The sequence below is a fragment of the Sprattus sprattus genome, assembly GCF_963457725.1.
Source record: "Sprattus sprattus genome assembly, chromosome: 13".
NCBI classification, from domain to species: Eukaryota; Metazoa; Chordata; class Actinopteri; order Clupeiformes; family Clupeidae; genus Sprattus; species Sprattus sprattus.
The window spans coordinates 876,371-948,459 of NC_137911.1; the positions used below are offsets into that span (position 1 = coordinate 876,371).

The following is a 72,089-nucleotide window of genomic DNA, read 5'->3' on the forward strand; positions in this document are numbered from 1 at the left end:
TCCACAACCGGGAGCACAGTTGAACTACAACATGCAAGTATACGCATGAGGCCTATTTTGGTGACACAATACCTGTAGCCGCGACGGCTCTTTTAAAGTCCACTCCGCAATCTCCATCCTACATTGTGACTGGAGCGCATACCACCGCTTCTCGCAGTCATCGACAGAGCGACACACGGCAGGGAATGAAGCATTTATGTTAACACATATGTCCTCCCATGCCTCACGCTTCTTTTTTGTGGTCACCCCACAGCCAAATTTAGCTTTTATAACTCCCTTCCTCTCCAGCACACTCTGGGCCAACATGGACAGTTGGTCCTGGGACCAGTTCGACTTTCTCTTACGTCTCGCCCTCGTTTCGTCCATTATGACAGGAGGACTTAAAGAGCCGTATGGACTGATATTTGAAGTGTTTAAGGGCTGGAAATATGCCGATTACCTAATAGTTTGCAGGGAGCTTTAATTTTTATTTCCTTGATTTCATGCAATTTCCGTGTTTTTTTCGGCAATTTCTCTTTCTCTAACGTGCAAAGCGTCATTCTCGTTGGATGCACAAACTTGTCATCATGCGTGTGCATTCTGCTAAGTGCACTATCCATAACTATTTAATATGACTTCATTTGAAGCCTAGGTTATTCTCTTATTTTCTGTTGATTTAGTGGGATCGTTAGGGGGATGTTAGGACTGAGTTTTGAATGAGAGCGCCTGTCAGCAACCAATCACCGTACGCACCGCTTCTAAACTCGTGCATGAGAATGGACGTCATCCATAGCAACGGAGTTTTTATCTTAAGCTTAGGAGTTGGTATTATCCTTAGTATGAGTAGGTCTCAGAGCCGTTGTGAATCACTTTTAAGAAATTACTCCTACGTAAAAGGTTTTAGCGCGAGTTAGGAGCACTCCTAGTGGTAAGATAAAAGGCTTTGTGAATACGGCCCCTGTTCTATAGGAAAGGTATCCTTAAATGACTTCCGTTGTCATCTGGCACTTTATAGAAAATAAAATTGAGCAAAGTTAACTTGACCTTCCAGGGGGGGCGGGGGGTGCCGTTTGGGGGGGCGGGGCGGGGCGGGGCGGGGCGGGGCGCTCTGGCAGTGGCACAGACGCCGTTCTATGTATTATGAGACAGTGCACCAGAATGATTCTGAAGCTATTATTTGAAATTGTTGTGAATGTATTGGGGCAGTGGATGTGTTCACATAGGTCAAAACACATTAAGCTCCAGAAGGAGAATATACTGGCTGTAGCATTGTTGTTGGAGAAGCCAGTATTTCAGCTTAGCATGTCTAATACCCCTTTTCCACCAAAGCTGGCTCTGGGCTGGTTCTGGGCTGGTGCTTATGCGGTTCGGTGCTGGTTCTTATCTTGGAACCGGCTCGCTTTTCCACCGACTGAGAGCCAGAGTAGGGCTAGCTACGTCTTTAAATCACGTCATACGCCTCCTAACTGAACATTTTCGAATGTTTTGACATGTTACTAGTTATTCACGAGTGGTTTTCTTCCAGGGAGAAGGCAAACAAATGTCGATAAAACTTCATTTTTTCAGTGTTTCATTTTTTAATACCATGCAGTACCATACAAGCTTAAGTTAATGTTCTGTTTACTTGGCAATGGGTTGTCTATATTTTCCCACGTAGATCAAACGACTGACAATGAAGTTCATGACGGGAGTTGACTAGCTACAACTGATATATGCTTACTAATTGCCATAACTGTAGCAATACCTCACGGCAGCTAGCTAGCAAGCTGCTACATGAATTTTGTTTATGTTTTCAAGTGGCACGTCTTCTTCAGTACAAACAATACAAAATCAGCACAACATTACGGTGTCAGTTAATGATACAACTACGGGTTTTCTATATTTCCTCACGTAGATCAAACGAAAGGCAATGCAGCTCATGATGGTTGACTAGCATAACAACTGTAGCAGTACCTCAAGGCAGGTAGTGCTAGTTAGCTAACTGCTACACAAACTTGCTAGGTCAACAGCTAATTTTAAGTGTGATAACATACACAAAAAACAAGTCCGATTTAAAGAGTCAATGTATACTAGGCAGACAAACCAAAACATTTTGATGAATGAAAGCTTTCTTTATTATTTTTAATTTGTTATTTGGTCTGTTGTCCTTGGATTTTTCATTTACGTTTTCACTGTTTTCACTCAGTTGACGGTGGGGAAAAAATGGCGGCGGAAATTTCTGTTTCTGGTGGGGTAGCTCCGCCCATAACCCAGGGACGAACCCCGACGTCACTGGTTCTTGTTTTCTGGCCCACCTAAAAGTTGGTGCTGAGTTGGAACCTGTTTTTTGGAACCGGAGCCAGGTTTTTTTCGGTGGAAAACCAAAGAGCCCAGAACCAGCCCAGAACCAGCCCAGAACCAGCCCAGAACCAGCCCAGAACCAGCTTTGGTGGAAAAGGGGTATTAAAGGGAAAGGTAGAGATTTTTTAACCTCTGCCCTTCTTTCGAAATTCGAAATCGGTCCAATATTGAGTTAGAACGCTAAAAACATCAACCGCAAAGTGGCTATACAATGGAGTGCAGGAGGCCCGGACACACCTCTTTTCACACAGTGAGGGGTATAATAATAATAATAATGCATTTTATTTGTATAGCACACTTTCACATATAAATATGTCTCAAGGTGCTTAACAGGGTCACAATAGCAATTTAAAAAACAGTGCATTCAAAACAATACAGAAAAGAAATAAAAGAAAAACAGAAACCAGGACTTTAGGAGAAGGCAGATATAAAAAGATGGGTTTTGAGGTGGGATTTAAAAGTAGTGATGGAGTCCAAAGCCCTAATGTTCTCCGGGAGCTTGTTCCAGAGTCGTGGCCCCAGCGAGGAGAAGGCACGATCTCCCATTCTGGACATATTTGTCCGGGGAACTGCAAGAAGGTTTGCTTGTCCAGACCTAAGAGTCCTTGGTGTGAGATGAGGGGTGAGGAGATCCTGGAGATAGGCCGGACCGGTGGTGTTTATGGCCTTGTGAACTAGAAGTAGGACTTTGAAGTTTATTCTCTGGTTGATTGGAAGCCAGTGGAGGACTGGGGTGATGTGTTCGGATCTCCTTGTCTTGGTGAGAACCCGGGCAGCACTGTTTTGAACATACTGCAGCCTCTGGATGGTTTTTGCTGGAAGACCTGCCAGCAGAGAGTTGCAGTAGTCCAGACGGGAGCTGATGAATGCGTGCACCAGCTTTTCTGCAGCATGTTTTGGGAAGAGAGGGTCTCAGCCTTGAGATGTTTCTTAGGTGGTAGAATGAAGTTTGGCAGATGGATTTGATGTGAGCATCAAAGGACAATGAAGAGTCCAGCTTGACACCAAGGTTTGTGACGAGTGAGGAGAGAGGGGTGGGGTGGCCATTTATGGTGATTTGGGTGATACCGGCCTTTTTAATTTGGTGGGGCGTGCCAATAAGAATGGCTTCAGACTTGCCACCATTTAGCTGTAGTGAGTTGTTGCTCATCCAGTGCTGGATGTCATCCAGGCATTTGGTAGTCTGTGATAGTGCCTGTTGTTTGTCGGGAGAAGTTCGGATGTAGATTTGTGTGTCATCTGCATAGGAGTGAAATGGGATGTTATGACCTCGGAGTATGTTTCCCAGGGGTAGCATGTAAATTAAGAAAAGCAGGGGGCCCAGGACTGACCCCTGGGGGACACCGGAGGTCTTGGTCAGGGACAGACGAAGAGTGTTCTGTTGCATGTTTTTTCTGTTGGGGTTCTTAGTGGAGGAAACCCCTTGTGAACAAGGGGAGAACATGCAAACTCCACACAGAAAGGCCTGGGAGATAGCCCACCTGAGCACTGAAGGTCTGGGGAGGACCTGCCCCCCAGAGCAACAGCGCCCCATGTGGGAATCGAACCCATGACCTTCTTGCTGTGAGGCGGCAGTGCAAGCACAAGTATTCACACGTCAGTCTGCACTTTGCTGTATCAACCAGTCAGAGAACTTGCTGTCAATAATAATTTGGGCAAGCTGTTTCCTGGCAAAATAGATACTTCCCTTTTTATATTGATGTAGTAGGATACGGTTTTACCTGGTGTAAAGTGTTATAGGCATATTTCTTATTGTAAAACAATTGGGTTCTAGTGCGTAATTTAGCTGTTTCTGATTGGACGAGAGACGTTCCATGCTATAGGTTATTCGTCAACATACCTACAGTTACGGGACTTTTCACAGCTAAAAATAAATCACTCCGCGATGAAACATTCGCATTGATGATAACCGTTAATTCAAAATTCTTAAAATTCCAAACCAAGACGTTGACAATGGAACTATTTTTTGTTGCGGAGAAACAATGGTGAAATAAACCATTTTTAATCAATAACTTCGTGTCGAAATGTTAATTTGTTGACAGTAGAATTGTTTTATAAAAGCAATATAGCACTCGTGGGAGTGGGGTAGGTAAGGGATAATCCCACGGGTGTTGTTGCCTACACCACTCGGCCTTCGGCCTCGATGGCTACGGCCGAACACCACCCTTTGGATTATCCCTTACCTACCCCACTCCCACTCGTGCTATATTGCTTAAATAATAAAAAGTGCAATACTTACCTAATTGTGCAGCAATGTACATTTGTGTTATGCTGGTGTACAGTAATATTGCCTTAATGGTTTGTTATATAGATGTAAAAAGCACATGAATGTAGTGAGTATGATATTGGTACAAAAACATTGATCTGGTTACATGCATATATCTCTAGGTTTATTCTGTGGATGAAGATGGTTCCTCTCTGGAGTTTGAGGTGCCTAAAGATCTTGCAGATGGTTTCATCAACAACAAGAGGGAGAAGTACAGATTCAGGTAAGGTGGTAAACATGTCAACAAGAGGGAGAAGTACAGATTCAGGTAAGGTGGTTAACATGTCAACAAGAGAGAGAAGTACAGATTCAGGTAAGGTGGTAGGGTCCGGGCAGAAAGGTTTATTGTGTTAGCTACAGTCAGCTCCCATATACCAGAATGGAAGTTTTCTGGCAAAAAGCAATTTTCTATTAAATGTTGTCTAACTAAACTGTAATTAATATTAATAATCATTTCTACAAAATTTCTACAAAAGGTATGCAAAATACTCAAACAAAATGAATAATAAAGTTCGATTTTTTATTTTTTTTTAATTTCCAGTCTTTATTTGTATAATAATACTGTATTTTCCGGACTACAAGGCGCACTTAAAAGCCTTTAATTTTCTCAAAATACAACAGTGCGCCTTATAATCCGGTGCGACTTATATATGGATAAATTGTGGTTGTGCTTACTGACCGCGAAGCGATTTTATGTGGTACACGGCGCTCTGTCAAAATGTTGCTCTGTCAAAGTATGACTTTGGTAAACTACAAAGCCGCACCGCTTGCAGCATTATTGCTACCATATTTTATTTAAACCCTCAAAAAGTACATTGCTTCCGACCACTGTTTGTCTCTTTGCTGGTGGCTCTGTGTTGGAACTGCCTTCTCCAGCAAGCTTGAAATGACAACTAAAGTAATTTGCTATGGAGTAATGCTGGGAGCGTTGCTCTCTATCCATTAAATAGGGAATAAATTTCACGTATGTGTAGAACCTATTTAATATGGCTTTCCTTACATAAAACGGCAGTGAAAGAGCCAAGAGACTGGAGGCAAACAGTACCTCTGCCTCAATGAGGGGGGCGTGTGTGAGCATATTAGCATGTTAACGTTATTAGCAACGAGGCTAGCTAGCTCCTGTGTGTTTCAATGGATTTTTGGTCTAAGCGTTAGCAGCTTCAGTAAAGACCTACAATACTCTGCAACATTTTGAGAGTTATTGTGAATACGCTAACGTTTGATTTAGCGGTATCAGACTGATGATTGATTGTTTAGCGGTATTAGACAGTTTTTTTTTACGTGTTACAACTGAACAAGTTTGGGAGTTATTGAAAATACGCTCATTAACGTTTGAACAATGTTGAGAGTTATTGTGAACATGTCTAATAACGTGTGCGCATCAGGGCAGAACTCCGCCTTGCACGATACAGAGAGCAGAGGACAATTGTAAACGCGCGATCATCTAGACAAAAATGACATGCCGTCGTGCAAATAAGATAAATAACACAAAGCTATTTATTGTGTTTAATAAAAGAACAAGCTATAGACCTGTTCTATAGGAAAGGTATCCTTAACTCATTGGTGACTGCCCCAAAATTGACAATTTTTAGTGACTTTTTGTAAATCTTGGATATCTCTGCAAATATTGAACATAACACCATATATTATGATTCATTTTAAAGGGTGATGAATGTAGAATCAATGTAGAATAGATTTTGAAAAATAATTCTCTCAATTTAAATTATTAATAAATCATTTATGCTAATTTATGCGGCGATATTTCTGAAATAAAACACAAAATGTAGCTGTAATCTGCTGTGGTTGCCATCATGTTTAAATTACTGCAATTGTGCAAACGCTAAGTTTTAGTATATATTGTAAGGAATCTTCCTGCCAAGTTTGGAGTCAATTTGACAAAATCTTCATCTCCTTTCATACATCTATAGGTCGCTGAAAAAAACGGAAAAACATAATTATTTAGAAAAAAACATAATTTAATAATGAAACGACAATGTATTTGCCTAAATAGATATAAAACATGTCACTATAGAACATTTGAACAACATGAACAACAATTATTTGATCAGGTTACTTCAATAAACAAACATGGCATGGAAGGTCAAGAGTGACCTATTTGTGGTAGCCCTTACTGTGCCAAACTTGAAAACTACAAAGCTATTACGAGAAATAACAACACAAATGCAAGTATAGAAATATATTAGCATTTATTTTGGTTGATCAAGATACAAAACAAAAGAACTATGAGACAGAAGTGATAGCATTGTATAAAATAATTTGTATCGCGATCTAAATGCGGGACATATGACACGAACGAATGCATGAATGACACGTCATTCCACGTGGACCCAAAACACTGGAAACACATCGGTTATTTCAAGAAAACGTCTAATAACTTCCAATAACCCCTTCCAAATAATAATATAATGTTCAAACGTTTAGTGTTACTAAAAATTATGTATATATTGATGGCGCAAAAAAGCGGAAATTGTAATGTAAGGATAAACAGCGTGTCGTTCAGAAGTCAACATAGACGCATCTCACCTCAATTCTTGATCAGATCACAATCATTCATTAACAGATTGTCAAGTTCTTACTCTTCACCACTGCTTATCCTACCAGTTGAACTATCTGCATCGTTATCCTCTTCATTGTCCGTTTGTAAACAAAGCTGAACCGCTTGATCGAGCGTATACACTTTGCTTGAAAACGTTTGAAATGAAGCGCCGTCAATTATTTTTTCCGGTAAAACGTCTCTAAACCAATGGTATTTGAGATTGGGTACTCAAATAAAATACATCCTTGTGATTGGACAACTGTAAACAACATTTTCAGTACCATGGGAACGAAGATTGAGTGAAATAGAACAAGAATGTAACCAGATACGTGACCAGTCATGAGTGACCGAAATTTGAATGGACCGTCACCAAAGAGTTAACCTTTAGGAACGTATTGTCACCCCTGTGTGACAGCCTCTGCCTGTCCTTCAAAGGGTATTGTCACACGAGTGTGACTTGGAATGGAGAGACAGGAGCGTTCCAATTGAAGCGCAACAATGGGTTGAACAATGAGCCTGTGTGGGCCATAATAAACTACTACTTGATCGCTAACGTGAGCCAACATTGTACCCTCTGCCACCTTATCCCATTATGCCTCTCAAAATGGTATTGTCACTATCATCAAGCCAACTAAGTCTAGTTAGTGTTATAATAATTGTGTAATTGTGTGCTCAAACTATACATACCCGTAAATCCTCCAATTGTGGCCGGGGCTTGTATTTACTTAGGCTGCACAGCGCACCGGCCTTTATTTGGGGCAAGCTTGTATTAGGGGCAGGCCTTTATTTCTTACTTATCTTCTGTTATAGAATTGTATTATTTAAATAATGGGCATAATTGCAGTAGGCTAATATAATTAATTGCATATGCGTTCAACACTGCCTGCACATCGCGTAGCGCTTCGGTGTCAACCTACACAGAAACATCGGAGTTAAGGTCTCTACTGTCAGTCACGGAGGAAAAGATTTCCAAAGCCTTGATTTTAATCATTTTTCTAGACACTGTATTATGCTTACCGCGGACTGAAAAGAGCTGGTTTGATATCCAGCCTAACTTTTTGTTTCTACAGCCACCTGCTAGTCGTAGCCTATTGCATTCGTCTCGGGTCAATGTCAAATTTCTTTGCTGCTTTTTCTCCCGAATGGTCTTCAGCAATCAGCATACACCATCTCTTTGAATTTAATATCAAAGTTACGTAAGTCTACTACTGCTTTATGATCCCTTCTGGAAAAAGTAACCTAGCCAACTAAAACGTTACAGATAAACAACAGTAGGCTATACGATACGTGCATTTAGGCTAAACCATAACAAATTGCCAGACGCGCCTTCATGAACAATAACAAATTCGCCTTGTCGTCCTACGTGGGGAAATGTCTTTTTGTATTGCAAACAGCCCATGAAATTAGCCAACAATATTATATAATATAATATTAAACATGAGGAGAACATGTAGGCTATTTGTAAAATGCATTCAATTAAATTGTGATGTCTACTTTGAGCCGACGGACTAATGCTGGTAGGCTACAGTAATATAGGCCACTTTATTTTACCCCCGGCTTGTATTCGGGGCCCGGCCTTTATTTGTCCGTATGGACCACGACCCCGGCTACTATCTGGAGCCCGGCTTCTAATTGAATCCCGGCCTTTATTTGAGGATTTACGGTAACAACGTTGGCAAGTATAGGGAAAACATGAGCTCCGGTACAGCAAAACAAGCTAAGTGATAAAATATTCCCCGCAAGGAATTCATATATTACCCACATAATGGTAAATCTAATTTGTGATACATTTTTCAACGTTTACTTAGTATAATATCATAGCCAACAAGAGCTCGAGATGAAATTCAGCATTACCGCGGGAATACACTGTACAAGAAATGCTTCACGAGCAATAACGTTAGCTAAGAAAAATACCCCTCACGATACGCATAACTTTAGCCTCATCATTGATGCACACAAACTGCGCAGATACCTTTACACATTACAATTACTGGTCAGCCACAAATCATACTTGCACATTGTCAGCGCATCAACAGCTTGCAACAGGTTGAAAAACATAGCGACTGACAGATATCGGCATCTCATTCATTTATTGAAGACACACAAGAGAGAAAAAGAGAGACAAAGACAGACAAAGAGAGAAAGCGACAGCAAACGACAGACAAACATGGCAAACCGTTTTGAAGGGAGGAGGCGACAGCTGACAGACGAAGAAATTCGTCTCATCTTTACTGACGACCGTGAAGATGAGGAGATGGAGGATGTCGAGTCGGACTCTGACAGCTCTTCGGACGAGGAGCTGCCAGTTAATTTGGCAGCCTTGGAGTTGGAGATGGATGAGAGCCTGGACAGTGAGTTTTTGCCAACATGGAAACAGGGAAACATCACCCCAAGACCTATACTTTTTACCGGGGATTCAGGTGTAATGAAGAAGCCTAGTGTAAACACGGAGGCGGGGTGTTTTAAGTTGTTTATTTCATCCTCCACGATGGACTTGATGGTGGCTGAGACAAACAGCTATGCCCAGTCGCTGAGGGCTAAATTCCGAAATGCTGGGAAGTTAGCCAAATGGGTTGACACAACAGTGGCAGAGTTTTTTTGGCTGTTTTTTTTACCATGGGTCTAGTCAGAAAAAGCAACGTAAGGGACTATTGGACTACAAACCCCCTCCTAGCTACGCCGTTCTTTGGAACGATATTTTCTCAGGACCGCTTCTTACTTCTCCTGAGATGCTTTAATTTTTCGAACACCACCTCCACTGACCCTCTTAGAAAAATTTGATCCGTTTTGACCCCTATAGTAAAATCTTTCAACCAAATTTTTCAACCCAGCCAAGATTTATGTTTTGACGAATCCATGATGAAATGGAAGGGGAGGCTGTCATTCAAACAGTTCATCCCGTCAAAGCGCCACCGTTTCGGGGGAAAACTTTTCGTGCTCTGTGATGTCCGTACAGGCTATGTCCAGGATATGATTGTTTATACAGGCAAATCCACAGACCTATCAATTGTCACAGACTTGGGGATGTCGGGGTCAGTGGTCACAACTTTAATGCAGCCTTTTCTAGGCAAGGGACATATACTTTACCTGGACAACTGGTACAGCAGTCCCACACTTTTCCATTACTTATTAAAGCAAAAAACTGGAGCATGTGGTACAGTTAGGGCAAACAGGAGAGGTATGCCTAAATTCACAGCTAAATTGTCCAAGGGTGACCTGGAGCACTATAACAACGGCGACATGTTAGCCACCAAGTGGAGGGACAAGCGAGACGTTGTTGTTCTGTCCACTGTCCACTCTGGGTCCATGGAGCCTACGGGGAAAGTGGACTATGTCACTGGGAGAAATCTCACAAAACCCTCCTGTGTGCTGGCCTACAATAAGAAAAGGGGGTCAGTCGACAACTTGGACCGGAGAAACACATTTGTTGAGTGCCAAAGGAAGACCATCAAATGGTACCGGAAGCTGTTTTTTTATGTCCTCGACGTGGCTGTTTTCAACAGCTATATTGTCCACCGTCAGCTGACAGGGCAGGATCTGACCTACCCCCGTTTCAGGGAGAACCTGGTGCACCAGCTGCTGGAGGAGTTCCACACTGCCAGAAGGCCCTCATGTGGTGGACGGCCAACTCTGGACACTCCACTCAGACTCTCTGCTCGCCACTTTCCAACGCTGGTGACACAGACAGCTCAGCAGGGGGGTCGAACCAGGCACCGTTGCAGGGTCTGCCAGAAGACATCAAGGCGTCCCCAAGTGAGGAAGGCCACAAAGTACATTTGTGGCCCCTGTGATGTCCCACTGTGTGTGTGACTCCTTGTTTCGAGGAATACCACACCCTCAAACATTTTTGACTTCACTGTCTGAAAAAAAAAAAAAAAAAAAGACAAGTTAATGTCCACTGTTCATTTGTTCGCAGTCGTGACCACTTTGATACTTCACCCCAAGGCCTATAATTTTTACTGGGGATTCAGGTGTCATGAAGCAGCCTAGTGTAAACACGGTCGGTGTTTTCATGCTGAAGTGGTAAGGTGAGGAGGAGAGGAATGGGTGTTAGTAAGGTGAGGAGGAGAGGAGGGGGGTAGGAGAGGTGAGGAGATGTGAGGAGGAGAGAGGAGAGGATGGGTGTTAGTAAGGTGAGGAGGAGAGGTGGGGAGGGGTGTAGGAGATGTGAGGAGGAGAGAGGAGAGGAAGGGTGAATAAATAATATAAATACTGGAGGGGTGTAGGTAAGGTGAGGAGGAGAGGAGAGGAGGGGAGGGGTGAATAAATAATATAAATACTGGAGGGGTGTAGGTAAGGTCAGGAGGAGAGAGGAGAGGGGGGGTCAGTCATGACCGCTTTGCTACAGCCTTTTCTGGTCAAGGGACATGTTGTAAACCTGGACCAGTGGTACAGCAGGTGAGGAGGAGAGGATGGGTGTTAGTAAGGTGAGGAGGAGAGGAGGGGTGTAGGAGAGGTGAGGAGATGTGAGGAGGAGAGAGGAGAGGATGGGTGTTAGTAAGGTGAGGAGGAGAGGAGGGGTGTAGGAGATGTGAGGAGGAGAGAGGAGAGGAAGGGTGAATAAATAAAATAAATACTGGACCGCTTCCTACTGCTCCTAAGATGTTCTTATGCTGAAGTGGTGGGGAGGAGAGGAGAAGGGTGAAGGTAAGGTGAGGAGGAGAGGAGGGGTGTAGGTAAGGCGAGGCGATGTGTGGAGGAGAGGGGAGAAAATGTGTCTGGACGATCGTGAAGATGAGGGGGTGTATGCCCAGGTATGACACTCCGTGTCCATGAAGTGCCATTCCTTCCTGTCCAAGACCCTCCAGGCGGTGCAGGGTGAAGGTGGGCTGGGACTATGCCATAGGGAGTGTCTGGAAAAGAATTAAAAAAACGGTCATTGTTCATGTGTTTGTGCATTTGTGTGTCCATGCCCACATGAGCACATAAATGTTATTTGCCTCTTTTTACGAAAAAGGTTAACGGTTTCTTAAATCAAAAAGTTTGCTCTAGAAAATAGTGACCGACTTTACACAGTTGTACACTTTTTGTCAATGACCCTAACTTTCCCTCAAAATTCAGTATTTAGAAATTCAACCTAGAAACATAATCACACATGTTTGACATTAACCATGTTCCCAAAAATCTAAACTAAACTTCCTTCTATTTGAGATTGATTTTAGTAGCTTCACAAAGTCATAGACTGATATGTGATATCTATGAAAAAAAATAATTCACCTTTGACACGGAGGCAGAGTGTTTTAAAATGTTCATTACGAATAGGATGAGCTTGTTTGACATCAATTATATTCACATCTGTATTGTTTTGCATCCAGAAGATTGCATTGCATTCAAACGTGTCATTCCGCTAGCTAATATTCAGGCTAATATTCATTGCATTTCACACGTGTCATACTCAGCTAGCTAATATTCAGGCTAATACTCAGCTAGCTAGCATTGCATTCAAACGTGTCATTCCGCTAGCTAATATTCAGGCTAATATTCATGGCATTGCATTTCACACGTGTCATACTCATCTAGCTAGCATTGCATTCAAACGTGTCATTCCACTAGCTAATATTCAGGCTAATATTCATTGCATTGCATTTCACACATGTCATACTCAGCTAGCTAATATTCAGGCTAATATCCATTGCATTGCACACACTCAGCTAGCTACCATTGCACTCACACTTGTCAGCTAGATAGCTCTATTCATCTACAAACGGTTTGACATCGATTGTTATAGCCTACTTTACAACACTGATGTTTTCTGGATATCATAAAGAAATTAATTATTTGGTCACTTACCCGTTGCTCAATCCAAGTGTTCTGGGCGAGGCAGCGATGTGTGACCGACTGGTAACTGCCATGAGCGAACTCCCTTCAAGCGTGCACCACGCACCAGTAGTCCTACGTTGTTACGATGACGTCCCACAGTTCAGAGCGTACCACTTATTGATTAGTCTAGGGGTTTGTACAATATTTGTAACGAATATACTACTAATAAAAACGTCAAGATAGAAGATCAGATCAGGCAAACTCTGTATAATAATTTCCTTGCAGCCTTTAACAATAACTGTAGAATGTTTCCCGTATAGAACATTCTGTAGAACATTCGTGAGGCACCCAGAAAAAAAACTCACCCACTGCGGTAGGTTTGTAAAAAAAAAACCTACGTTCTGAAAGGTTAAATGACTTCAGTTGTGATCTGGCGCTTTATAGAAAATAAAATTTAGCAAAGTTAACTTGACCTTCCAGGGGGGGACGGGGACGGGGGGGCCCTTATACCATGGTAGGGGAAACACTGGGTCTCTGGACTAGAATAATTGTAGTAACTTTGGCCAAAGGACCACACTTAAGACTGTGGGGTGGTTAAAAAACATAATAACAATAATATAATAGTAAAAGTAATAAATGCTGTGGTTAATCAGTGGTGGGTATTTTGTCATTACAAGGAGAGAAAACGGTTGTAAACACACAGTGTGACTCTATAGTGACAGATTGAAAGATGGTACAGTCAGAGACAGCATGCAGTGTGAGGCTGGGAAGGTGAGAAGAACGTAAAGATAGAGTTAAAGAAATAAAGATGGGTAGTCATTATGATAGTGGCTGGATAGGATGTTGCTTGGGTAACTGTCTGATGTTGTTGCTAGGGTGCTGCTAGGGTAGTAATGGTGGTTGCTGTGGTAATTTAAGTGGTTGCTATGCTGGTTGCTAGGGTACTTGTGGAGGTTAGAAAACTGAAGTGGGGGGGGGGCACTGTGGCTCAAACAGTAGCCCCGACCACATCCGGGCTTGACGCTCAAGGAGGTCACGGGTTTGAATCCGGCCCGATGCCATTTCTCCTGTCCACTCCCCACCTCTTCTCCCTCTCATTTCCTGTCACAATCTTCACTGCTCTGTCAATTAAAGGCATAAAAAGCCCAAAAACAAATCTTAAAAAAAAAAAAAAAAAGAAAACTGAAGTGGTTGCTATGCTGATTGCTAGAGGTGTCATTATGGTCATGGGGCCGTATTCACAAAGCATTTTATCTTACCACTAAGAGTGCTCCGAACTCGCGCTAAAACATTTTACGTAGGAGTAATTTCTTAAAAGTGATTCACAACGCCTCTGAGAGCTACTCATACTAAGGATAATACAAACTCCTAAGCTTAAGATAAAAGCACCGTTGCTATGGATGAAGTCGATTCTCATGCACGAGTTTAGAAGGGATGAGGACGGTGATTGGTTGTTGACAGGCTCTCTCATTAAAAACTCATTCGTGACGTCCCTCTAACAATCCCACTATATCAACTGAAAATAAGAGAATAAGCTAGGCTTCAAATTAAGTCATATTAAATAGTTATGGACAGTGCAGTTAGCAGAATGCACACGCATGATGACAAGTTTGTGCATCCAACGGGAATGACACTTTGCACGTTTAGAGAAAAAGAAAGCGATCAATATAAAATATGGCAATTGCATGTAATCAAGGCAGTAATAATTAAAGCACCCAGCAAACTGTTAGGCTATTATATTTCCAGCCCTTGACCACTTCAAATATCAGCACATACGGCCCTTCAAGCGAAACGAACGTGAAACGTAGCCTAAGCGAAAGCCTACTGGTCCCAGGACCAATAGCCACTGTCACCCCAGCGGCATCCAGCTGGTAAGTTCTCAAAAACCTGCTGCAGACCACTCTCCGTTGAAATGCACGAGTCATCGGTACATCCAGGCCACGGTGGGCGAAAACGTACTCATCTTTTGATGGGGCAATTATTGTTATGTGTGTCCCGTCACTGGACATTCCTGCGATCGCCATGGAATTTACTTTGATCTTGTGTAATTGGCGATTGTCCAAAGGCAACTGGATAAACTGTTGGATGATGTGGGGTCTACAGTGCGTTGATAGTTTGATGAATTAAACGGCTGACTGATGATTCCCAGTGTCGTCATTTGCGTTTTCCGCGAAGCCAAATAGGCTATCTTTATGTTTCCAAACATTTCACTTCGGGACACATCGTTGTTTAAAGGCGTCATTGCATCCTGCGCTAATTCTACGACAATATTAATACCTTCACTGTTTAAGCAATGTCTTTTATCAATTCCTAGTCGGCTGCAGCCATCTTACGATTTTTTTGTGAATAAGTCTTAGTGACTTAGGAGTCCTCATGAGGAGTTTTAAGCTGTCTTAGACTTAGGTGCTACTTTTAGGGATAAAATACTTTGTGAATTGCTCTTTGTAAAAAAAAATAGGAGTCCTAAATTTAAGACTGACACGCGCATTATTTTTAGGAGTTTCTCCTAAATTCGCCACTTATGAGCTACTTTTAGCCTTAAGATTCTTTGTGAATACGGCCCCTGGTTGCTAGGATGTTGCTAAAAAGTATAAAATTATAAATGCTGAGGTGCTTGATGGTGTGTTGTAATAGTAGAGCCATGGTGTTTGCTAGGTTGGCAATTTGGTAATGGTTGCTAGAAAGTTGCTTGTGTGACTGATGTGGTTGCTTAGGTAGGCATGGTTGTTGCCGTAGTAATTGAGGTGGTTGCTAGGCTTGTCAATATGGTTGTGGTTGCTAGGATGTTGCTAGGGTACTGGATTCACATTTCCTGAAGGAAATACCAGTATTAAACCAAATAACTTAGCATTTATTTATACAGTTTTAAAATTGGGTAAGTAATGCTATAAAAAAGCACATATTTAGCACAAGAGTATATCTGTTATAGTCACGCTCACCCTCATATACGCTAGAAAGGTCTAAAAACTGAACTCACAGGTACTACTTTACACCCTATCAGTGTTTACCCACCACATCCACAAACTGTAGTTGCTCACTCATAATAAGATATACAGTGCCCTCCACAAATATTGGCACCCCTAGTGAATATGAGCTAAACAGGCTATAAAAAAAATATGTCTTTGCTGTTTATCCTCTCAGTCTTTCACTCGAAATATACACAAAAATCTTACCTTTTCATTGAAGTAAAATTATTAAAAGAAAAAAAAAACATTGACTTTAAATAAATATTTTTCCCCAAAACATGTGTGCCACAACTATTGGCACCCCTTAATGTAATGTTTTGTGCAGCCTCCATTTGCCAAGATAATAGCTCTGAGTCTTCTCCTATAATGCGTGATGAGGTTAGTGAACACACGGCACAGGATCTGAGACCATTCCTAGCAGTATCTCTTCAGATCCTTCACAATCTGAGGTCAACGTTTGTAGACTTGGCTACAGCTCATCCAACAGATTTTTTTATGTGGATTAGATCAGGGGACTGTGATGGCCATGGCAAAACCTTTATTCTGTGGTCGGTGAACCATTTTTGTGTTGATTTTGAGGTGTGCCTAGGATCATTGTCCTGCTGGAAGGTCCAACCACGGCCCATTTTAAGGCTTACTGGAGGGGGCTGTTAGGTTTTAATTTAATATCTGCTGGTATTTGATGGAGTCCATGATACCATGTATCCTAACAAGACGGCCAGGGCCTTTGGAAGTAAAACAGCCCAGCAACATCAAAGATGCGCCGCCATACTTCACATTGGGTATGGGGTGCTTTTCTATATGGCTATCTTTCTGTCTACGCCAAACCCACCTTTGATGTTTGTTGCCAAACAGCTGTATTTTGGTCTCATCTGAACATATAACTCGGTCCCATTGAAAGTCTGACTTACATTTGGCAAACTGTAGGCGCTTTAGTTTGTTGTTGATTGATAGCAGAGGCTTTTTTTCTGGCAACCCTCCAAAACAACTTGTGGTGATGTAGGTGGCGTCTGATGGTAGTTTTGGAGACTTTCTGACCCCAAGACTCAACTAACCTCTACAATTCTCCAGCTGTGATCCTTGGAGATTATTTTGCCATTAGAACCATCCCCCTCACGGTGCGTGGGGTCAATGTACTGTACAGACACACCCTCTTCCAGGCTGATTCTTAACATCTCCTGTCTCTTTAAACTTCTTAGTTATTTCCATGATAGTGGAATGGGTATTTTCAACAGTTTTGAGATTTTCTTGTGTCCATTTCTTGATTTGTGCAGCTCAACAACTTTTCGTCGCACATCGTCACTGTGTTATTTGGGTCTTTCCCATAGTGATGAATGACTAATGGAATTTGGCCTGTGTCACCTCTAATTTGTATGCCAGTGGAACTGGAAGTCGTGGTTGACCTCATAAGAGTTCCTTATCAAACAGGTGAACTTAAAAATTTAAAATATGACTGGAAATATACTTCAGTTAGATTTTAATTAGTGCTGTCAGTTTAACGCGTTATTAACGGCGTTAACGCGAACCCATTTTAACGCCGTTAATTTTATCGCGCGATTAACGCGTTGTAAAAAAAAAAAAAAACTTTTTTGTAGATTAACTTTCTTTTTGCCCTCCCAAACTGTGTAGTAGGCTAACGTCACGTTTGAGTGAATGATGAGCGCGATACGGCGCAAAAGAAGCGAGCTTGTGGAAAAGAAGCGAGCTTCACTGTTGTCTGAAAATGTCAACAGGCAGCTGGTTAATAGCACAGAAGTAGCTGGCTTACCTTTTATTGGTAACCTAACTGTTATGGTTTATTGTTTTTGAAATAAGAGGCCTGACTTCTATGTTCACAGCAAACTTGAAAAAAACAAATATTAAGCCATGGTTTAACTGCACTATAGGCTGAGTCCTTGTTTATCTTAAATATGCACTTTTGTTCTGAACTTCAGAAGACTTTCAGAATGTGGAATAGCAGTCGTAAATCGTCCAGTCGTCCGTCCTCGTCCAATCGTCGAGTTTTCTCAAATGCAATTCTTCAAAAAACCACAAGATGCCCCACTTGGCTGCTCCGTGTTAGATGTGTTAAGGGCTGAATTTGAGCGAAATCGTTGGTGATTGCGTTCACTTCAACTCTGCAGACATCCTTGGATTAAAATGATTAAAATTATAATAAATACAGGAATATTTGTATCATTAAAGATTACGTTTCACATGTATAGTCATGATTCTACAAGGCACCGTGATGTCATAAAATAAAAAAAGGACTAGGATGCTGCGCTCGTCTAGTGAGCGTTGTTTGGAACTGCCGTGTGTGCAAGTACGGCAATCCAGACTATTTTCATTTGTAGTTCCACGTTGGTGGAACCAACTGCCTAGCACTACCAGAGCAGGGGCGTCCATCTCTACCTTTTAAGAAGCTTTTGAAGACCCAACTCTTCAGAGAGCACCTCCCTTCCTAACTAGAACTTCGACTAGTGCGTAACTTGCACTTACAGCAGTTACACTCCTGCACTTCTTTTTTTTATTTTCTATTTCTAAAGTTGCATTTATTGTTACACTGGGTCTCTATTGCTCGTAGTGTCACGGCCCCAGTGCTGCTGTTCTTTGCGCGCTTGCAGTGTTCCACCTGGGCACTAGGTGTCCCTCATCGTTTTGTGTCCTGAGTTGTAGGTTGCCGCAGACCAGCTGGATAGGCTGTACCTCGGCCGGGTGTGATTTACTCTTTAAAACATCTGAGCAGTTGTTCTCTCGCTCTCCCTCATTCGCGTCTGTAATGGCTGCTGTGTCTGTTGAGGCATCAGTAGTTAAGCCATCTGAGTTTGAAGGTTCCCGTGTGAAGCCAGTTTCTCCCTGTATTTGTCCTTGTACATCTCGCTGTGTCTCTCCATGTGGTTCTTGTCAGCAGGTGGGGACTGATGCCAGTCCAGATTATTCAGCTTTTGTGTCTGATGGCTTTGTGTCACTAGTGGGAGGTGATTCAAGAGTCCCGGTAAAGATCCTTCGGGATACAGGTGCATTCGATTCATTTGTAGTGGGTTCGGTCTTACCATTTTCTCCTTGTTCAGATACTGGAGATAGTATACTGATATGTGGGATGGGATTGAATGTTGTACCTGTGCCTATGCACAAACTAATTCTGGATTGTGGGTTTGTTAAAGGCGAAGTCACTATGGGTGTTCGCCCTGCATTGCCGCATCAGGGGGTTCATGTCTTGTTGGGTAACCAGTTAGCGGGTAGCCGCGTGTTTGCTAACCTACCATCTTTAGTGGTTACGGCTACTCCTGTGTCACGCATGCCTGATAAGGATGCTCAATGTTTTCCGGAAGTGTTCTCAGCGTGTGCGGTTACTCGTGCCATGACTACAGCTCAGTCTAAACCAAAATCTGGAAGTGGTATCGAAAACAGGTTTTTTAGTAAGTAAGTAAGTAAGTAAGACTTTATTTATATAGCACATTTCGTACAGGAGTTGCAATTCAAAGTGCTTTACATAAAATCAATAAGAGCAAGCAGCAGGAGCAATAAAATATTGGTCAACATCGTATCAGAACCTGATGTTCCGATAGGCTTAAAATATTAAAATCATAATAAAAGTAATAAAACCCTTCTGCCTGGTATTTAGCGCAGTCGAAACCATAGTGCTGCTCCATAGATTCCGACCTACCCTGTTAAATATTTTCCCTAGCTTTGTTTCCCCGGCCAAAGGCCACCCTTCCTTCTATACCCTTCCTTCAGAGGCCTCTTCGTCTTCTTCCACCGAACGCACTTCAGGGCTTCGGGAGAGACACTAGCTCTCTTTTACAGGCTTAAGGAAGGTGACTGCACCTAGGGGACTAGAACATTTGTTATGGAAATATCTCTGAGAATAATATGTGATATATTGAGCCACAATATGGTTTCCGACAGTGCCATGGTACTCTCAAAACAGTTTTACAGAGAAATAGTAAAAGTAATAAAAGTCATAAAACCCTTAAAACAGTTTCAAAGAGAACAGAGAAATAAAAAGTGCCAGATAAAATTAATAAAATGCTTTGGTAAAAAGATAGGTTTTAAGCTGCCTTTTGAAGGTGTCTAGCGTGTTTGCTTCCCTAATATTAACGGGTAATGTGTTCCATAATTTTGGGGCGTAGTTGACAAAGGCTGCATCTCCAATCTTCTTATGACTGCTTCTGGTGACCTGTAACAGACATGTATCTGATGATCGCAGTGTTCTAGCTGGTGTGTAGTTAGTAAGAGAGTTAGCAATGTAGCTAGGTCCTTGTCCATTTAGAGCTTTGTATGTGAGGAGGAGGACCTTAAAGTCAATTCTAAAGGTAACAGGAAGCCAGTGTAAAGTAGCTAGGACAGGACTAATGTGTTCTCTCCTTTTAGTTTTGGTTAATAGTCTAGCTGCAGAATTTTGAATGAGCTGGAGTCTTACAGTTGTTTTCTTGGGAAGACCAGTAAAAAGTGAATTACAGTAGTCTAGCCGGCTCGATATGAAAGCATGAATAAGCTTCTCGGCATCATTTTGGTTTAAGAATGATCGTACCTTTGCTATGTTCCTGAGGTGAAAGAAAGCTGTTTTGGTGACTTTGTTAATGTGGGAGTTGAAATTCAAATCTGAGTCCAGGGTGACACCAAGACTAACCACCTCAGGTTTAATCCATCGGGATAAACCTCCTAGATTCTTGGTGAGCATCTCTCTTTTTAATTTAGGGCCGATAAGTAGGACTTCAGTTTTGTCCTCATTGAGTTTTAGAAAGTTATTGTTCATCCATTTGTTTATTGCCAATAAACAGTTGGTAATGGAGTTTATTGCTGTTGCATCATTTGGCTCAGCGGAAATATACAATTGTGTGTCATCCGCATAGCTATGAAAATCTATACTATGTTCTCTGATGATGTCACTGAGTGGTAACATATAAAGAGAAAAGAGCAATGGACCTAAACAGCTCCCTTGTGCAACCCCGTAGCAGCTTTTATGTTTCTCGGACATATGGTCTCCTAGACTGACATAAAACTTCCTTCCTCTAATATATGTTTTGATCCAGTTCAATACACACTCAGAGAACCCAATAAGATTTTCAAGTCTATTGATTAGGATGTCATGATCAATGGTATCAAATGCTGCAGTAAGATCTAACAGGATAAGGATAGAAACTTTATTTGCATCAGAGTTTTGGCTGAGGTCGCTAATTATTTTGGTGAGAGCGGTTTCAGTACTGTGATATTTTCTGAAACCTGACTGAAAGACTTCCAAGATGTTATTTTCTTCCAGATATGAATTTATTTGGACTAATACTATCTTTTCCAGGACTTTACTAATAAATGGAAGATTGGATATGGGTCTATAGCTTGCTAGTGTACTGGTATCCAATTTGGGTTTCTTTAATAGGGGCCTTACAACAGCTGTTTTGAAGGCATCTGGGAAAACGCCAGTTCTAAGGGATGTGTTTATGATGTCAAGGACCGGACCTGAGACACTATCAAACACTCGCTTAAAGAATGCAGTGGGAATGGGATCAATATCTGAGGTTGTAGATTTACATTCGATGATGATTTTAGAGAGTTCACTTAGTGTGATACATGTGAAAGTGCTCATAGTTAAGTTGCAAGATCTACTGATGTCAATTTCACCTCCAGTAGTAGTGATACTAGATCTGATCGATGTTATTTTGTTCTTGAAGAACTGAGCAAACTCTTCGCATTTAGCTGCTGAGGATAGTGGGGGGGCAGGGACAGTGTTTAGCAGCCGGTCAATGGTGGAGAACAGAACTCTTGAATTTCCGGCATTTTCTGTAATAATGTAGGAAAAATAACCTTTCCTTGCTAGACGGATGGTTTTGTTATAGGTAGTTAGTGCATCTTTGTAGATACCGTGGTTAGTGGTCTTTGTTTTTCTCCATTTTCTCTCTGCTATGCGACATTTTCTTTTTATTTCACTAACATTTTTATTTTTTAGCCATGGGGAGGTCCTACTTGTAAACTTCTTTTTAGTTTTAAGTGGGGCTACAGAGTCTAACACAGATGATAATGCATCATTTAGGTTTTCTACCATTTCATTTAGAGAGCAGTCATGACTAGTTGGCTCATATAGAGCAATCTGCTCAGAAAATCTCTCCGTAGCTTCATCGTCTAGATGTCTTTTATGGACTAAGAATTCTTTTGTGGTTTTTGGTAAGATGATTTCCACATCAAAAAGTATACGATGGTCAGAGAGCGGTAGATCAGTTATTGAAATATTATTGATGTTTAATCCAGTTGTTATTACTAGATCTAGTGTGTTTCCGTGCTGGTGTGTTGGATCCGTTATGTGCTGAGTTAGATCGAAACTGGTGAGGAGATTTAAAAGCTCAATAGTTCTTTGGTCTGCTTTTTTATTAATGTGGATGTTAAGGTCTCCATTCAGGACTATTTTGTCATATCTGGTGACACATAGTGATAATAGTTCAGAGAATTCTTGTATGAATATTGGTGAGTGCTTGGGTGGCCGATATATAATAACAAACAGTACTGATTCAGTTTTGAGCTCTATAGCAAGATATTCAATTGATGTAAATTCACCTAGCTCAGTGATTTTGAACAACAGTTTAGATGAGAAAATAGCTGCGACTCCTCCACCTCTTTTTGATTTCCTAAAAACTTGGTGGAAGCTGTAATCAGGCGGACACGCTTCTATCAAAGTTGCTGTTGCCGTGTCATCGTTTAGCCAAGTTTCTGTTAGACAGATCTGTATCTATACAATCTAAGTTGTTTTCTTTAATCAGATCGTTGACCAGAAAGGTTTTGTTATTTAGTGGTAAAACTGGGGGAGATATAGGGAGAACATGGATAGTTTTCAACCTTCTAGGACGAGTTTCGGGTTTATAACCATGCATTTTACCATGCCATTTGCTGTTTATGATGACCGGTATGTTTGATGAAATAGCATGGTGGCTGTCCTATTGTTGTTTTTCGGGCTGACAGTCCATATTACTGAGTTCATGGGCCTTCACAGCTTTCCCCACAAGGTGGTTTATCCCAGGGGAATTCCTTGGGGTGGTGGAGGTCTGTGCAGGGCCCGTGTCCTTGGAGGAGGCTGTTTGAATGTTCTGTTCTGTTCCATGGAAGGAGGTTTGGGGTGTGTCAGTCTTAGGCACAGCTGGAATAGGGAGTGAGGCTTGATTATGGCTGTTTGAGGTCGTCAAGAGCGCATGGCTGATGTTTGCTGTAAGTAATCTAGACCCTCTACGGTTTGGGTGGAGTCCATCGGCTTGAAAACGGTCTGCACAATTCCAAAAAACATTGAAATTGTCAATAAATCTCCGGTTGTGTGCAAGACAGACAGATGCCAGCCATGTGTTGAAAGATAGTAGTCGACTGAAGATTTCATTTCCTCTGCGAAAACATGCAATCGGTCCACTGATAGACACATCTTGATGTTTGTTTAGAGTGTTCAGTAGCTGGGTGAAATGTTCTTGAAGTATCACGTTGCCAGTTTTTTTGTGCAGGATATCAAATGAGCCAGTGTGGATGATAATCTTTGCATTGTTTGGTTTATTCTTGAGGATTGTTTGTATCTCTGACGACAGTTCCTCGACTGATGTGTTGCTAAGGCAAAGATTTTCTGTCCTTGCAAGTTCTGTCATGGCATCTCTAACCAAGATAGTGGCCATCTGTGGCGTTGTGTTTGCATTCCACACACTTGCTTTATCAGTAGTTATGGGGCCAGTTCTTGGGTTGTTTGGGTAAACAGTATTAGCTACAAGGCTAGTGCTAGCAGCGTTAGCTCCTCTGAGTGCTAATGGCCTGTGGGAAGCCTCTGCATTAGTGCTAGTGGTGTTAGCATACCTTAGTCTTCGGCGATCTTGTGGTAGTGGTCGAGTAGCGCCCCGAGTAGTCTGAGAGGGGTTTAGGGTGAAATGGGGGACTCCCGAGTGCAGCAGATGAGGACCATCATGATGTGTAGGGGATCCGGGCCCTTTATGCTTGTTAGCAGCACGGATAGCACTCCTGTGCCTTTTGGCCTTGGGTGTGGAGAATTGCTCCCCTTGGAGAGTTTCCAGTGGTGAAAAACTATTTCTGAGCGCAACAGGAGGAGAAGTGATGCGGGAAGAGTTTCTGCCTCGCTTTTTTCGTTTCTTATCCTGGGTGCTAGTCCATTTTTCGTTGGAGGTAGAAGCGGCGCTTGGGCTCTTTGGATTTGTGCCAAGAGCAGGCCATGGCTCATCAGATAGTGAGAAGTCCAGGTGAGAGCAAGGTTTGTCGGCAAGGTTTGGCTGATCAGCAATCCCGTCCAGAAATCGCTCACCATCATAGATCTGGTACAGGACAGCAAGTGATGTCTCCCCTTTTGATGCGGAGGAAGATACAGGACGGAAATCAAAGTCCAAAATCAAGCATCCGCTGGCGTCTTTCTTCCACCTGTTCTTCCGTGTGAGTGCCATCCTGGTGTACCTGGTCTGTGAGCTGTTCAGCAGCAGCTTTATCGCCCCCATGGTGGCCATCATCCTGCTGCTCTGCTGTGATTTCTGGACCGCCAAGAACATCACTGGTCGTCTGATGGTGGGACTGCGATGGTGGAATCAGGTGGATGATGATGGGAAAGGCCACTGGGTGTTTGAGTCCAGTAAGGGCTCTGGGAAACAGGCCTCTGACTCTGAGTCTCGGATCTTCTGGCTTGGCCTGCTCATATGCTCCATCGTCTGGGTCATCTTTGCCTTGCCGCTCCCTGTTTGGATCGTCCATTTGGACTACAGGTGGATGCGAGTGACCGTGGAGCCGGTGCAGTGTTAGTTCAATCCGATAGTAATGGTGTTCAGCGTCCTGTGAGCTACTTCTCGAGAAAATGTAACACTTATCAGGTAAATTATTCAGTTATTGAGAAGGAGGCACTGGCCCTAGTGTGGGCATTGCAACATTTTGAGGTCTGTTGACTCCGGTGCTCCTCTAGTGGTCTATACAGACCATAACCCTGTAGTTTTTCTACATTCTTTGTCCTGTCCAAATCGCAGACTGATGCGATGGGTGTTGTTTTTGCAGTCCTATTGTTTAGACAGCCGTCATATTAAGGGCAAAGAGAACATTGTGGCTGATGCCTTGTCAAGGGCGACTTGCCCTTGAAGGTTTAGCTACGGCTCTTATTGTACATATTAACACCTGTGGTTGCTCCCCTTGGTCTATGCTGTCTCTCTCTATCCTCCACTCTTAAACTGCTTCTCCAGGTGACAGGGGTTGCTGGGTTGGTTGATGGTGGGAGAGTTGGATCTTGGTGAGTTTTCCTGGTATGTGTGTTTGTATTTGTGTGCATTGACACTTAAGAATAAAAAAAATAAAAAAAAATAAAAAATATATAGATAATGAAATGTGGTATGTTTAGCTTTCTGGTTCCTTGCCATGGGATATGGCTGGGTTTGGACTGTTTCTGGTGGAGGGATGTACTCATGTAATAATGTTGTCCCTACTCTGTCTGGGTGCGCCAGGTTGGAACTCTGCTCTTGTGGGGGAAGGCGTCACGGCCCCAGTGGGCCGTGCTGCTGTTCTTTGCGCGCTTGCAGTGTTCCACCTGGGCACTAGGTGTCCCTCATCGTTTTGTGTCCTGAGTTGTAGGTTGCCGCGGACCAGCTGGATAGGCTGCACCTGGGCCGGGTGTGATCTACTCTTTAAAACATCTGAGCAGTTGTTCTCTCGCTCTCCCTCACTCGCGTCTGCATGCTGGTGTTCTGTTGGACTGCGTGGTTTGCGGACCAGATACCAGCCGAGGCCTTGTTTGATTACTTTAAGCATTTTTTTTACTTTACAGATTCTCTATTTTTGTAATAAATTATTGTCATTTACCACGAACCTCTCGTGTCTGTCCCAGACTTTGTCACGGTTATGAGCCGAACTGTGACAGTAGCTAGACTGTTCTGTCCCTTTGGACAAAAGCGTCTGCTAAATGACTAAATGTAAATGTACACGAACACTGCAAATGTAAGTGAATAAATAAATAAGCACACGTCAATCGCATTTAAATAGCAATAGTGGAATAGAATAGACGCATCTATATCCTGCAACAGTACCTCCACCTCTGCACCGGTTAGATCTGCGTTTACTTGTGCTCGTGTTCCGCTTTGACATGACTCAAGTTGCTTTCGTGTGGATTCGGTAGATTCCGACAGCACACTTCACTACGGGTGCATGCCCTTATAAGGAGCTGGCAGGGCGTGTAAGTATACAAATCCAGGTGCGTGAGAACGCGCTTTCAATTTAAGAAAACTCTTGCGGGGGAGCACAGCTCAGAACACTTCTGCTGTGTAAGAACTAATTTTCAACCGTCCGTGTATTTGGCTGAGGTATTTTTCTTACGTTGTTTTTTCCAAAGCCCGTAAGAAACATTTCAGAACAAACTTCAGAAAATGTTTGGGAATGAGGCCCAATGATCTTAAAATCTTTATATCTTACTTATTTGTAAAATATTTGAAAATTGCCTGGTAATAACCACTTATACCCTATACTATTTTCTTTTCTTGTACTGTACTCCACAATTACTTACCCTGCTATATAACCATGTTGTTACAAGGATGTCTCTTGTAAGTAGATTTAAGTATTTTAAGTAATAGCCACGTACTTCTACTACAATCATCAGAGGTACTTGCCCTTAATTAGCGGGTTGTAATTTAAAGTGTTACCAAAGTGAATAATAAAAAAGTAATAATAAACCTGCAATAAACTTGATTTATTTTCCTCAACTAAAGATACTCATTTTCCTGATAGGTTCCAGAAGATCTTTGATCAAGCATGCAAGCAGGAAGAGCTTTTTGAGATGATTGCCAAGCCGGTAGCTGAAAGGTAAGTTGGAAATTATTCTGGAAAATAATTCAGAGTTGAGTAATATGTTGATATTAGGCCTGTTTTTTTTTTTTTTTAAAGTACTGTAAGCAGCACTTTTTCTTGGTTGTTCTCATTGTGAACCTGCATTTCTGAATGTTTAGGTAGTTTTTAGATTTTTGATGAAAGATGTTGTAAGAGGTGTTTAACCCCTGGCATTACATTGTTTCTGGAGCTTTATTTGGAGGTTTTAGTCGTGCCCCAATATCCTCTGATGGTGTCCTATAAGTGGAATATGGTTGGGGACCACACATGACTAGCTGTATTTTTTGGTGGTTGGGAGCACGATTCAGTCAGATAAGTAAGTTATGAAACAGAGCAGTATGGTTGGTCATATTGTCCAGGTTCAGGCCCTGGGATCTGTAAAGCGCCTTGAAACTCTTTTATTGTTTTAGCGCTATATAAATAAAACTGAATTGGATTGGATTGAATAGCTGATATGCAAGGATTGTAACACGCTCCAAATCCATCAGCCATGTAACACCATTGCTTATGCAACTGCACTGGCTTCCAGTATCCTACCGAATTGACTTTAAAGTCCTGCTCCTGGCCTACAAGTCCCTACACAACAGTACCCCCACCTACCTCTCTGACCTCCTGGAAGCTTACAATCCTGCCCGCTCACTGAGATCCTCCTCAGCAGGCCTACTGCATGTTCCTAAGGCGAACCTCAGCACCCTGGGAGAGAGGGCTTTCAGCTACATCGCCCCCAAGTTGTGGAATTCACTGCCAGACTACATCAGACACTGTGACTCAATTACTGACTTTAAAAGCAGACTTAAAACTCATTTCTTCAAGATAGCTTATGGACTGACTGACTGACTTTTATTTTTCTTATTTTTATTTATTTCTATGAGATGTTTTGTAATTCTCACAACCTGTTTGTGAAGTGACCTTGGGTGTCATGAAAGGCGCTTTAAATAAAATATATTATTATTATTATTATATGCACCCGCAGCCTAACATTGTAAGTTGCTTTGTGCTAAGATAAGGAATGTTACAGGAAGTCAGTGACTGGTAATGTAGTTTGCACAAGATGTAGAGATGGGGAAGGTGATAAACACCTAAAGTTAGAGACAGAGACAGAAATAAAAACATATAGGTGGGTACATGGATTGATAGAGAGAGGATATAATGTTAATACAAATACATTTGGAAAGTGATGAAGAGGATGGTAGATATTAAGATAAATAGAGTGGGAGAGAGTCAGAGAATCAGAGAATGCAACAGTAACATTAAGTGTCCACAGTCAAATGTTAATCATGGGAGAGTTCAAGGATAGAGCAGTCAGGCTGAGAAGATCTATCAAACGAAGTTTAAATTAAGTCTGTACGTTAAGTGGTTTGGAGATGATTACTAACAGTAATCACATGGTAATGAACAGGAAATTGTCCCAGTTAAACAAACTATAACCAACAAGAAGACACATTGATGAATGGACACATCTCTGTTGTCATCATTACTTTACCATAGACACTTAACATCAGTCAGCATCTGCTTTGCATAGACGGGTGCACACGCATTAGATAAATGTGTGCTTACTGTGCCTCAAAACACAGCTGATTTTTGTAAATCAATACATTTTACGTAGGTATGAAAGCAATCTGTATGCCTGTTAATTCTGTTCGGTTTGAAGACAGATGGGTGATGACTGCAGTATTATTACAGGCAGTGACGTGCGGTGAGGTTCCCAGCTGGTGAGGCACAGAAACCGGAAGTGATTGCGTCATTCCGATCTCTAGTTGTTTAAAAAAAATAGAAATGTAGCCTATACATCATACATGCTTATGGTTTAAAAATTGTCGTCTCACCACAACTGAAATGTTTTATTGTCTAATACTATTACTTTTAAACGATTATTATTATAAGAAGTTATGCGGCTCAATAGTCAACTGAATTTTACAATCGGTGTGGTAATTGAACTTTTACACCGTGTCAAATAAGATATTAATAGTTACAAGGTAGCGTATGTAGCCCTCCCACCAATGATATGGCTCATTTCAATTTGTCTAGGGAAAATATAACCTTTTACACAATTCGGCAGTGATGGGCAGTAGCGTCACTACTTGTATCGACGCTACTAGCAAACTACATTTGTCAGTAGCTTGGCAGTAACGTCGCTATTTACAAAACCAAGTAACTTTTCAGTAGCTAAGCTATTTTATTGATCAAGTACCGCAGTAGCGTCCTCGAAAGCTAGTTTATCCTGGACCTTTCTGATGTTCATTCATAACAGGCTTCCCTGCAGCCATCAAACACAAAAATTAAGCAGTACGTCACTTTAGGCGAGACGAGTGAAAATAGATAGATAGATATCGTCATTTCAAGTACACCAGACGCTGCTCATACATTTAAAATGAATTCTCCCCTAATTTTATATTGAACGAAATCACAACGTATTAACAAGCAAACAGTTAAACACCACAGACATAGCACACAATACCAAAATGTTCTACTGACCGGTATAATTTAAAGTTGGTGCATTTCGTTGGAGCTCTTAACCGTCCATTTCAGGTGAAACCAAAGTAATCCACTCACGGCTCCCCTTACAGTTCAGTAGAAATCCGTTGTCCTTTTCATGAATATGTCCCGTTGGGAAACTTGAAACACTCCACTGCAAATGTCAATACCTTCTGTCCCGTCGTTTGAAGCAAACATTTTAGCTCCGCCATTGGTCTCCCATTATTAATCATTTCACGTTTGGACTGCAAGTCCAGTTTTGAGGACTGCTTCAGCTTAGCAATACACCATTTTCGCCGTCAAGCAAGTGAAGAAGAAGACCTACTTTTAGAACCAAAATATACTCGACAATTGCCCTCTCGCTCGCCTCCCTTCTTGAATCAGTGGTAGTGCGTGCCTCCCTTGCAATATTTTTCAATGCGTTTTCAGCTCAACTCAAAAGGTTATACGCTTGCGCACGCATGCGTAAAACCCAGTTTGGAGTGATTGTGCAATCCTAGGGGAGGCACTGCCTACCCTGCTCATAGACTCCAATTCATCTGCCTCCCTTGACGGCACGTCCGCTGTTCATTGGCTGATCACTGTCACTGGGAACCGGAAATGCTCAAATTCAGCGATTTTGATAATAAAAATGCTCGAAATGCTCGGAATCATGCAGAAATGACACTCATAACACAGATAACTAGAGAAATATGAATATTTATTTTATATAACATAAATATATATGATTATTATAATTTTTTTTAAAATATATTTTTTTAATATTTATTTATTTTTTTAACTTTTCAAAATGACAGCCTATGACTGCACGTCCCTGATTACAGGGATATCGCACTAGATGTGGTAGTATGCTGACACACATACAGGAGGGAACCCACCTGCCTTTGCTTTCTCAATGTTACTATCATCGTGGTTTTTGCAATAGGTGATGTAAGTAGATCATGGCTTCTGTCATCCATAACGAAAAATATAGACACACATAGCATATTCTGTTTGTTACTACATACATTTGAAAGAGGGCAATTAACCGTTTCTACAGTTGCCTGTTTTAAATATTTAATATAGACTAACAGAAATGTGCAGAATTATTGGTGAGGTTTTCAGCGCAGTTATTGACGTGTTGGTTCATAAAAAATATGCCCATTTAGCAAGCCGGCTAGTGGTAGATGGCAAGCTTACAACACCTCACAGTGTACACGTAGTACAGGACATGTTTAGCTTGTCACTAACTTGTTGAATGTTTCTACTGCTTGTTATTTGAACTCTCTGGAGTCCAAGGTATGGTAGACTCTTTGAGGTAGTCTGGCATTCCTTGATATTTTTTGTATATTTCACCTACCTAAAACATTGATGTAAAAGTGCAATATATGATTATATTCTAAAAAATCTCAGCAAAAATAACATGAGAGTAAAAGGAATGTAGTAAAATATTATCGAAAACCTACCTTCAGAGGTGCTCAGACTTTGTACAACACACATTATAGCACACCACACATTTCCCACCATGCCTTCTGACTACAGCCAAAACAGGCACAACACTGATACTTTAATGTCATTTCAGAAAAAGAATGGCGCTCTAAAGCTCAGTTTTCCTTACAATAGTCTTCTTTTTAAAACACTGCACTCTGTGCTTTTGGGTTATTTTTCTCCAAAACTGTCAATGGACTGAAGGCAACAGGTTGTGTTTCCCATCATGCGTTCTGAACATAGTGCTGTTAACGTTAGCCCGTTATGGTTATATTTTCTTTAGGATTAGAAAATATTAACAAGGCTTATAGCCTATTGTCATGAAGTATTTCAACATTTTGCTTTTGGAGTTGTTTGGGAGCATGAGACTTATTTGAGACAACCGTGTAGACGTTTAGCTAAAATTGACCCACATTACTTTTGATGTAGTTAAATGGAACACTCAGTAAGTGCGAATGAACATATTGTAGATGACAATAGTGGTCTTATTTTACTCACTGCTTGGTAATGACATCATTTGCAAACATGGGTGGAGGCCATAGCAGGGATGTGTAGGCTGGTTAAAAAGGAGAAGAGTTGGTCAAATAATATCCCGTGAAAAAATCACCTGCAAAAATATCGAACAGGAACAGGGAACCTGGGGATGAATACGAACTAGATCATGGAGGATTGGGAACGATAGTCCAGGAGACGAAAGAGTGGCAGCTGGGATCTGGAGATGGAGCTCAAGCCTAATTTATACTTCTGCATCCCTCTCCGTCCTCGAAAAAAAAAATGGGCGGGCGGGGGCAGGCGGTTGATTCAGAAAAAATTGAACGTACTGGTCGGGCTTACATACTACTCCGACGGCTATGCGTCCTAAAGCCTATTCAACCTATTCAACGCCAGACCGCTGGGTGGGGTAACTACTGTTTGTCGAGCCCGTAGCTACCACATAACCTCTTTATTGGAAGTCATTGATTGTTTTTCCTCCCAACTGTCACTGACATGACACGGATGCTGCTTCAAGACCTGTCGGGCAGGTGCAGTCACATGGGCCTTGGAGACATGTAGCTCAGTCAATATTAACATGTCTAATGCTATATATTCACTTGAGTAGGCAAATGTATCTCCATCGTGGTGGTCATTTTTTTGTGAAAAACATTGCGATTTATAACAAAACGATATGCTTATCTTACATACAATACAGAAACTATTATAAAACGATCCAATAAAATGAATACGTTCTTATTTTCTTTGGTATTTTTGTCACATTCATACTGCAATGATCGCTGGGTAACCTTTGAATAACTACAACGCTATGACAATGCACTCATTGGCCACGAGACGGTTGCCCTTGTCAAAAAGTGGTAACGTGAATGTGTCACTATGAAACAAAGCATGCACACTTCGAACAAAATTACCCCCCAAACTCTGAGGACAGGGCCAGAAAAATAAACCCACGGTATTCATCATACATCATACATCATACAGTGTTAAAGTTATATCAGACACACAGCAAGAACATGCATACCTCAACATACAGTTGTGGGACTGCGATTTCAACCATGAATATGTTGGAAAAACACATACATTAGCACACTTACTAATGATCATCTGCCAGGCTCTCACACACGAAAAGTTGATTCCAAAACTCTCGAATTTAAGACAGAGTGGACTGACAAGTAGGCTATGCATTTGTGCTGCTTGTGGGCAGGACAAAACCGATGTGTTTAATCTGCAACGAGACGGTTGCCCTTGTCAAAAGTGTTAGCGTGAAACGTCACTATAAAACAAAGCATGCACACTTCGAACAGAAATAACCGTAGAACTATGAAGTAAGGGGCAGAAAATTAAACCCACTGCAGTCTTCATACCAATCCACATGCAGTGTTATAGTTATATCAGAAACACAACAAGAGAACTAACAACTAACAGACAATGGTTGATGGTGGAGCTGCTGGACTAGTTTGAGTTATAAGCAGAGGTCGTGCTTGTAGCGATTTGAGCGACAACTACAACAACAACAGAACAGGAGACAGGTGGTACGTACGTTTACTAGATTTTCCGCTAAATCAAGCGTTAGCGTATTCACAATAACTCTCAAAAGTGTGCTGCTAATAAGTACAACGTTGTCGTGCCGATTATGCTCTCACACGCCACCCTCATTGAGGCAAAAGTAATGTTTGACTCAAATGTCTTTCACTGCCGTTTTATGTAAAGTCAGTCATTCTAAATAGGTTCTACACATACATGAAATACATTTCCTATTTAATAGATGCAAAGTAATTATGCTGCCAGCATTACTCCGTAGCAAATTACGTTAGATGTCAGTTGAAGCTGGTTGGAGAAGGCACTTTCAACACCGAGCCACCAGCCAAGAGACCAACAGTGGTCGGGAGAAATGTACTTTTCGAGGGTTTATATAAAATACGGTAGCCTAATGCTGCATGCTGTGCAGCTTTGTAGTTTACCAAAGTCGTACTAAAACATTTTGACAGAAAACAGGAAATGTGAGGTCCTGACATGTGTGATTCCGGAAATGATGTTGTTTGGAAATGATGTCGTAAACTGGCCAATCACAGCCAAGGGGGTCTCCGACTCTCTCCGTCTCTTTAAGAAAAGTTAGAAAAAAGCGTTTGTCTCCGACCAGCTCTCCGACGGCTCTCCGACGGGTCGGATGGGCGGCAACACCTGGGTGAAGGTGTTACCAAGGCGTGCCAAGGCGTGCCAAAGTGTCCCTCTACGACCAAATCGGAGAGAATCGTAGAAGTATAAAAATGCCTTCACTCTCTTTCAATAAGAAGGAGCACAAGTTGTTCCTCATCCATGGTGGCACGGAAGTACATTTTTAATAGTTAAGGTCACTGAGGAAACATTCTGTCTGTGCGCTACTCACAGGGATTGTGAGGTATATTTAGTAAAGGGTAGTCAGATCCATGTCATTGAGAGTAAGGGAGGCTTGACTCAAATTTAGAATCCCAGTACCATACACATATCACTTCACTTTTATTCAAATGTTTGTCTGAATTATCTTAAACAAGCTTTGCACTCCATTTACTCTTCTTGACAGTCAGATAAACAACTAATTATGACTAAAGCTTTTTTTTTAAGATGCCATTAAGGTAAGTCAGACTAACTGCTAATCAGTTGGTATTTCTATCCACAGAGTGTTGGCAGGGTACAATGGAACTATATTTGCTTATGGTCAGACAGGTAGTGGGAAGACGTTTACCATCACAGGAGGAGCCGAGCACTATTCTGACCGTGGAATCATTCCCCGCACCCTTTCCTACCTATACCAACACTTCAGCCAGGTGTGTGTGTGTTAGAACCTGCCTAACTTGTATTCATAATTAAATGTTTAGAAATAGAACAGTGAGGAGATTAAAGCAACTTTTATTTTCGCGTTGCTGTGCAGCAGTAGGCCTAAGGAGTTTTGGATGAAAACTAGCGAACTCACTATGGAAATGGTATGCAAAATCACCAACAACTGCACAGTTGGCACTGATGAAAGTTGCTAGCATGCTAACTTGTGGGCTGGCAAATTAACAGCACAGTTAGCACTGATAAAAGCCTGCTGGCATGCTAACTCGTGGGCTGGCAAATGAACAGCACAATTAGCACTGATGAAAGCTTGCTAGCATGCTAACTCGTGGGGTGGCAAATGAACAGCACAGTTAGCACTGATGAAAGCTTGCTAGCATGCTAACTCGTGGGGTGGCAAATTAACAGCACAGTTAGCACTGATAAAAGCTTGCTGGCATGCTTACTCGTGGGCTGGCAGATGTACTCAATATCAGCCTATACAGTGAGTAGGATATGTGTTCAGCACCCTATGTCATAGTCCAGGTGTAAACTTCTGTAAAGCTTCAGTGCATTTCAGAAACATTCATATATTTAAAAAATTCAAATATTCCTGGATTTCGTATGTATGCAAAAGCATGTTTTTTAGTTATTATATTCACAGAGGGATCTTGTTTTATATCAATTTATGCTGTTTTATCTACAGGACCACAGTAAGGTGTACACCACTCATATATCCTATCTTGAAATCTACAATGAAATGGGCTTTGATCTACTCGACCCACGACAAGAGGCCTCAGCACTAGAGGACTTGCCGTAAGTAAATACTGTTCTTTACTCCAGAAACCTTGGGTCTGTTTTTTTTAAAGGCACACTTCAAGTGCCTTATGTTTCAGTCCATGTCCACCCAGTCATTTTTCAGTTGACACAAATCATGTTTTTGTACCTAAAAATGTTTACCTATGACATCCAGTGACGGGCTGTTCATTGCAAGAGCAATGTTGGTAATGTAAATTACTTGTTATAAAACTGATTGTTCAAATCCTTGATTGTGATTGGCTAAAAGCCGTTGTAAAATCCAGCATAACCTTATTACTGCGCATGGAATATTTTAAAGAAAAAAAGACGTTACAAAGTTACAACGTAGCAAGCAACCTAGGTAATGAGAATGGGTGGGATGACGTTTGACGAGTGGTGGGAGACTTTGGACCGAATGGAGGAGAAAGAGATAAAAAAGACCAGGCATGCAGATATTTGTAGTAACAGTTTTAGAAAAGCAATAAGCCCTGCGAGTCCGTGGTTAAATAAGCACACCTTTTTTGTTGGTAGTGTCATCTGGCTGTTGCGTGGCAACGATTTATGTAGGAACTATATTTTGTAGTGGCGGAAGAATGACTTTTTTTTTATTAAACTAAAAATGAACGTGTTGCCCCTTTATTCCAAAATGCCTGTGCATGTCCCTGCACATGTGTGTATTGAACCGTAGGGCATGCACCAAACTGTTGGCATCAATACTCTGTACCAGTTAGGCTTTGCCTCGTGCCTAACAACTCCCCTTACTTGTTCTAAAATCAGCGCAAACCACGGCCTCTTCGGGCTTATTGCTTAAGTATCTGACATGCCCACCGGATAGGAATTGTCTTTGGAAGATGTTTTCACGAAGGCTGGTACAGAGTATTGATGCACAGATTGATGAACAGTTTGGTGCATGCCCTACGGTTCAATACACACATGTGCAGGGACATGCACAGGAATTTTCAAGGGAAGTTGCTCTGCCCTGGAATAAAGGGGCAACACGTTCATTTTTGTCACCTCCGCTGCCACACCCCTGTCCCCTGGACGCATATTTTGCCTATATAATTTTAAACTCTTACTAACCGCCGCTGCCACACCCCCGTCCCCATGACGCATATTTTGCCTATATCACTTGAAACTCTCATTAACCACCGCCCGAGAGTATTTTATCTAGGCAGACATGAAGTTAATACTATTTAAAAATATATATATATATTTCCTTCTGAACCACTTAAAGTAACCACGGTATTGCTGTACGCCTGTCAATTTCCTGCTGCACATTTTGTAGAAAATACAAAATGTGCATTAGGAAATTGACAGGCGTACAGCAATACCGTGGTTCACATGTGCAGGGATGTGCAGAGGAGGTGTATAGATGTGTAAAGGGCACTTCTGTTGCTGCGCCTCTTGATTACTTTAAGTGTGTCATGTCATTCATATTTCTAGAAAGGTCACCATCCTGGAGGACACAGACCAGAACATCCATTTGAAGAACCTTTCTTTATTGCAGTCGGACAATGAGGAGGACGCTTTAAATTTGCTTTTCCTTGGTGATACCAATCGAATGATTGCAGAGGTGAGTGATTACAGTTGTTGTTTGACTGAAATGTCCATATATGCTGTCTTTTTTGTGCCGGTGCTTTCTTACTTGCAGCCATAGAATCCTCACAGATTAAAGGAAGTTTAATGTCTTAAGGGCTGACAGTGTTTCATCTGAGATGTTTACTCTTTATTTATTTGGTATAATTATTACATAATAATGTTATCTGGTGGTTTCTTTTTCTTCCTCTTCTTTCCCTTCTTCCTCTTCTTTTCTTCTCTCTACATGTAATTACAATGCATGCTAAGCATCAATATAACTGTATGACTAGGAGATAAGCGGCACCTTCCATACTAATTTTTCTTTCCATCTCTGTATCTTGCACTCCATCTCTCTGTATTAGTCTATTTGTTCTCCTTCTTTCAATCTCTGTATCTTACACTCCACCTCTCTGTATTAGTCCATTTCTTCTCCTTCTTTACATCTCTGTATCTTACACTCCACCTCTCTGTATTAGTCCATTTCTTCTCCTTCTTTACATCTTATACTCCATCTCTCTGCATTAGTTAATGTCTTCTCCTTCTTTCCATCTCTGGCTCTGACACTCCATCTCTCTGTATTAGTCCATTACTTCTCCTTCTCTATACCTCTGTATCTTACACAGCATCTCTCTCTATTAGTCCATTACTTCTCCTTCTTAACATCTCTCTATCTTACACTCCATCTCTCTCTAATAGTCCATCTTCACTCTCTTTACCCTTTTTCTTCAACCTGATTCTTTTTCACTCTTTGCCTTTTGTCTTTCTGTGATTCTGTCTGTCAATTACGACTTATTTTTCTCCCTTTTCATGTCAGCTTACTCTGACTTTAAAGTCCTTCATCCTCCCTCCCATCTTTTTTCCTTCTTTCTTCCATGTTTATGTATCCCTCCGCTCTCCTTTATCTTGCCTACTCTCACTCATTCTCTCTTTCTCATCCATCCACCCATCCACCCATCCATCCATCCATCCATCCATCCATCCATCTATCTAATCTTTCTATCCTTCTATGCTGTATCTTTTCTAATTTTTTGTAACTTAAATATATGGAGCCAATGACTGGGGCCGATGTGCCAGAATCGCTTGTTATCTTTTCTCTCTCTTTATACATATATTATATATATTTATCTCCCTCTGGAACGAAATACTGTTTTCTGATTGGCTAATGGGGTGTACATTAAGTTCGTATAACCGGACACCTTGGACGTAGTTCCAGTAGAAACGTTAATCAATGCTCTTGAATGGTTACCATTGACAACCAACGTAACGTTTATTTTTTGACAGCTAGGATAATTTGAACCAAGATGGCGGCGTGTTGGGACAAGTTAGTGGGCAATGTTTTATGTCAATTAAGCTATCTACACGACTTTTTATATGTCTAAATTGACTCGGTTAGTTGTTTATGTTCTACACGAATGTTGCAGAGTATTGTAATTCTTAACTGAAAGACTCGAATATTATTTGTAGGCGGCTGTTAGCGCTTAGAAAAAAAAAATATTGAAACAGATGGTAGCTCACACGGCTAACTAGCCGGCTCGATTGTGAGCCTTCGACCAAAATTACTAAACTTGACCTCCCTGTTGCTCTGTCCAACTTCACCATCAACGGAAACGTGGAGTTCAACTGTAAATAGTAAAACCTTATGAACAATACCTGTGTCCGTATGTCCGTTTACTTTACAGAGGTGAGCTCATGAGTGTCACTTTGCAGCAACGCCCGGGGAAACTAAAGGTCCAGTTCCACGCACTACTTTCTCACTACTTTCTCTAACGGGAGCACTAGGCTTCAAATCAAGAATTCATCAGGTTATTTTGCATATTACATTTCCTAAAGATAAAGGAAATTCTAAATAATAATAATAATAAAAACAATTTTGGATGTTGTAAACGGGAGATAAGCGGGATAACGGCCTCCGAGCTGTCCAGCTCCGCGTCGTGGTGTTCTTTGCCCCGCAGCGTCCATTAACTTCGTAGAACTGGACAGCTCGTCGGCCGTTATCCCTTACATATACAGTATATGGTATGTGTGTAGTGTTTTGTCTTTCTGGCCGGGGGTCTGCTTCTCTGCTGGGAGCTTGGCTGCCTCAGGTAAAGGGAAGTTTGATTTTCTTCCTTGGCGTCACACTTGTAATATAGCCTCTACCACCAGCATAGGAGAATGAAGTAGGGGAGATTGATGGACATGAAAATATTCTATCTGCGGCCCGCATGAACAGTGCAGTGGTTTCGTTCCTTCAGACAGTGGATTTGGAATGGTTGAAAGTGGAGTACGGGTTGATTGAGATGATGATATACTTACCCTCTATGGTAAACTGGTCTCACCAATAAAGAAGATAGCGAAAGTGTGCAAATCTCCACAAGTGAAACATGTGTCTTTCAGGCAGTTTGTTTGTATGAGACTGAAGGATAACATACAGTATATCTAGATTTAACTTTGAATGTGAAGGTACTTCCAACAGCCATGTAACACCATTGCTTATGCAACTGCACTGGCTTCCAGTAGCCTACCAAATTCAATTTTAAAGTCCTGCTCCTGGCCTACAAGAGAGGGCTTTCAGCTACATCGCCCCAAAATTGTGGAATTCACTGCCAGACTACATCAGACACTGTGACTCAATTACTGTCTTTAAAAGCAAACTCATTTCCTCAACATAGCTTATGGACTGACTGACTGACTTTTATTTTTCTTATTTTTATTTATTTCTATGAGATGATTGTTTGTGAAGTGACCTTGGGTGTCATGAAAGGTGCTTTAAATAAAATGTATTATTATTATTTATTATTACTGTAGATGAGTTAAATTATGCTGGTAATTAGTGCTAGCACTTATTTTCTGATGCTAGATCCTCTCACGTGGAGACACCTGGGGTTAAACACTCTCAAGTGGAGACACCTGGGGTTAAACACTCTCACATGGAGACACCTGAGGTTGAACACTGTCACGTGGAGACACCTGAGGTTAAACACTCTCACCAGAGTGGCTCTAAACCGATGTGCGAAGAGAAGGCTGAGGCTGATACGAATATATATCGAAATTCCACTATCGAAATTCCACTGATGCAGAAAGCGAGAACAAATCAAAGCGAGTATGCCTGAGGCTAGACCCTCTCTTTTGTGGAGACACCTGGGGTTAAACACTCTCAAGTGAAGACACCTGGGGTTAAACACTCTCACGTGGAGACACCTGAGGTTTAACACTCTCACGTGGAGACACCTGAGGTTAAACACGAGTGGCTCTAAACCGATGTGCGAAGAGAAGGCTGAGGCTGATACGAGCTCAGATAACAGTTTTTTGCTGAGGTAGTTGTGGATGAAAGTCCTCTCACAGATACAGACGAAATAGTGTTTGAAGTGTCCCAAAAGAGAAGGGGACCAACCCGCTCCCATGCACAAGCTAAAAAGAAGGATAGAGATAGTTATCGAAATTCCACTGATGCAGAAAGCAAGCGCAAATCTTCTGACTGTATTAACTGCACTTTACATCAAAGTGGCTTTCCAAGTCACATTAATAGCGTGAATGATATTAAAGGTTTTTTAAAACCAACCAAACATGCCAGAAATGTTGGAATTTATGAGTTTTTCCCTGAGATTGAAAAGTTTAGAATGAAAACAAGGTTGTTCTTGGCAGAAGGAGGCTTCACTGACCAAGACGGCTACTGTCTAAAGAAAGTTCTCACAAAGCTAAACCTTCTTTTAAGTGCCAATGATAAAAATAATTATTATTATTAATGTACGTAATAGTCAGGTTTATGTCCCTGTTTTTCACGATGATTAGTTTCATGATTTTGAGAAAATTAAGACAAAATGATGGAGATGAAAATTAGCTAAATTTTTTGTTTTTTTGTTATCTTGGTTATGTCCATAATGCATGATTTACTCTTTATTTATGCCAACTGGTGAGTTTCGTATTGCCCCCTTACATATGATGGTGCAAGAGACTGGTTAAAAAGGGCGCTGCTATTCAGATTGTTAAGACAGAAACGCATTGACATTCTCTTGCAAGAGATGCACAGTGACGCAGGGAACGCTGCTGACTAGGCTGTGAAGTGGGATGGGCTCTCTTTTTTAAGCCGTAATACATCCATTAGTGGAGGAGAGGAGACAATTTGACTTAATAAGAGTTTTACCCCAGTTTGTTATGAGATTGTGGAGATATTAAAAGGTAGAGTTTTAAATGTTAGAGCTTGTTTTGAAAATCATGTGTTTGTTTTCATTTGTGTATATGCAACATCAAAAGCATCAAAATCTTTCTTAGACACACCGTCCACTGCTTTATTTGGCTGCAACAGTGAGGAACACAGCGTATTCAGTGTATTAAAGGAGTAACGCCTCGCTCACACTGCTGCGTTGGAATGCGTTGATGCGTCAGGATTAACGCATCCCCATTCACTTTGAATGGGGTGACGTCATCCTTTGCCGAACTGAATTTTGGCTCCGTTTGGTTCGCGTGCGTTGCGTTCCCTGCTTTGCTTGCGGCAAGAGTTGAAGAAAAAGTTACCGAGAAATAGACACTGTACAATGTAAAAACCCCTTTATTGAAACTGAAAAATACGTATCATAGGATTTGTGAGGTGTCTGAGCACCCTATCTAATAATAGCATGCTACTACTCACAGGGTAAAAGCTTGCTAGTGACGTGATTGGTTTGTTGACCTGTCAATCTCACTATAACGTCTCCGGTATCAGCAGAACCCCATGCGCCAGACTCCTCCTCCGCCTTCCGTTGGATCAACGCATTCCAACGCATCAATGTGAGAGAGGCGTCATCGTATTATGAAACGTCTGAAACATACTTTGGTCAAAATACCACATGGATCAAGCAAAAAAGCACCCTACCCACCCTGTCCAAAACAGCCCTGTACAGAGCGAGTGCTTTCAATGCCTGTTTCTTTAAATGCTAATGTACCAGCTAAATGCATACCTCACCTTCTTTTGTGTGTGTATTTACATCATCATCCATCGAACTAACCTAAACACACGGCCACTAATGCTTACTTAATGCTAACTTGTATGTGGCGGCCTTTCTATGGTTTCATATTTTCCAAACTCCAATATCCAGTCAAGGCTGTGGGTCGTCAGCAGGTAGTGGATTACGCACTCTCGGTAGTTTAAAGTTAAAAGAATAATCCATTTATTGGCTTCAAAATAGGTGAACATAAACGGGTATTATAAATAAATCAACTTTGAATTCAGTAAACTAAAAAAGGCTAAACTATTATCTAAAAGTGTACCAAGAAGTGTACCGAAAAGTCAAAAAAACGTATGTTTTACCCACCTAGACCCAACATTTGCTACAAGTCATCTACTCAATTAGCCATCCAGGTGACGCTACTAATAAGCCGTCCAGGTGGCATCTAATCAGCGGTCCAGGTGACAATTAAACAATGAATTAACCTAAACTTCAACAATGGTAGTCTAATATGCAGGTTAAGAAACAATAGGCAAACATAGAATAGGCAAACATAGAAACAGTATAATTACATAACACAACCTAGCTAACTCAGGGGAAATGCAAACTTTAAGTTCAGACAAAAATGTCCAAAGCGGCATTCCGGCCCCTAATTCTTGTTTTAACAAGCAATTACAAATATACAAGTAGCCATTTTCATATATAACTTTGGATAAGTGCAAGATCAAAGTCTATTCACAGATTGCATTACAATTACATCTCCATAGGTGTCTTCAGGAAAAACTCAAAAAAGGTCAAGGGTCAAAAGTTCAAAAGAGGAAGACGAGAGTTCCATGTGATGCCATTATGTAAATAGACTGTATGCACGTGTTCAAAAAAGGTGTATGTTTCATAATGAGATGTATAGCCGCGTGTCAGCTTGTCACTCATCCACTATTAGGACAACATCTCCAACAGCAAAGTTTCGGCGGGTACTATTCCACTTGTGTCGCTGTTGTAGCATGGGCAGGTACTCTTTCACCCACCTTCTCCAGAATAAGTCAGCTATGTATTGAACTTGCCTCCACCGCCTGCGAGCAAAGAGGTCCTCTTTCTTGAATATTCCAGGTGGCAGGAGGGGTTTGGCCTTTAGCTGGAGCAAGTGGTTTGGGGTTAAAGCTTCAATGTCATTGGGATCATCTAAAGATGGGGTGATTAGGCGGTCATTCAATATTGCCTCTACCTCACAGAAGACAGTCTGCAAGGCCTCATCATCCAATAACTTCCTGCACCAAGCGTTCCCACACGCCTCCATGGTGGGCTCCATGTGGGGGGTTGAATGGGATTTTGCTTTGATTTAGATCCAAGATGAATTGCTTTAACTCACGGTTTGAGCTGACGAAGTTGGTTCCGTTGTCTGACTTTTACTTTACTTGCCCTCTGCGGCAGATGAATCTCCCGATTGCACTGATACAGGAATCTGTATCAAGAGAATGTGCCACCTCAAGGTGGACTGCACGACAGGCTAAACAGCAGAACAGGACAACATATCTCTTGATCATACTTCTGGCTGTTTTTACTTCAATTGGTCCAAAGTAATCTATGCCAACATATGTAAACGGTGGAAAGTCAGCTGAGATTCTGTCAATAGGGAGATCAGACATTTTTTGCTCACCTGGCTTTTGTCGCTGTCTTCGGCACACCATACAGTCTCTGATGACTGTTCTTGCAGCTGTGTTGGCATGAGGGATCCAATATCGACGACGAAGAGTGGACAGCATATGGTTTCGTCCTCTATGGCCAACTCTTCCATGGATATGCTGCAGAATGAGCTTTGAAACGTGACTTTCTTTTGGCAAGATTGCAGGATGTTTTGTTTCCTCAGGTAAGGCTGATTTGCTTAATATGCCGCCAACTCTTAACACTCCATCAGCGACCACTGGATCAAGCTTGTATAGATGGCTTGACTTCTTCACGGCACCAGAGCTCAAAGCAGCAATTTAATTTCCATAATGCGTTCTTTGCACAAAGCGCACTATGGCCTCCTCTGCCAAAGACAGGTCATCAGCTGAGAGTTGTGAGTTCCACTTATGTTCCTGTTTAACACAGATTTCATTTTCTTCCAAACTGCTAACAGATATGCGGTTAACCTGCACCAAAGCAGAATCGTGCCCATCACCATCTTCATAATGACCGAGTGGACCATTGATGACCCACCCAAGACGAGTAAGCATAGCATAGGGCCCACTACCCTCAGTGCTCACTACTTTCCAAGGTTCCAGTGCTTTAGGAGCGTTCACACCAATAAGCAGCCCAATGCTTGCATCTATCAGTGGCAATTCAACCTCCTTCAAGTATGGCCATTTCCTTATATCTTCCTCTTTAGGTATGTTTTCTTTGGTGACAGGGATTGTCTTTTTGTATACACACCAGGCAGTTCCAAGTAAGTATTTTCATTTAAAGCAGAAACTGTCAATCCAGAGAGCTTAAAGGTACTAACAGGCTTTTCCTGTCCCATGGTTTTAAGCAATATTTTCACTTTCTTTCCAGTTCCATTTAACTGCCTCATCAACGCCTCAGTGCAAAATGTGGCAGAGCTGCCCGGATCGAGGAAGGCATACGTCTCAGCAATTTTGGTTCCTTTGTCCAACTTGACTTTCACTGGAACGACAGACAGTGCATACTCTTTTGCTCCGGCCCCAGTATGGTTCTTAGCTTCAAAGGACAACAGAGCTGTTGACATTGATGTTTCTTTAGATTCCGGCTTATTCGTTTGAGACCTAAAATTCCTGATTTCGCGGGAGCTTCCCACTATTGGGGGGGATAAGCCCCTACATAAAACCTATTATTTTTCCTGTGACACAGCAAAACTAGGTGGGTCTGGGGGCATACTCCCCCATAAGTTTTTTTTTTAAATAACCTTTTAAATAGTGTCCTCTAGTGGGTTTTAGGAAGAGAAATTAACAAATTTAGATTTAAAATATGGCACAAATATAAACATATTGAAGACATCTGCTGAGATTTAGTTTGGGATGTGTGTGTCGCAGGAGCACCCTGACCTGGGAGAGAAAGCTTAGGAACAGCTACTACACTTTGCCTCCACATATTAATGTGAGGCCTCTTTCTCTGCAATGACTGATCAAAACAAAGCAGAGAAACAGACTGTGCCTGGAGAAGAGCTTAATATCATCAGTTGCATCCCTTTGTTTTAAAAATAACCTGGGTTTTAGGAAGAGAAATTAACAAATGTAGATTTAAAATATGCAACAAAAATAAACATATTGAAGACTATAATGGTCTACAGGTGCTCATTATAGTTAATGTCAGATATCCTCTGTTCAATTTTCAAACTCTCCCTCACTATATCACTTTTTTGATCGAGCAATATTCCATGACACCTGATACGATGCCAACGTGACCGTTTCAGAGTACTTTGTACATTTCCCAAAAAGCCGAGTCTGTTTCTCTGACTGATGTATCAAATAATGTACCTTGTGCTTGCCCAGCTCTGTGCTTTTAGGAACTCCTGGGTTATGTTAGCATTGTGTGTGGAGAGACGGCGCTCCAAGTTCAAAGCTTTAAAATGCGGCCGTAACGTCTGCATATTAAGCAAAGGGGTTTTCCATTTCGCTCCGCAAATAATTCCGCCCATTCAGGCAAAAACGCCCTTTGTTCATATTCATACTTTCGTTTAGCTTTACGCTTTTCTGGATCCATGGCATTCTTTCAGTAGCTACTGCTAGTCTGGCTAGTAATTCTCTGAGACTGGGCGCACACATTAGAATGTTTCATGTTTGGAACATTAACGTTAGGCTACTTGAAGACATCTCTCAAGATCGAGTGATGACAAAATTAATAAATACCCCATTCAAATCGGACAGCTTTTTGTCTGTATTTCCAAATATATTGCGTGCAAAATATGCATTTTAGATGGTTTAGATGGCCGGCAACTACAACTCCTATCTTATCTTCAAACAGAAAGTAACGTGTGCGCATCGGGGCATAACTCCACCTTGCGCGATACAGAGAGCAGAGGACAATTGTAAACGCGCGATCATCTAGTGGCAAAAATGACATGCCATCGTGCAAATAAGATAAATAACACAAAGCTATTTATTGTGTTTAATAAAATAACAAGCTATAGACCTGTTCTATAGGAAAGGTATCCTTAACTGACTTCCGTTGTGATCTGGCGCTTTATAGAAAATTAAATTGAGCAAAGTTAACTTGACCTTTCAGGAGGGGCGGGGGGTGCAGTTGGGGGGGCGGGGCGCCCCCCTTATACAATGGTAGGGGAAACACTGAGACTGTTTGGGGGTTTCTTTTGGGTGTATGTGAAGAATGCATCCAAAACATAAGCCTTTAGACTTGATGAAGTCTACCTTTTCTTTTTTGGGTTTTTCTTTGAATGCCTCACTCAATTCAATGAAATGGTTTTCACCACAAAACAAGCAAGTGGGTTTGGAGCGCATTTCCCTTTTCAGGCTTTGATTTCAAGTTCCAATTCAACTGTGATTTGTCATTTGACTGTTCTGACACAGGAGTGACAGATAGAGCAAAATTACTGCCTTTGGGCTTGTAAGCTGATTTTGTTGCTGTAAAGGTTGCCTTCTCCTTTATGTTTTGGGCCTCTCCAAAGACAGGATCTAATGCAGCTGCGGCCTGCCTTTGTACAAACTCAAGAAGATCTTTGAATCGTGGCCTACGCTTGCACTTCTCTCCTATGTTAAACACAGCAATGCGCCACTTGTCTCGCAATCTGAAAGGCAATTTTGACACAAGAATTTGCATATTGCTTGAGTTTTCCTATTCATCAATGTGCCCAACTTCATCCATGGTGTTGAAGCAGCTTCGCAAGAACAATGCATAAATCGTAAAGCAAAGCATCATCTGGTTTGATAACTGACCAATTCAGAGCTTTATCCATAAATGCAGATGTTATTTTAACTTTATTACCAAAGTTCCATTCCAGCTGAGTCTTTGCTTCATTATATGCTTTGCTTGGATCCATGTGCATGCAACTGCGCACTAGGCACCTAGGTTGACCAGTTGTATATTGCTCTAAATAATAAAGACGGTCCTGCATGTTGTCAGTTTTGGCTTCTATGCCCTGCTCAAAGGCTTTGATGAAAGATCTAAAATGCAGAGGATTGCCATCAAAAATGGGAATTGTCACTGGTGGTAGGCGGGACATTCTTTGTTGTGTAACAAGGATTTCGGTAATCTGGTTGTGCTTTCTCATCACCTCAGCAAGAGCACCGCTTCCAGCATCAACAGGGTCTTTTGGGGTTATTTGCACTGGACTGCGTTCTGTTTAAGGTCTAGCTGATGGTTTGGGTAGGCTGACTGGGGAAAATGATACAGGATTTATTTTCCAATTAACAGGGGATTGCTTTGGTCTTTCTACTGTTCTCAAAGGCTTTTGCACTGTATTGGGTGGTAAAAACTCAGTGGTGGCTGTAACCAAGCTACTTGATGTTCTTTGAGCTCCAACACCACTCTCTTGCTGGTCTTGCATGGATGAAAAAACCTGTAATTTTGCATCAGCTACGGCCAAGTCCGTTTTTAAAGCCAACGCCTCTTTGCGTGCTTTTAACTGAAGCTCCTCTAATTCTAACTCATGCTTGTTCTGCAATGCTTGCGCTTTAACGCGTATAGCAGCGCATTCTACCTCGGCCTGCATTTGTTCCAAAGACGCTCTGGAAGCTATTCTTCCTCTGCTAGAGGCTTTGCTGATGGTAGTCGCCACTTTACTAGGTGCTTTGTCGGATGTTTTAGCGGAGATTTTAGCAGCGCCACCTGCACTTGCCAGGCGCCTTCAGAGACGGGCCTACTTGGGAAACACTGTCCTCAGGCAGAATATCATCTTCTTCGTCACCATAAATCAACCATGCTTGCGTTTGCTCAATAAACGCCCTAAAATTAATTAACCTAGGCTCATACCAGTCCGTATGGTCAGTTTCTCGCTCATCTTCCCTTACTAACAAACTCTGAACTAAAACTTGCAATTCCATAAATTCTTCCAAATAATGATGAAACCTTTCCATGTGCTTTTTAACTGATTCTTTCGATTCTCCTGCTTGTATACAAGTCTCAATTTCATTACGCTTTCTTGTAAGAAAGCTGAGTTTGCCTCTGCGTGTTCCAAGTAACTTAAAAAGTTCACGTTCGTTTTCAATGGCTTGTTCACCGTCTGCCATTTTTAACTTAATTCAATTTCCAGCAATTCAAAAACTAAAAATTCACTTCACTTCAATGTCCAATTCAAAAACTTAATTTTTCCAATTTAAACATCCACTTTGTTTCCTTAAATCATTGATTCAAAGTCCAGCCCGACGCGTCGGGTTTTTCACAAACAATTCACCGCGTTACTCACAAGCTTTCGCGATGCATCCAAGTTCCAAGTTCATTCCACATCCAAATCCATTGGTCAGTCTTCGTCCTTAATTCCAAGTTGTTTTCTAGTAATCCATGGGGTTTTTTGACTTAAATGTGGCGGCCTTTCTATGGTTTCTTATTTTCCAAACTCCAATATCCAGTCAAGGCCTTGGGTCGTCAGCAGGTAGTGGATTACGCACTCTCTGTAGTTTCAAGTTAAAAGAATAATCCCTTTATTGGCTTCAAAATAGGTGAACATAAACGGGTAGTATAAATAAATCAACTTTGAATTCAGTAAACTAAAAAAGGCTAAACTATTATCTAAAAGTGTACCGAAAAGTGGTCAAAAAAACGTATGTTTTACCCACCTAGACCCAACATTTGCTACAAATCATCTACTCAATTAGCCATTCAGGTGACGCTACTAATAAGCCGTCCAGGTGGCATCTAATCAGCGGTCCAGGTGACAATTAAACAATTAACCTAAACTTCAACAATGGTAGTCTAATATGCAGGTTAAGAAACAATAGGCAAACATAGAATAGGCAAACATAGAAACAGTATAATTGCATAACACAACCTAACTAACTCAGGGGAAATGCAAACTTTAAGTTCAGACAAAAATGTCCAAAACGGCTACAACACTTGTACTTGGTTATTCACAGTCCCCTTTGTCCTCAAAGAATCTGCTGTTCATGAGTCTCCTCTGTACTTTATTTCCACTGCAGACCCCCATGAATCAAGCATCTACCCCCTCCCACTGTATCTTCACCATGTTCATGAGTCTCCTATGTACTTCTCTCCACTGCAGACCCCCATGAATCAAGCATCTACCCCCTCCCACTGTATCTTCACCATGTTCATGAGTCTCCTATGTACTTCTCTCCACTGCAGACCCCCATGAATCAAGCATCTACCCCCTCCCACTGTATCTTCACCATGTTCATGAGTCTCCTATGTACTTCTCTCCACTGCAGACCCCCATGAATCAAGCATCTACCCCCTCCCACTGTATCTTCACCATGTTCATGAGTCTCCTATGTACTTCTCTCCACTGCAGACCCCCATGAATCAAGCCTCTACGCGCTCCCACTGTATCTTCACCATCCATCTGTGCAGCCGTGAGCCAGGTTCAGCCACAGTGCGGCGCTCCAAGTTGCACCTGGTAGATCTTGCTGGATCTGAGCGTGTGAGCAAAACAGGTGTAGGAGGTCAGCTACTCACTGAGGCAAAATATATCAACCTGTCCTTGCACTACCTGGAACAGGTAAGGACAGACTTTCACAAGCATTCATTTAGAAGTAGTTTATTCTTGTGTCTGTGCCTGTACGAGCAAGAAGTAAATATAATGTGTGGTGTGAATGTATCTGAATTTTTGCTAGAAAATATGAAAAATGTTTATCATTTGCTATTGCTTATTCCTTTTAGGTCATCATTGCCCTTTCAGATAAGAAACGCTCCCATATTCCATACCGCAACTCTATGATGACATCAGTGTTGAGGGACAGCCTGGGTGGGAACTGCATGACCACTATGATTGCCACTGTGTCTGTCGACACAAGAAATACGGATGTAAGGTTCATGTCTTTCAGACCTGGGCACACTCTCAGCTCAGCTTCTTGTGGATCTGTAGAGAAGGCATTGTGACCATTAACAACAGAAAGATCTACATTCAAGCCGGAAAGTCTGCACTCCACTTTAACCTTCTCCATGTTTTATTGCGTTACAGACTTATACTACAGTAGATTGAGCTCATTTTCTTGCCTCAAACATCTACACACAATAGCCAATAATGATAAAGGTAAACAGGCTTTTAGAAAATATGCAATTTTATTTTACTGACAAAAATAGATTATTTACACCTTAGCCTAATACCTGGTTGGCAGCGACTACAGCTTCTAGGTGTCTTGGGAAATAACCTACGAGCTTGGCAAACTGTCTGGACATTTTTGCCCATTCCTCTTGGCATATCCTTTCAAGCTCCATCAGGTTGGATGGGGATCGTCGGTACTCAGCCATTTTCAGCTCTTTCCATAGATGTTCAATTGTATTCAGGTCTGGGTTCTGGCTGGGCCACTCAAGGACATGCACAGACTTTCTCCCAAGCCACTCCTTTGTTGTCTTGGCTGTGTGCTTCAGGTTGTTGTCATGTTGGAAGGTAAACCTTCGGCCCAGTCTGAGGTCCAGAGCACTCTGGAGCAGGTTTTCTTCAAGTATCTCGGTCAACTTAGAAGGAAGGTGAATGCAGCTATCAGGACTAGTCGTCCCGTTCCCGCTGCTGAAAAACATCCCCACATCATGATGCTGCGACCGCCATGCTGTAGTGATGGTATTAGCCACATCATAATGCTACCACCGCCATGCTTCACTGTAGGGATGACATTAGCCACATCATGATGCTACCACCGCCATGCTGTAGTGATGGTATTAGCCACATCATAATGCTAACACCGCCATGCTTCACTGTAGGGATGACATTAGCCACATCATGATGCTACCACCGCCATGCTGTAGTGATGGTATTAGCCACATCATAATGCTACCACAGCCATGCTTCACTGTAGGGATGACATTAGCCACATCATGATGCTACCACCTCCATGCTGTAGTGATGGTATTAGCCACATCATGATGCTACCACCGCCATGCTGTAGTGATGGTATTAGCCACATCATAATGCTACCTCCGCCATGCTGTAGTGATGGTATTAGCCACATCATGGTGCTACCACCGTCATGCTGTAGTGATGGTATTAGCAACATCATGATGCTACCACCGCCATGCTTCACTGTAGGGAGGGCATTAGCCACATCATGATGCTACCACCGCCATGCTTCACTGTAGGGATGACATTAGCCACATCATGATGCTACCACCGCCATGCTGTAGTGATGGTATTAGCCACATCATGGTGCTACCACCGTCATGCTGTAGTGATGGTATTAGCCACATCATGGTGCTACCACCGTCATGCTGTAGTGATGGTATTAGCCACATCATGATGCTACCACCGCCATGCTGTAGTGATGGTATTAGCCACATCATGGTGCTACCACCGCCATGCTGTAGTGATGGTATTAGCCACATCATGGTGCTACCACCGCCATGCTGTAGGGATGGTATTAGCCACATCATGATGCTACCACCGCCATGCTGTAGTGATGGTATTAGCCACATCATGATGCTACCACCGTCATGCTGTAGTGATGGTATTAGCCACATCATGGTGCTACCACCGTCATGCTGTAGTGATGGTATTAGCCACATCATGGTGCTACCACCATAGATATCTTAGATAAAGGCTAGATGGATTATGGCGGACTCTTGAATGTCCGCACAGGAGGCCATTTTGAGGACAGTATGCTTCCGGTAGGGATCAGTGGTACGTTAGGTAACGTCAGTGATCTTCACAATCGTTTACACTCTTCTCTCGCGGAAATTTTGACGGATTTACATATGACTTGATTTACAATCGTCATTACCTTGGTAATAATTCTGGATGCTTGAAATGTGCAGCTTAATTGTGTATCACGGCTATTGTGTATCAGTCATTTTACATCAATTGGCGAGTAATTGTTCTTTCTTTTCAATATAACTTAAGTTGCACATAATAAAACTGAAGTTGCGCATGATTTCCAATCGGGTTGGTTTGTTAAACATCTTACATTATGATTTCGACAGGAAATTGCTGACTTTATTGCCAATGAAGATGCCAGAATTTTGTGCAACCTGCTCTATTGAACACTCCCTTGAAACGAGACCTGTCAGAGACCTGTCAATGTTATTTTCATATGAAAACCCATGTTTATAATCCTTCATAAGTATGTAATGCCATAAGAAATATCTTACGTTTATAACAAACCAACCCGTTTGAAAATCGGTTGGAAATTGAGCAAGTTCTGGTTATTTAAAAAGTCCACTACCAACACAATGTTAAGGGGGAGTGAGCTATACTGTCCTCAAAATGGCCGAAATGTGCGGACATTCGACTCCGTCGGCCAGAAACGCAGGCAGGATATCTAGCCTTTATTATAGATATCTATGGCTACCACCGCCATGCTTCACTGTAGGGAGGGCATTAGCCACATCATGATGCTACCACCGCCATGCTGTAGTGATGGTATTAGCCACATCATGATGCTACCACCGCCATGCTTCACTGTAGGGATGGTATTAGCCACATCATGGTGCTACCACCGCCATGCTTCACTGTAGTGATGGTATTAGCCACATCATGGTGCTACCACCGCCATGCTTCACTGTAGTGATGGTATTAGCCACATCATGGTGCTACCACCGTCATGCTGTAGTGATGGTATTAGCCACATCATGATGCTACCACCGCCATGCTTCACTGTAGGGAGGGCATTAGCCACATCATGATGCTACCACCGCCATGCTGTAGTGATGGTATTAGCCACATCATGATGATACCACCGCCATGCTTCACTGTAGGGAGGGCATTAGCCACATCATGATGCTACCACCGCCATGCTGTAGTGATGGTATTAGCCACATCATGGTGCTACCACCGTCATGCTGTAGTGATGGTATTAGCCACATCATGGTGCTACCACCGCCATGCTTCACTGTAGTGATGGTATTAGCCACATCATGATGCTACCACCGCCATGCTTCACTGTAGGGAGGGCATTAGCCACATCATGATGCTACCACCGCCATGCTTCACTGTAGGGAGGGCATTAGCCACATCATGATGCTACCACCGCCATGCTGTAGTGATGGTATTAGCCACATCATGATGCTACCACCGCCATGCTGTAGTGATGGTATTAGCCACATCATGGTGCTACCACCGTCATGCTGTAGTGATGGTATTAGCCACATCATGGTGCTACCACCGCCATGCTTCACTGTAGGGAGGGCATTAGCCACATCATGATGCTACCACCGCCATGCTGTAGTGATGGTATTAGCCACATCATGATGCTACCACCGCCATGCTTCACTGTAGGGATGGTATTAGCCACATCATGATGCTACCACCGCCATGCTTCACTGTAGGGAGGGCATTAGCCACATCATGATGCTACCACCGCCATGCTGTAGTGATGGTATTAGCCACATCATGGTGCTACCACCGTCATGCTTCACTGTAGGGAGGGCATTAGCCACATCATGATGCTACCACCGCCATGCTGTAGTGATGGTATTAGCCATATCATGATGCTACCACCGCCATGCTTCACTGTAGGGATGGTATTAGCCACATCATGATGCTACCACCGCCATGCTTCACTGTAGGGAGGGCATTAGCCACATCATGATGCTACCACCGCCATGCTGTAGTGATGGTATTAGCCACATCATGGTGCTACCACCGTCATGCTGTAGTGATGGTATTAGCCACATCATGGTGCTACCACCGCCATGCTTCACTGTAGTGATGGTATTAGCCACATCATGATGCTACCACCGCCATGCTTCACTGTAGGGAGGGCATTAGCCACATCATGATGCTACCACCGCCATGCTTCACTGTAGGGAGGGCATTAGCCACATCATGATGCTACCACTACCATGCTTCGCTGTAGGGAAGGTATTAGCCAGGTTATGAGCGGTGCCTGGTTTCATCCAGACGTGACACTTGTTATCCAGGCCAAAAGGTTCAATTTTGGTTTAATCAGACCAGAGAATCTTCATTCTCTTGGTTTGAGAGTCCTCTAGGTGCCTTTTGGCAAACTCCAAGTGGGCTGTGATGTGCCTTTTACCAGGGAGGCGCTTCTCTCAGGCCACTCTACCATTAAGGCCTGATTGGTGGAGACTGTCTGGATGGTGGATCTTCTGAAAAGATGGTGGCCACCATGCTCTTTGGGACCTGTAAGGCTATAAAGATTTGTCCGTACCCTTCTCCAGATCTATGCCTTGACATAATCCTGTTTCTGAGGTCTGCAGATAATTCCTTTGACCACATGGCTTGGAGTTTGCTCTGTCATAAACTGCCAAATATAGGACCTTAAATAGGCAGGTGTTGGCAATCCCCAATCATGTCCAATCAATTTAATTTATCACAGGTTGACTCCAATTAAGTTGTAGAAACATCTCAAGCAGTATCAGTCGAAACAAAATGCACCTCAGCTCACTTTTGGGTGTCCTATCAAAGGATGTGCACACTTGTGTACATATGATATCTTACATTTAGATTTTTGATAAATTAGCACAATGTCTAAAAAGCTTTTTTTCACATTGTCATTATGGGCTACTTTGTGTAGAACTTTGAGACAAAAAATGGGGGTTAATTTAGTCCACACTGGGGGCCTGATTTACTAACATTGCGACCGCAGCTTAATTTGCGTCTTTGCCAAGGCGCACAATACCGCACAGTGTTTTTCCGCATTTTTCGTGGTATTTATCTAACAAGATCCGCGCTGGGCACTCTGTGCTTACTCCGCCCTTTCGGCCTGATTTACTAACATTGTGACCGCAGCTTAATCTGCGCCTTTGCCACAGCCCAATATACCGCACGGTGTTTTTCCGCATTTTCCGTGGTATTTATCAAACCAGATCTGCGCTGAGCAAACATTATTTAGCGCACCGTTAAAAGACGGGAGAAATCGCCTGCAAGTTAGTGCCACCATGGAGATTCGAGGAAGAGAAAATGAAGGTTCAGCGAAAAGGAGATAGACATATTGGTTCACGTTCGCTCAATCACTGAACCTGATTCAATGTGCGCGCTCAGTAGGGCTGCAACTATCGAATATTTTTGCGTTTTTAAACAACAATACCAATAGTGCGTCCTGCAACCAGGTTCAAAGCTCAACAGCTGTGTGTATGTGTGTGAACACACTTGCGAGAGGGAGAAATGAGGAGTGCATGACATGAGATCTTGGAGAATTGTTTGCTCACTTGCTACTTAACATGATGCATAGTCATCACTATCAACTCATAACATAGGCTAAAAATAATCACAATAAATGTACGTTCTAACTAGCGCTAGTGTCCATATTAGTTAGCAATCATATATCCCCTAGCGTCAACTTTTACGTTACATTGTATGGGCTCAGTATGATGACCTGTGAATGTATTTGCTGATTGTAGTCTGTTAAAACACTGACGATAACCAAAGCAGTATTCTTTATCTCCCTTTAATGTGCATTCAACAATTTCCATTACATGACGATGCATGTGATCGTACATGTGTGTGGTCTGAAATGAGAATGGGGACTAATTAGCACTGAACTGAATTACATGAACACGAGTTATTGCTACACGATAACAATTACACAACTAATGTTATTAGATACATATAATAGTGGACATTATTACACTAGGCAACATGAATCTCATTCATATCTCATCTAGTCGAAATCACAATCTAATAATCCATCACAATAGTAACTTCATGAAAACCCTTACTTTAATTAGGTATGCACCCAATGCCTCACATACATGTTGAAAAATGAGGCTTTAAGCATTGGAAATGTATTAGCCACATAGTATGGTCAACTACTTTATCAATTAATTGGCGTCTAACTGAACTTGTCACTACTAAAAACTTAACTGAGCAGACATCGTAGCTAGGCAACGTCACTATCAACAGAGAGTTTTTCATACAGTTAATGTGCGGAAAGGCATTTTACGGCTTGTCTCTTGAGTCTTCTCCGCCATCGCGCCACCCTTAATCTTTGAATGCGCGTTTGTCAATATAATTACAGTCCATATAAAGCAATGATACCGGAGCATAATATGAATTAAAGGAAGCCTCGATGCAAAGAATTTGCCTCGAACATTTTTTGTAATCAAATTATTCAAGTTACTCGAGTAATTGTTTCAGCCCTAGCGCGCTGTTGTATTGTTGTTCTGCCCGCCATCACCTACAGCGATATGTTTAAAAGAACACGATTATAAAGAATATGCTATTGGTAGCATTAATGCATAAACTGTCTATTCTAACAATATAGATGTGTACATGGCGAGATTAATAATTTCTACAAGGGACATGGGTTCACTACAATATATCCCCACTGAAACAAACACATTTACCAAGTAGCCAGGCCTCTCCAAAATCCCCGTTGCTCAATCTTGGATAGATGGCACTATTCCGGAAGATAAAACTGTCATGGACAGATCCAGGGTATTTGGCTACCACGTTAGTAATGGTCATGTTGGCATCACATATGACCTGGACATTCATTGAATATGTGTGCTTTCTGTTTCGGTAAATGTGTTCGTGGATTGAAGGTGGGACTGTTTGGATGTGGGTGCAATCAATGGCTCCAATTACGTTCGGAAAGTTTGCAATTAAAAAAAAAGTAGGGATGCACGATAATATCGGCAAGAGGAGGAGATGCAGCTTGGCCATAACGTAGGTTGCATGCATAGATGCAGACCACCCGCGTGCCACGCTTTACATCATTACCTGTCGCGCTAATAGACGTTAATAAGTTACGGAGTTAGCTAGACAACACTAGCTTGATAGCTTGCATGCTAATTGACACCAGAGAAGTTGATGATACCTCATTTCACGGGATGTGAAACGTAATGTCACAAGCCCACGCTATCTGTACATGGCTCACTTTTGCATTTATGGAATTTATACAGCTAACTTGGCAATAACGTTACATAGATTAGTCTAGAAATTCTAAAAGAGATTATTAGACTGTAAGTCAGTGAACCAAGGTTAGCTTGCAAAGTTAGCCAAGCATGCTACGTGACACCAGAGAAGCTGATGATGCCTCATTTGACGCAATGTGAAACGTAATGTCACAAGCCCACGCTATCTGTACATGGCTCACTTTTGCATTTATGGAATTTATACAGCTAACTTGGCAATAACGTTACATATATTAGTCTAGAAATCCTAGAAGGGACGTTATTAAACTGTAAGTCAGTTAACCAACGTTAGCTTAACGTAAGCCAAGCTGCATTTCCAGAGTGTAGTTGTTCAAGTTCAAGGAGGTACTGTTCAAGTATGAAAATTGTGACGTGAAAATATAAATAAATCTGCCATATTTTAAACCATTTCAGTTTCATGAGTGAATGTCTATTTCTAAAATGATACAAATCAAGTCTGTAATGTCCTGTATTTACAGAAATACCCTGGCATAATAACAGATTAATTCTAGTACAGGAGAGACTTTTCAATAATTAAAAAGCTGAGGTGTATATATCGGTATTGGCATCGGCAATCGGCGAAAATGAGCTTGTAAATATCGGCATATCGGATATCGGCTCAAATTCAATATCGTGCATCCCTAAAAAAGAGTCCTGTTTGATGTCTCTAATTTCAGCTATGGCAGTGGGGAAATGTATTGACCAGTGCGCCGTAGCAATGCGTCGAGTACCTAGGTGAATATTTGGCTGAGTGAAGGCTGAGATATACCAACTGCTGATGGTATAACTGTTTGAAATGATCCGGATGCCAATATTTGCAATGTTGTCCGGAGTTTAACAACTGATGGAATGGAATGTGATCGGCAGTTGGAGGGTTCGATGTCGTCTCTGATCTGGTTCAGTAATTGAAGTATTGCGTGGCTGGTTAACCTGTACCGTATAATGATTTGTGGTTCGCTTAACTGAAAAAGTGTTATACGAGTTGAAAAAATGATTTCTTTGCACTGTCTCTGTATTTTACTATGTCTTCGCCTTGCTCTTATAACTGCTGCCATATCAACGTTTTCAGACTCAATGGAAATGCGCTTCCTGGTTAAGTAGGCTTTTATGAGGCGGAGAATTATCCAGCAAATTAGAGACGCACGCTCGCCAGGCAGTTTTAGTAAATACCACACAATACATCATTAGGCACACTTCATTTCTCTCCTCCCATATATTTGCGACACACGCCCACGTTCCTTATACCCTCCCATCTTGTTGCGGCACACACCCACTAAGCATTAATATGCGCCTCTACTCAAATGCGCCTCCATTGTTAATACCGTTTTATGTTTACACCCGCTATTTTACGCCTGAAATGGGCGCAATCCTGTTAGTAAATCAGGCCCTGGGGATATTATTCAGGGAAACTCGTGGAGTCTGGCATAAACTGTCTGCTAAGTAGAAAGTGGTTAGCAAACATTAGCATGGGGTCATCTGACATGTTTTATGTTATGGCAGCTGTAATGTTATGTCCATTACTGATGATACAATGATACAATTCCATGTATTGTTTCATATACACAGCATGGCCCCTCATGATTCATTTCATGTCAGCTTCATGAAACAGGCTTCAAGTACAATGTTAGATCAACAAAAAATGCATTTACTTTGAACATTGAAGAAGAATCAGTGCTTTGTTATTCCTTTGTCTCCTGCTGTGTTATCAAACAGGAGTCCATCTCCACATGTCGATTTGCCCAACGGGTGGCCCTGATCAAAAATGAGGCTCTTCTTAATGAAGAACTGGACCCATCACTGGTAAGAAGTAACTTCCACTAAATTAGTCTGAAGATTATTTATGTTACTTTTAATAAATTATGAAAGGCAAATGATGAGGACATGAAAACATGGAAGTCTCAACAAGTTTGTCTTCAAAAACCTTTTGTTGACAAAATTGAAGTGCCCTAGATACTTAAGCAGCCCTAGGAAGTCCGGTTTTATCACTTCCTTAAACAGCAGTTTTCACAGCTAGACAGGCCTTCTAATGATGAATTAGCCTTTTAAACATAGGTAACATAAAGCACCATTGTAGTATGAGAGTGATGAGTTGACTGCTGTAATCGTCATTTACAACAAAAACAGAGTATATAATTCAATTCAATTCAATTTTATAACAATACAATTGCTTCTATGCGCTTTACAGAGCCCAGAGCCTGAACCCCCTTAGTGCAAGCACAATGACAACAGGGGCAAGAAAAAACTCCCTGTTATGCAGGAAGAAACCTTAAGCAGAACCACGGCACATAAGGGGGGACCCATCTGCTTGAGGTCGGCCGGGTGGAGATAGGAAGGGGGAGGGTTGTGTGGCCGAAGGGAAAGGGAAACAACAGGGGGTGTACACAGCCAGCATTTGGTCGATGTACGTAGTATGTATACAGACATCCGGTGGTAAATACGTGATACAGGCAAGACCAGTTTAGTGGGTATACACTGCTCATAGGTGTACAGGGGTAAGGGATGTAGGGACAGAGAAACATTTCAGTGTCAGTGGCAATAATGCATATTGTATATAAATGCTAGCATAGGGTATGGGGTAGAGTAAGTGTACAGCAGTGCGGTGGCTGTGGGTGCAATTGGCCGAGGGTTTCTACAGGTAGACCAGGTGGAGAGACTACAGCAGCGTCCCATGGCGGACATAGTCTACATTAGGAGGGAAAGAAAAGGAACAGAGTGAGTAGGTAGAGTTCGGCTGTCCATATGCTAGATGAGGAGTGGTGGGGGTGAGGAGCAATGTTTCCACTTCCATCAGCAAATGGAACATGCTTTAAGGGAGAGTGTAAAGGAGTGTGCCCGAGCGGTTGTTTGGTCAGACTGGAAAGCTGGATGAAAGGCACAACAGTACTTCCAAAAAAAGGGTTTTTTAATTTTCTTGTAGGTTTAACAGACACTACAACCAAACAAACAAACAAAACACTGAATGCAAAATAAAACAAACACTGCGACAATGCCCAAGCTAGCTATTCTCCTGGCTTTCACGCAACCATCCACTTGGGTCTGCTCACGTCAGCAACCTCTCTTCAACTGAGCTGTGCTGCACGTATATAGTCAGCTTGCCGTTACCATTCAACGTACCTTCATCAATTAAACGTTGCATGCAGTATTCCCTTATTACATTCACACTGGCATAATCCACTACCTATGCACATGCATTTTATATTACTACCTTTGCCATTACACTCTTTATCACGTAGTCATTTTGACACAGTAGCAACACCCCTGCCTCAACAGTGCGCGAAAAAAACACAGAAAACAATTCTCAGCCCTGCATTCCCGTTTGCTTCCCACGGTCCCGGAAGACATATGCAACAGGTGAGTCTGCAACTGCACAGTCTGCACAGAAACCACATCCCGTGTTAATCCACACATCGTATCTCTTCTATGCACGTCATACAACATAATCACATTACCCAACGTTCATATATCTGTCCATCAGAATGTGCGTTGTATTTTACAATCCGTGATCCATGCTCTGGCGGGTTACCACCGCTTAACGTGCCAGTCGCAATGAGCTCTGTCACATTACCCCCCCCTTCAAGAGTGGACGTCTTTGTGCACAGGAGAAAGGTAGTCCGCCACAACATTGTCTTGGCCCGCACGGTACTTCACAGTAAACCTAAATGGCTGTAATGCCAAATACCATCTCGTCACTCTGGAGTTTGTGTCCTTCATTTTGTCCAGCCACTGCAGGGCCCAATGGTCTGTCTCCAGAACGAAGTCTTGTTCCATCAGATAACATTTTAAAGAGTCTACCGCCAATTTAATGGCAAGGCACTTCTTCACGGTCAAGTACCTCGTCTCCCTTGGAAACAACTTTCTGCTTAGGTACACCACAGGCCTTTGCTCCCCAGGTGGCCCTTGCAGCAAAACTTCTCCCAGCCCTACTCCAGACGCGTCCGTCTGAACCAGGAAGGGCTGAGAGAAGTCAGGACTCTGTAGAATAGGATCCTTGGTCAAACAAGTCCGTAAATCCTCAAAGGCCTTGGTGCATTGGTCACTCCAAACCACTCTGACAGGTGCCACCTTGCGTGTGAGGGCAATCAGGGGCCCCGCCCTTGTGGAGAAGTGTGGGACGAACCTCCTATACCAACCAATCCCGCCCAGGAAGGAACGCTCTTGGTGGTCGGCACAGGGCTCTCCAGGATGGCGCTGACTTTCCCCACCTGAGGTTTGATGGCCCCGCCACCAATGACGTAGCCCAGGTACTACACCTTTTGCTGGGCCACCGCACACTTTTGAGGGTTGATGGTCAATCCTGCCTCCTTCAGCCGCCACAGCACGTCCTTCACATGGACCAGGTGCTCCTCCCACGACCGGCTGAAGATGACGACATCATCGATGTATGCTGAGGAGTAGGACTCCACCCCCTCCAACACCTGGTCCATGAGGCGCTGAAACGTTGCTGGCGCCCCCTGCAGGCCAAAGGGCATATAACAGAAATGGTAAAAGCCAAACGACGTTCTAAGTGCTATCAATTTTTTAGACTCCTCTGCCATGGGCACCTGCCAATACCCTTTGCTAAGGTCAAGCGTTGTTAGGTACCTGGCACTGCCCAGGTGGTCAATCAAAGTGTCAATTATTGGCATTGGATATGGATCAATAGACGAAATGGCATTTACCTTTCTGAAGTCCATGCAAAACCTCAAGGTCCCATCTTTCTTTGGCACTAGCACCACTGGAGTTGACCACTCACTGTTTGAGGGTTCAATGATGCCCATCTTCCGCATGGCATCAATCTCCTCTTTGATTTTTGGGAGCAGCTGTGCTGGCATCCAGTAGCAGGGGAGCCGAATTGGACCAGGTGACTTCAGCCCAATGCGGTGCTTGACCAGTGGTGTCTTGCCAGGAATGCCACTGAACACTCCCTCTGGAACACATGCCCTCAGCTCCTGCTGCTGGGCCTTGGAAAGGTGGTCCAGGTTGATTTCTGGCGTTTCATCCTGTTTGACCGGGAAGTACTGCTCTTCAGCCTCTTCCTCCTCCCCCGCAGCCCTGGCAAAGAAGTGCTGCTCCACGGGTCTCTCCCTCTCATGCCATTGTCTTAGCATGTTGATATGAAATGCCTGGCTTGGTTTCTTCTTGTCTGGTGTGCTGATTTCATATGTGACCTTGCCAGCCCACCGCTGTACTAGGTATGGCCCCTGCCACTTTGCGAGAAGGCTGCTTTCTGACGTGGGTAGCAACTGGCTAGCAACTCGCTGGCCTGGCTGTAGGGACCTGTCTCTGGCTGTGGCATCATACCACGTCCGCTGCTTAGCTTGAGCTGACTGCATATTCTCCAGCACCAGCTCAGTCAGGCGTTGCATGTGGTCACGTATCTTCAGGACGTACGTCAGGACATTCATCTTTTGTTCTGGCTCCTCCCCCTCCCAGGCCTCCTTCAGGACGTCGAGGGGACCCCTCACCTTCCTGCCGTACAGAAGTTCAAAAGGAGAGAAGCCTGTGGATGCCTGTGGGACTTCCCTGTAGGCAAATAAGAGGTAAGACAGCCAGTTATCCCAGTCAGACCCCGAGTCTGACACGAACTTGCGGAACATGCTTTTCAGGGTCTTGTTGAATCTTTCGACAAGCCCATCAGTCTGAGGGTGGTATAGTGTGGTCTTAATGCCCTTGACTCCTAGGTGCTTATACACCTGCTTAAGAAGTGTCGAAGTGAAATTAGTTCCCTGATCAGTAGGCACTTCTCTGGGAACCCCCACCCGTGAGACCAGCTGGAGAAAAGCATTAGCTACCTGCCTCGCTTTGATGAGAGGGAACGCTTCGGGGTACCTAGTTGCATAATCTGAAATGACCAGAATGTACTTATTTCCTTTGCAACCGCGTTCTAATGGGTCCACTATATCCATTGCCATTCTACTGAAAGGAACATCTATTACAGGCATGGTGACTAATGGCACTCTATCCCCTTTCCTGCCCGGGGCAGTTAACGGACAGGCCGCACAAGATTTACAGAACTGAACTAGCTCTGCATACATTTTTGGCCAATAGAAACGCCCCACTACTCTGTCCCATGTTTTATTCTGGCCTAAGTGCCCTACCCATGCACTAGCATGTGCTAGCTCCATAACTATGGTGCTGAGAGGACCTGGCAAAACCAGCTGCTCTTCGTCCTCCCCATGTCGTTACAATATTCCTCCCTTTAGCTTAATCTTGGGGTCTGTAGCATCCCCATGCTCATCTTCAGCCAAACCTGTGTAGAATGGCTGAAGTGACACATCTGCTTTTTGAGCTTTACCTATGTCTGTAGGGATTGCCTTATCCAATTCACTGTCAAGCTCAGGGTGTGGATCAGTTTCTACCCGTTTAGTCCCTCTAAACTTTTCACTTCTCTTCTGGCTCTTTGTTTTGCATTTCTTTATATCAGCAAAAGGTAACTTGTCCCAAGACCTGTCGCTGTCTTGTGTTTTAGTCTGTGCGCGTGTGACTGCCATGTTGCAACTCTGCTCCTGGTCTATAAGTGTTGCTAGCCCTGGAATATCCTTCCCCAAAACAACCGGGTATGGCAGCTTCTCTCCCAATGACACATTCTCCACCTCCAGGTACACCTCTGCAGTAGGTTAGGATACCTTTTGGCTACCAGGTCTGCCCTTACAATGGTTTGGCTACTCCCAGTGTCCACCAGAGCCTGAGCCTGTTTCCCATCCACCCAAACTTCTATTAGGGACTCCCATTGTTCTAGTCTGGCTGCCCCTTTAAAAGTCTTTGGGATAAAAGCAACCTGCGCCTCCTTGTGCCTTCTCCGGGGACAATTGATTTTAATATGCCCTGCCTGACCACAGTAATAGCACACACTCTCCTCTGTACTAGCACTGACAGTTCCAGGGCTTCTGCTACTATAACCACCAGCCTAGCCACCCTCAAGCTTACCTGGCCATGCTGCGTGGTTCTCTTTCACCCAGGCCATCTGGTCAGGTTTTAACCCTCGGCGTGCAGCAATGAAGGATTCTGCTAGCACCACTGCCTCCTTCGCAGACTTAGGGTTGTTTTCATTTATCCAGAGCCTTACATGGCTGTTCACCATCCTCAGGAACTGTTCCAGGATCAGCATATCACCGATCTCCTCCTTTGTATGGGCCTGTGGGCAAACCCATTTTTCATACAGCTCCCGCAGTCTGGTGAATAGTTCTTTGCATGACTCATTAGGTAATATCTGTGTGGCTCGAAATCGCTGCCTGTAGGTCTCTGGATGAATCTCGAATTTCTCCAGGATCACCTCTTAGATTTTGTCATAGTCCATTGCATCAGTAAAGTCCATTGCGATATACGCCGCTCTTGCTTTGCCAGAAAGTAACGGCACCAAATGAAGTACCCACTCTGACTTTGGACACCGACTTGCTGTTGCAATGCTTTCAAATGTCACTAGGAAATGCTCTATATCCTCATCCTCTGTGTACTTCTGCATTTTGGGGCCTCTCCACCCAGTGAATTGGACTGGAATCATTACCGGCACATCTGGTGTCGCTGCTTGGACCCCTATCATTGCCGCTTGGTTTGCTGCTGCTGAGAGTGGAGCTGCCGCTGCGCCTGGGACCGTTGTCGCTCCTGCTGTGCCTGGGACCACTGTTGGGACTGCTGCCGCTGAGCTTTGGCCTCCTGCTGCCCACCACGGGTCTGTTTGGGCTCCACTAGTCACAGCTTGTGATGGACTTGTTGCCATTGACACTGGGACTGATAATGACTTTTCATGTAACCCTTCCAACAGCCTGACTTTCCCCCGGCCCTTCCCCGGCCCTTCCCCGGCCCTTCCCAAGCTCCCATCTCTCCTGCCGCACTTCCTCTTGGAGGACTTTGAAGGGATGCGACATACCTTTCCACCTCTGGTCTTGGCGGGCTTGTTCCAGCTTGGCACGCTCCCCCTGTTTCTCCTGGGCAGTCATTAGCCTTTGGAACATAGTGAATTCTCCATGGCTGACTGAGAGCAGTCATCCTCTTCCGGGTCTTGCTGCTTTTTCTTTGGCATTGTTGCCTTGCTTCCGCCACCTTTCAGTCTGACCTGAGCACGCTTGTAGTTTCGCTGCCACCAAATGTAAAGGAGTGTGCTCGAGTGGTTGTTTGGTCAGACTGGAAAGCTGGATGAAAGGCACAACAGTACTTCCAAAAAATTTTTTTTTTGTATTTTCTTGTAGGTTTAACAGACACCACAAGCAAACAAACAAACAAAACACTGAATGCAAAATAAAACAAACACTGGAAAATGAATGTGTTTAAATGTGTTTAGTATTGCTGGCATTTAGCATTTTGTTTGGTTTGGTACATTATGGAGATTTTAGTCGCAAGCTTTGTTAGGGTTGCAGGGTTCACAGCAGTGCCCAATTGGCTGGTGACAGTCGCAACACGCGCCGTATGCTGTACCCGGGATCCATAAAGGCCCTTCTTCAAGGTACAACATATGCTGTCTGTAGCCCAGTTTTGTTGATTAGGGGGGTATTGCATGTGTTTAGATATGTTTAGTTATGCTGCCATTTAGCATTTTGATTGGTTTAGTACATATGGAGATTTTAGTCGTAAGCTTTGTTAGGGTTGCAGGGTACACAGGCTGGTGACAGTCGCAACACGCGCCGTATGCTGTACCCGGGATCCGTAAAGGCCCTCCTACACGGTACAACATACACTGTCTATAGCCCAGTTTAGTTGATTAGGTGGGTATTGCATGTGTTTAGATATGTTTAGTTATGCTGCCATTTAGCATTTTGTTTGGTTTGGTATATATGGAGATTTTAGTCGTAAGCTTTATTAGGGTTGCAGGGCAGCAGTGCCCTTTTGGCTGGTGACAGGCGCAACACGCGCCGTATGCTGTACCCGGGATCCGTAAAGGCCCTCCTACATGGTACAACATACGCTGTCTGTAGCACATATTTTTATTAGAACATTTTTGTGTTCGGATATGTCTGGGTGGCTGGCTCAGCAGGTGATGGATTTGTTGACACAATTACTTGTGGCTATAGGATGCACTAAAGAAGAATGTCTTTAGTCTTGATTTGAATATAGGTACGGTGTTTGCATCTTGGATGGATGCAGGGAGATTGTTCCAGAGGAGCGGGGCCCGGTAGCTCAAGGCTCTGCCTTCTATTGTGGTCTTTGATATTCTTGAAATTACCAGGAGGCCTGCACTCTGGGAACGGAGCAGCCAGCCTTGGAGGGCAATAGGGGACAACTAATTCCTTGAGGTAGTTTGGAGCCAGGTCGTTTAGGTCTTTATATGTTAGAAGGAGAACTTTGAAATCGATTTTACTTTTGACGGGGAGCCAATGCAGAGAGGCGAGTACCGGTGAGATGTGTTCCTATTTTTTAGTTCTGGTGAGTGTACGGGCAGCAGCGTTCTGTATAAGTTGGAGGCTCTTTATTGAGTTATATAGTATAAGGGTAAAGGACAGTGGTCCAAGGACAGAGCCTTGTGGAACACCGTAGCCTACTCTGGTGTGATTTGACGACTTCTCATGGACATGAACAAATTAATGGCGATCAGAGAGGTAAGATCTAAACCAAGATAGGGCACAACCTTTGATGCCAACTTGATGTTCAAGTCTCTGTAACAGGATATGATGATCTATAGTGTCGAAAGCGGCACTAAGGTCTAAGAGAACTAGTATTGAGGTGCACCCATAATAAGATGCGATAAGTAGGTCATTCAGGACTTTGACTAAGGCCGTTTCGTTGTTGTTAGAGCCATAAATAGAGACTTTTATTTTGACACATTGTTTTTGACCTTTGAAGACAACCGTTTAGTTTAAGAAAGAAGAGAAGCACAGAGATACACAGTTTTTTGACCGTGCTGGTTTAATTGTAAAGTAAGAAAGAAAGTAGGAATCATTTATTTATGGAGGTACATAGATACCTGAAGATAAAGAAATTTCAACTTTTAAGCTTTGCACGCGTTCAATTCTTTCCCCGAGTGCTTCAAAAGAAAATGTCACAGATATTGGATCTGCTGCCATTACAGTTGTTGCAAGTTGCTTAGCTACTAGTTTTTCAAGTATTTTTGACAAGAAAGGGAGGTTAGATATGGGTCTATAGTTATATCTATCTATAGTTAGCTAGATTATCGAGATCAAGGTTAGGTTTTTTGAGAGATAGTTTTATCACTGCTATTTTGAATGATTGTGGGACGTATCCTGAAATTAGTAAACTATTCATTACATTGAGTAATGTCTCACTTAATAAGGGAAGTGCATGTTTACGTAGTTTTGTGGGGATGGGGTCTAGTAGGCACGTCGATGATTTAGATGACAGCATCAGGGAGTTTAGTTCAGGGAGGTCAGTGGGTGCAAAGATTCAAGGAGAGCACCCGGTTGAGGGGGTGTTGCCATACCGCATTTTGGAAGGGGTGTAGGGTCACATAGGGGGAGGAGACGATGAATTTGTTCTCTTATTGTTAGGATTTTATTATTGAAAAGGGTCATGAAATCATTACCGCTTAAGATTATGGGAACAGAATGTTCGATTGTGTTGTGGTTTTTTGTTAGCCTAGAAATAGTGTTAAATAGGAACCTTGGGTTGTTTTTATTATTATCAATCAATGAAGAATAGTAAGCCGATTTCGCCTCAGAGAGTAGTCATTTAGCTTAGGAGACTTATCCTTCCATGCCAGGAGGAATACCTCAAGTTTGGTGAAGTACCATTTTTTTTCTAGTTTTCGTGTTGTTTGTTTAAGTGCACGAGTCTGATCAGTGTACCATGGGGCCATTTTTTACAGTTTTCTTATTCTCTTGTGGCGCAACAGCGTCAAGGGGTGAGTGGAGCACATGTATCACGCCTCCAGTTTGTATGTCGATATGAGGTGGGGGTGTGCGTACGCCATTTACTTTGCCAGCGGTAGGAGCTGTGGTGAGGGCGACGAGTAGTTTTGATATGAATTCAGCTGTAGTCCTGTCGGCTGTAGAAGTGGGTTAATTCCGATGTTGGATGGAGTTCTAATTTCATGTTGAATGTAATTAGGTGGTGATCTGAAAGGGTAGTATTTTGGGGTGGAACTATAGGGCGGTCAATTTCTAGGCCATGTGTTAATACAAGGTCAATGGCTATTAATTTCAATATCCATGTGGATATTAAAATCTCCCACTATGAGGATTAGGAAATTGGAAAATTCGGATACAAATTCAGTGTAGGGACCTGGTGGTCTCTATATAGTGTCACAAGAGTGGCCGGGTGAGTGGCTTTTGAGTTTGGATGCAGAAGATGAAGTACAAGGACTTCAAATGATGCACATTTTAATTTAGGTCTTGGGGAAATACATAGGTTAGCGAGGGAAATTGTAGCTACTCCACCTCCACGTCCTGTGCTGCGGGGGATGTGGCAGTTAACATGACTTGGAGGGGTAGATTCATCTGGTTTTAGCCAGGTTTCAGTTAGGAAAAGTATTTGAATGTTGTTGTCTGTTATCAGCTCATTTATAAGTGCACCTTTTGATGTTAAGGACCGAATGTTAATAAGGCCCAGTTTTAGTATTGTACAAGTTTCATTTTGTGCTGATAAGGTTTGTATCTTTATTAGGTTTTCCTGATTAATATTTCTTCTAGTGTGATTTGCGTTGGGTTTATGTATTCTGGGATCGATACCGTTTGTATATGGTTTAATATGGGCAGAGAGTGTACTCATGCAGCAGAAGTTAGTGTGGGGTAATATGTCTGCCTTCCAGTTCTAGTTATTGGTTGTCAGTAGTACGTTTTGGCTAGGTGGTGTTTTACGTTTTGAGAAAGGAGGCTAGCACCCTCTTGGGAGGAGTGGATGCCATCCTTCTGTAGTAGCCCAGGCTTCCTCTAAAAAGTTGGCCAGTTATTTATAAAATCTACGTTATTGTGTGAGCAACATTCTGCTAGCCAGTTATTAAGTTCGATAGTCTGCTGTACATTTCGTCACCGTGGTTTATAGGCATAGGTCCAGAACACACTACAGAGTTTGCCATTTGTGTAGCGCTAGTGAATAACGATGCAATACTAGATTATATATTATATGGGCCATTCTACCGAATTGGTGCAAAGTCAGGTCGGAAATATTTGGATTTTTTTTATGTTTTATTCCCAAAACTTTGTCCGTATGTATATTGTACCATATCTAAAGTACACTTATCTAGTAAAAGAACAGTCAATTTTTATATTGTATTTTCAGAATGTGTTGGAATGTTTTTCCTCTTCCAAAAATTGTCACTACCGAAACATCACATTTACTATAGTAAAAAAGTATTATTATTGACCTGTTCAGATTGTGTTTCCTTCCCTTCTCTGAAGGGTATTTTTACAAATATTTCTTGAAGGTTTTCACAATGAAATCCATAAAAATGAATTTTTTACCAAATTTTCAAGTTCAATTTATACAATTCATCAAAATCTAAGTACAATATTTCTTTGTAAAATGCTAAATACTGATCATATTGATTCCAGAGTTGTTCATTGATGAAATTGAACATACATTAATCCAATCAGTATCATAACATTTTAGTTGATTACTCAATATACTTAATTTTTTACAAAACATCCTGTGTTTCGGTAGTGCTGCACTGTTTCGGTAGTGACATCCAGTGTTTCGGTAGTGACTGCACTGTTGGATGGATGTTCATTTCTCTCCCAAAATCTTCCAAAAGGTGCTCTGGGCCGCCCTTTAGTCCACACAACACATTTATTTAAAAATGATGGGATTGAACTACTTACCAATTCATTTTGTCACTACTGAAATCATCAGGTCACTACCATATGTTTCGGTAGTGACTGTTTCGGTAGTGACAATTCTAGCTAACTTTAAGCATAAATAAAGAATTCTAACAAGCACACGGCATGCAAACACATCTTTGAAGAGGTGAACACACATTCAAACATAAGATTTTCCATGAAACCCCAAAAGGTTTACTTAATTGAAGAAAACATGCGTTTCGGTAGTGACAATTCTTAAGGTTACACGTCGATTTTCAGACTTTGGAACACATTTATATAAAAACTATGGGATTTAGCTACTTACCATTCAACCATGAGGGTCAGAGATGCAGTGTCACTGCATGGTCAAAAATGCAGAGTCGTGGCTAAAACACAGGCTCAGCCAATGGACTAAAACTCTTGTGTTTCGGTAGTGACATGAAAACTAGGGACATGATTTTTTGAGTATAGAAAATTGATTTAAAAATTAAACCCACAATAAATCTAAATATTCCAAGTTCTGTTTCAACCCAATCATAAAGATCTTTGAAATTAAATCATTGAAAAAAATCTAAAAAAATTGAAAAGTGTTATTTAAAGGCATTGAAATTTAGATGTCAGGGTTGGGGACAGCTACTTCCCAATAGAAAGTACCCTATAAATGATGATTTTGTATATATTTAGCTTATCACTATCTCATGTAATGCATTGGGTTTATATAGACCATAACATTTTCTAATTAAATATCTATGCCTAAATACCTAATTGTTTTGTAAATAGTTTTTATTGTTGAGGGACTGCATATTACACTAATTCGGTAGAATGGCCCATATACTATATTTCAACATGAACAGTGTCTATACTATATTTCAACATGATCAGTGCCTTTACAATATTACTGATTGATATGAGTTAATTTGGATAGGAAAAGGACTCAGTGATTCCAAACTTCTGAACGTGTGTATGTACTGTACGTATATTACTTCAAGATTTTCCTTCACATATGTATATATTTCATTGGTATTATGTAGAGTATTCTGTCATATTCATTGCACAAAGCCTGCTTCTAGAATGATGTGCTCATTTGCTTGCAAAATTGGAAGTCAAGCTGATGATGAATTTGTTTAGCTTTATCTATTGTTGGGACTTTGATTATTCTCATCCATTTAATGGATTGAATTGACCAGTGATTGAAGCAGTCTTCATCAAGAATTTGTGAATGGGAATTTAGCCTGTTGTTGATTTTTTTTTTATTTCTCAGCTAATCATGCGTTTGAAGAAGGAAATCCAATTTCTAAAGGAGGAGCTTGCTTTGCTAACTGGAGAGCAGAGGAGTGATGATCTAACTATACAGGAGACTGGCAGGTGCTCATCTACATTATACATCTGGGTTCAAATGATTAGAGACTCAAAGGGGCTTATTTATACATCTGGGTTCAAATGATTTAAGACTCACAGGCCCTCATCTACATCTGGGTTCAAATGATTAGAGACTCACAGGCCCTCATCTACATCTGAGTTCAAATGATTAGAGACTCACAGGCCCTCATCTACATCTGGGTTCAAATGATTAGAGACTCACAGGTGTATTATACATCTGGGTTCAAATGATTTAAGACTCACAGGCCCTCATCTACATCTGAGTTCAAATGATTAGAGACTCACAGGCCCTCATCTACATCTGGGTTCAAATGATTAGAGACTCACAGGCCCTCATCTACATCTGGGTTCAAATGATTAGAGACTCACAGGCCCTCATCTACATCTGAGTTCAAATGATTAGAGACTCACAGGCCCTCATCTACATCTGAGTTCAAATGATTAGAGACTCACAGGCCCTCATCTACATCTGGGTTCAAATGATTAGAGACTCACAGGTGTATTATACATCTGGGTTCAAATGATTTAAGACTCACAGGCCCTCATCTACATCTGAGTTCAAATGATTAGAGACTCACAGGTGTATTATACATCTGGGTTCAAATGATTCGACTATTTTAAAATACACACATACATATCCCTGTAGACTTCCTTGGAAAGAAAACATGTCACAAGTGTCACTCTCCATTAAAACAGTGAACCTCAACTCAAGAACAGCTTTCTCCTGCACATCCATTTGGCCTGCTCATGTCAGTCACATATCTGTCTTTTCTGCAATTCTGTTAATTCTGTTTCATCACAGAGGTACTGTTGAAGTTCTGTTAATTAGAAATTTGGGAACCACTGAAATAAAACAAATTGCCCCTAAAATACCCCTATCCTTTCAAATGTGTGTCAAAAGACTATTACAAGATGAGAGTGAAACAAGGCACACAAAACATACTATAGCCAGTATAGCCTGCAATCTTTTAATCAGAACCAACTAGCCCTCAATTCTTTGGATAGGCATATTCGATCAGCTTTGATCAGATCAGCTTGAAATCTATCTCTTGGGCAATATTACATGTCTAACTGTCATCTGCCAACAGTATCTCAAAAAGGATCAAATTGTTGCATGGCGTTGCTTTAAAACAACAGGTGTGCTTTTTAGTCTAGGTAAATAATTTGACAATAAGAATAAACATGAATTTAAGGAAATACAAGTTAAAAAGACTAAAACAAATGAAAAGAATAGAAGTGGAAAGAATAAGAGACAAAATAACACAAAAATAAAAACATGCATGAGCAAAAGAAGTGAACATTTTAAGTGATATTTTGCTTTCTTTCAAAATGTGGAAATTGCTCCTTTTGTTTCATAAACATAATACCACTAGTCACCGTAGCGTATGCCTTGTCCTTCATGTTAGAAGGGTTTGAGGGGGGCTTAAATACTTTAGTAAGGCACTTTATACAGTATTGTGTGTGTATATTTACAAGATCCTTGGAGTGGATAATATCAACACCCATGCTTATATATAGAGCAAATTGCTTTTGGATTTTGACACCCCTTAGACTTGCCAGGATAGTTTTGCTCTCAGTCACTCAGCACTTGCCAAATGACTCCACCGGATGTATCACACACTCTTTGTCTTTCACTACGTCTGTATGGACATGTGTGTGTGTGTAGACTACAGGAGCAAGTGAAGGCTTTCCTGGATGAGCCAGACTCTGAGGTGAAGCTGGAGCTGGGCCCTGACATGAGAAAAATCCATCACTGCTTCTCCTTGGTTAAGGTAGGTATCTGTTTTTCATGGATGAAAAAACTATCAATATTACAGAGAATGATAGGCAAGGTCAGAAAGGGTATGTCTTAAATTGAGGTTTCCACCGTTTCAGACATTCTTAAGGCCTAATTTATACTTCGGTCGGCGACACTTTTGAAAAGGTCGTCGACAAAAAAAAACA

General features: G+C 42.2%; 1 protein-coding gene across 1 annotated transcript; it reads left to right on the forward strand.

Annotated features, from left to right (window-relative positions):
* Nucleotides 1–25,060: 25,060 nt before the first annotated feature.
* kif6 (kinesin family member 6) lies at nucleotides 25,061–60,309 on the forward strand (the record flags this gene model as incomplete). Its single annotated transcript, XM_080849679.1, has 10 exons — nucleotides 25,061–25,082; nucleotides 25,294–25,387; nucleotides 26,567–26,641; nucleotides 33,756–33,903; nucleotides 34,599–34,708; nucleotides 36,134–36,263; nucleotides 48,590–48,796; nucleotides 48,958–49,101; nucleotides 57,817–57,903; nucleotides 60,187–60,309. The coding sequence occupies 10 exons, from the start codon at nucleotides 25,061–25,063 to the stop codon at nucleotides 60,307–60,309; spliced, it is 1,140 nt and encodes a 379-aa protein (XP_080705805.1).
* Nucleotides 60,310–72,089: the final 11,780 nt, after the last annotated feature.